Source organism: Phoxinus phoxinus (genome assembly GCF_949152265.1).
Source record: "Phoxinus phoxinus genome assembly, chromosome: 16".
Lineage (NCBI taxonomy): Eukaryota > Metazoa > Chordata > Actinopteri > Cypriniformes > Leuciscidae > Phoxinus > Phoxinus phoxinus.
This window is the reverse complement of record NC_136891.1, coordinates 27,627,637-27,691,586: the sequence shown is the minus strand read 5'-3', so window position 1 is coordinate 27,691,586 and position 63,950 is coordinate 27,627,637. Positions and strand designations below refer to the sequence as shown.

Sequence of the window (63,950 nt, the reverse complement as noted above, 5' to 3'; positions counted from 1 at the left end):
AGCCAACAAATGAGCAGTGCTGAGGTCCTCCATCATTTCAATTATGCTATATCTGATCCTGATTTGTGTGTCTGCAGCCTATTGGATGCGTTTGTGAGTGTGTGGAGGAACACAGACAGACAGTGTGGCCGAAAGGATCAGGTTTCTTTACATTGACACAAGGTACGCTGTAAATATGTTTACTTAAGCAACAACCTCTTGATATGTCAGGAGGAGGAGGGAGAGGAGGAGGAAGAAGAAGGCATGGCTGGGTAATAACAGTTTTGTGGTGGAGATGTTGGGGGAAGGGGGAGTGTCAGACCGACGGACAGAGATATGGTGGTGCTGGTAGGCGTGTTTTGGTGGCTCCCCTCATCCATATTTCATGACTTTGCCTTTGAGGCCTTGCACACAAACCTATAGTCAATGCATTGATTCCCTTTTATCTCAAATCATGGCCTTGACCCACTTTAATAGCGTTCACGATTGTTAGTTGCTCATTTCCTCCCAAAAAGCAGCTGCGACTGGTATATCGGAAAATAATGAATCCCTTGTTGCGATTCTGACAAGACAAACCCATATGTCAAAGTGACAGCATGTTTCAGCCATGCAGGGGGGAAAACAGGGCATCAAATAGCAATATTTGCTGACAGGTTATAAATCAATTGTGGGATCCTTTTGCTTTTTGAATTGCTGTGCTCAATTCTCATATTTGATGCATGACCTTATTACTGAAGCTTGTTTCCATAGCGATAGGCTTACAATTTAACTGTAAAGCAAGCACAGGAAATTAAATGTGATATAAGGAGATTTCCCAAAGGTGAGAAATTATTGATAGGAAAATCACAGATTTATGGCTGCTAGACGCTGCACAACTTACTGTCTTTTTTTTTTTTTTTTTTTTTGCGGAATTGATCTTCATAAAATATTATGGATGCCTCCTCCGGCTACTGTAGTTTATTTATGCCTAGGTTAAGGTTAAACATATTTTTATGTCTACACACATTCATAAGATAATGCAAAAAATAAATACAAATAGAAGTGTAGCCTATTGTCACATGAGTGCATCAAAATAGCATGCTTATCAGATTATATTTTCATTAGGTCTGAAGAAGAAAATATATATTTTTTCTAATTTCCATCCATACAACCGTTTTCCCATATAAAAATAACGAATGAATTATAGTTTGAATATAGTATAGTATTGAATTATAATTGCTTGTTGAAAAGTTCTTCAATGAGATCCAGTGAGTAATATATTTGCACTTTTGAATTTGATTGCATTTGTAAAGCAATATTATAGACACCCAAATACGTTGATACTTTAATTAAAATAAAAAAGATAAAGTTTATGCCACCAATGTTTACTTTACATTCAAGCAAAAACAAAAACAAACAAAAAGAAGAAAATTATGGATTATGGCTTTAATTTGTGCTTGACAAGAGTAAAGGTTATGGTACATGTTTCCATTTTTGAGGGGGAAAAAAGATAAGTACAGGTTATGCTTCTATTTTTTGTTTTGCCTTTGTTCATACCTGTCCGATTACCTGAGGCAACTCACTTTCACCCCAACATAATCTTTACAAAGCATGACTCATATATAATTTCATGCCAATCTTCCTAGCCATGACTTTATCTATGTCATCAATGGAGTTGTGACACCCAGCATGAGGCTGGTCATTGAGTTTATTTTAGCCCATGTCCACAATAACAGACACGGTTGTCTAAATAACGTCCTGATTGAGATGGCCTTCAATGGGGCGTTACAGCAGAAAGGTAGAAAAGCGGGAAAAAACAAGTAATAATTGGCTATTAACACATCTGAAAACAACGACTTCTCCTTCCATAACTTAAAGAAGCAAACAGAAGAATGAGGAAATTGGTTGTTCATAGTGGAATCTCACTCTTCACGTTCCAGAAATGATTCTCTTAGTAAGCTGTTGGCCACCAAAGCCTCATTCATGAAGACATGACAGACAACTCTGAAGTGTGACGCCTTACATAATGAGAATGGCTCCTTGTTTTAAAATCGTCCCTGTCAAGCACTCTGTGACCTCTTGCATGGTAGAAGTGGTGCATATTTGCAGTGGTGCAGAACATGAGGGCATCCGACACCTGACGGAGCTGCAACTCCCAACACCCTGATCACTGATCCCTGCTTAGTCTTCTTATCTCTGAGGAAACGTTGCTTCCTTCTGCCCCGTAACCTCAACAAGAGTGAGGGATACGTCTTAGGATGGAGCACATCTCTTCTGTCAGTGTTTGCTTGTGTGCATGCATGTGAAAACCTACTTCTTGGTGACTACTCCTGAGACAACAAAACAGTGCAGTAAGTGAAATATTGACTGTAAAAATAATAATAATAAAAAATAATAAAAAGTACTTAGGCGGTGTGAATTTGATAGACTCAGTGCTCACATTAAAATGAAGTTGTAAACAATAAGACTGCTTTAGAAATGTCTCATGATGATGATGGCACAAATAGGTTATCCAGAAAAACGCGTTGTCTTTAATGTTCAGAGAATGAGCGTGATAAGTTGCAGTAAGCTTCTTGTGTCTGCCCTTGAGAATGACCCGACACCCCCCCTGACCGATTCCCTCTCTTCCAGCAGGTGCAGGTTGCTCTGCTCAATAATCTTTACAATTAGACCTTATACAATGGGCCCGATCAACCTTGACACTCTGTGCCGGGGAAAGATTCACTGCAGAATCCTAAGATCTAACTAGATAGATAGATAGATAGATAGATAGATAGATAGATAGATAGATAGATAGATAGATAGATAGATAGATAGATAGATAGATAGATAGATAGATAGATAGATAGATAGATAGATAGATAGATAGATAGATAGATAGATAGATAGATATTGGATGGATGGATGGATGGATGGATGGATGGATGGATGGATGGATGGATGGGTGGATGGATAGATGGATGGAGTAATGCAGATTATATATTTGCTTATGCATAATATATTTTCTATCTATCTATCTATCTATCTATCTATCTATCTATCTATCTATCTATCTATCTATCTTTCTATCTATCTATCTATCTATCTATCCATCCATCCATCCATCCATCCATCCATCCATCCATCCATCCATCCATCCATCCATCCATCCATCCATCCATCCACCCACCCAGTCTATCTATCTATCTATCTATCTATCTATCTATCTATCTATCTATCTATCTATCTATCTATCTATCTATCTATCCATCCATCCATCCATCCATCCATCCATCCATCCATCCATCCATCCATCCATCCATCCATCCATCCATCCATCCATCCAACCATCCATCCACCCACCCAGTCTATCTATCTATCTATCTATCTATCTATCTATCTATCTATCTATCTATCTATCTATCTATCTATCTATCTATCTATCTATCTATCTATCTATCTATCTATCTATCTATCTATCTATCTATCTATCTATCTATCTATCTATCCATCCATCCATCCATCCATCCATCCATCCATCCATCCATCCATCCATCCATCCATCCATCCATCCATCCATCCATCCATCCATCCATCCATCCATCCATCCATCCATCCATCCATCCATCCATCCATCTACAGTATCTAATATATGTATATATCTATAAAATATTGTATATCAGTTTATTGTGCATAATGTTGCTACATTTGTTTGAAAACATGAGGATCAGCGTCAATTGTTGATAAATTATGTTAACAATATATAATTAGACCCCACTTGAGAATGTTGATGAGTTGTGCGTAATCAAGAGACTCTTCACCCTCGTTTCATGTGGGTCTCTGAAGAGGGCCGAGTGCTGGGACATGCCTATGCTATTTGTGTCATTAAAGACATAATACATCTGCGCAGAGGGCTGAGCGAGGGTCTTTTTGTTGTCAAATTAATTCAAGGGGGACACGTATCTGTTTATTATCAACATCCTCCATTTGAATCTCCCATTCTCAACCCATATTTTCCACTCGCATTCATTTTCATTTTCTATATCATATAATTTTTTATGTATTATATCATATCATTTTAATCTATATTTCATCTGCTACAACAGCATTCTAACCAATATATTTATGAGGTTGTTATGCCGTTATTATCACATCTGGAACTTATGTCATGTCTCATCGTAATTATTTCAGGGTCATTTCAGTCTTGTACTAAAACGTAATATCACCCTCCACTTGAGAAGGGTATTTTCTCCATATGTGAAATGGTTATATTTGGGCTAGAAAAGACCAGGATGTCCGTCCTGTTTATGACATCACACACGGGCCTAGAGTGGCTCCTGAATCTCATGAGAGCGGAGCATATTGAACTCGACATACTTTGGCTGCCCTAAAACAGCAGCGACATGCACTCATCCAGGATATCCTACAACAGAGTCGGAATGGTGACTCCCCTGTTTGCTTGTTTTTATTCTGCTCCATTCCAAGCCCCACATCCGTCCAATGGTTCAAAGAGGGTTCACCGGGTGCAAGAGTACACAGTGAAGCCTGTGGAATCAAAACTGCTCTCTGGACTCCACAGAAAACAACAGGGTGAAAGAGAGAAAGAGGGGAAAAGAAGCAGATTTTGCAGGAGACAGCGCATCAGGGGAGTGTAGTCGTGAAGCCTCATAAATATCTGCAATGTCTACAGATAAGCAGAGGACCTTGTGTTCTCACAGCTGGTACTCTGCCTCACTTTACATCAAAATCTACATCATTCCTGTCACCCTAAACACAGTGAAGAATGACCCCTTCATGAACTACAATGAACGTGACTGTGTCTGAGTTGTAAAATGATGAGACAATGATAATGTTATGCATTAGAGGCTATAGCAATAGCTATAGCTACGCGTGCGTGCGTGTGTGTGTGTGTGTTTGTGTAATTTCTGTAATAATATAAATTTGATATGCAATACAAACCAAATACATTTTTAGTTAAAATTATTTAATTTATTTTTAATAATCCTATTAAACCTTAACAATAATAATGGAAATAATGAGCATAAGAAACTTTTTTCAATTTTTTTTCACATTTGTATTTTGTACATATTATATTTTTTTTATATGTGAGATTTTTTATGATTTTGAAAGACTCTTGTCCTCCCCAAGGCTGCATTTATTTGATCAAAAATATTAAGAAATATGATTATAATTTCAAAAAATATTAAAATATAATTATTATTAAAATATGTAAAATAATATTTTAAAATACTTTATATACCAGTAATAATAGTAGGCTATATTTAATTTAATCCTGTGATGACAAAGCTGAGTTTTCAGCATCATTACTCCAGTCTTCAGTGTCACAGGATCCTTCAAAAATCTAATATTCTGATTCGACACATTTTATTTAGGATTATGAAATCGAAAAATGAACATTTATTTGATAAATGTTTATTTGTTTTTGTGTATATACAATTTATGTCTGGTGAGTGCACATTTAAGCATTTTTCATAAGTATTCATATTATGTAGAATAAATATATTTTTATGTTGAAAAGTAGATGCACCTAAATGGTAAAAAAAACAAAAAAAAAACAATGAAGGAAACTACTTTAGTGTATTATGCTGCCACCATCCATGAGATGGTGAAACCAAAAATACGACACTTGAAGACCAGTCATGTTTGGTGAACACCATTTCCAAGCCAAAAGGCTCTCAGGACATGGAGTGGGCAGCCATATCCAGTTTCTCTGTCCCCCGTGTGCACACCATTTCTCATTAGCATACAGATGGACAGTGTGCTGGAATCATATAGTGTGTCGTCCTGCTCTTTGTTTGCCAGTCATAACTCCAGAGGTGGGCACAATGCTGCCTGCTCTTCAAAGGGCCGGTCACACCTGGGAGTGTTCTGAGAAAGGGAGTAGGCACCCATAGCCGGCTGCACAGATGGCCTCTCACGCTAAAGCACAATGGCCGAGCTGTAAGAGGTCCACGTGTCGGGTTACATATGAAAGTGCTCGCAAAACTCTGGGCAAATTTGGGAGCTATGAGGAGCTCATTACTATTTCATCATCGTAGTGACATAGTGGAAACATCATGTTGTGATGGGCATTGTAGGGTTTCACATTACCTGCAAACATTACTTTACACGAACTAATGCGTTCTTTAAGGCTTTCTCAAATATTAGGGTAAATATCATATAAGACTGTTCATGATAAAAAGGAAGTTTTAATAGCTCTTAGAAATACATTTCTTTGTAATCTAGTTGGCTTCATAAGGTTTTATACCTTTTTAAAAGTCTGTATAGGCTATATATCCAGAGAGTTGTCATGATAGATGCTACACTGCTGCTACTGAAGAGCAAATACGGGACCTTGCTACTGCCTATTTATACACAGACACACTTCAGTAAGCATGTAAGACATACTGCTGCTGCACAAATAGCATATATCAATTACCCATGGCAGATCTATACAGGTGGAGCTGGGGAAGGTGGAGGGTTTCAGACAAACCATGAAAGCATGCTACAAACTGCTAGTGAATGGTAACTAGCATTTAAATGTTGAGTAGCAAGCTCATTTGCTGCAGAAGTGACATGAACCAATCAGCTTGTGGCAAGTTAACGATAGCAGCGCCTATGTTTCATGACAGAACTATAGGCACATATATATATATATATATATATATATATATACATACATACATCCTGTGTGTGTGTGTGTGTGTGTGTGTGTGTGTGTGTGTGTGTGTGTGTGTGTGTGTGTGTGTGTGTGTGTGTGTGTGTGTGTGTGTGTGTGTGTGTGTGTGTGTGTGTGTGCATATATATTTTATTAAATATGTGCACATTTATATAATAGTGTATAATAACACCGCTTTATTTTCGATATTCTCTGGTAAAACTTTTAAAATAATTGATTAACTGTTTTAGGGAATTTTAGGAAGTCACACCACATGATATGATTTTATCTTGCATTTCATAAAAAGTATAATAAAACTATATATTTTATAATAATATGTTAAATAATTTAGTACAATTACATAAAGTAGTATAATTTGTATCTGATATTTTAAGAAACTTATTCAGTCAGCAGAGATTGTCACTATCATATTTCCTGTTTTATGTTTTTTTCTTCTGCATGCTGGTTGGATCACATGACTAACTAAGCATGGTGTTTTTTAAATATTTTGTTTACATTTTTTACAAATAATAATAAAAGATTATGCCAAACTACTTCTATGACTATACACTTTCTTTTCGAGAATTTCATTCTCTTAATAAAGCTTTATTTCTTCATTAGCCTACAGTATCAAGAAATATATTTTTTTAACTTTATGCCACCAAAAAATATTAAAATACATTTTAATTCAGAAATTAAAAGCATGCTCATCATTGCATTTTTAATTTTAAAGTGAATAAATGTGCATTGCCATTGACGTGATGTGACGTGAAAACCGAGTAAAAAATGTGCTTGGAAAGTGCAAAAATGTATGTTCAGTTGATGACGAATACTACTACTGTTTATCCCTTTTATAGGTGAAGGTTAGCAGATGCTCTGAGAGGCAAACATACTGACAGGAAGACTTGCATCTCATTGAACAAAACCCTGAGGGGTGTTCCATGACCTGTTACCATCTCGTTCCCCGGCAACAAGTTCTTCAAGCAGCGCTGCGGTTGTACTATTGAATTTTTGAGAAATGCTGTAGGTGGATTAGAAGTCAAGTCACAATTCATAAAATCCACCCCCTTTCCGAGAAACTCTGCTTTTGGGTCTGCAGTGATAAGGTCTGCATGTATACCTCCATTCAGGATATCACAGCATCCTTTTCATTGCAGTGCACCCCAAGGAACTTCACATATACAGCGAGGAGATAACACAAAACACACAAGCGCGTCAGTGTGGGTGATCCATAGCCACAGGCAGTGGAAAAAGAAGCCCTCATCTGTAAGACAACCCCACATGCTGATCATGCAACGCTCATGAAGCTGGTGTAGCTTGAAAGAGAAAACAAATAATCACTTACAAGTCAGATGCAGTGCCCTTCCCTGAGGCTTTGGAAGCAGAGTGAAAGTGAAAGCAAGAATTACTGGAAGCCAAGTCTCAGCAGGACAATTTGAAAAAATGACTTTACAGACAAGAAGTAATGATGCCATGAAAAATGAAACAGATATATGATTATTAGTCCAGTTTTGATGCACAGATGAAAATACTCTGATGATTATATGGTTAGAGACAAGTCTTTAGACACTGACAGATGGTAAGAGGTGCTATTACTCTAAAAGACTACCTGCAGATTTCATGCCACAGGCTACGCTTCAGCGGTTAGCCTTGGGAGGAAATAACAGGAAGGTGGGACAATCCCTTGACACCTGCAATCTCACTCTGTGTACTGTTTACAAGTATTTGGTTCTGCCAGCTCAGCTTGGCTTTACAGTCTCATCTATCCACATCATCCACACAGTCAGCCTACATTAAGCCTACAATATCTCAAGTTGTTCCAAACCTGTATGAATGTCTTTCTTCTGATGAACACAAAAGAAGATATTTTGAAGAATGTCAGTAACCAAAGAGTAGTATTTTTTCCCCAAGTCATTAGGTCTTCAAATGTTACCCATCTTCTTTAAAATATCTTCTTTTGTGTTCAGCAGAAGAAAGAAATTCATACAGGTTTGGAACAACCCGAGGGTGGGTAAATTATGACCGAATTTTCATTTTTGAGCGAACTATCCCTTTAAAACCAAAAAACATGCACTGTTTTATTAATTTTTGTTAAATATTTTCGTGAGATATTTGCGTGATGATTAGATTGATTTTAATAATCTTCCTTGTGTAACTAAGATTTTGTTCTACAAATTTCTATTCTAAAAGGGCTACAATTAATCAGCCTCGCCCTCTCCTCATAATAAACTGACTTCGGTCCAATGAGATTTCAGTGTGGGCGGGGCTAGCTGACGCAATAGCGTCATGATTGCTTTTTTTCTTTGCTTTTTTATAATGATAGGATGTTTAAAATATAAACCTCTGGAATATACTCTCAATTTTGATATTGATAAGTTTTCAAATTGTTTCCCATCTTTTCACTCTAAAAAAAATAATTAGACTCTCTTTTAAAATGCATTTGCTTTGTAAGAACAAAACCGTATTCTCGAATATTATGATTTTTATTATCAATGCTTTTGTTAAATTGTTTTGTCTTTTCTTGTAACTCTTCATGAAATTGTAAGATATGCTGCTTATTTAAAAAAAAGAAGAAAAATAGTTTTTCTCTCTTTTTTTACCCCTTCATTTGAGAAGCGTAAAAGTGGTTAGGCTACATGTGGCAAGACAATTACAAGTCAAAAGTGATAATGTATCAGAACTAAATCTGATAGCTCGATTCACACCAAATGTAAAAAAAAAAAAAAAAAAAAAAAAAAAAAAAATCAGTTTTTTTTCTCACAGTAAATGTTCCCATGGTGGTTTTTAAAGAGGACACATGTTTAACTTTGAAACATGATGCAGCAAAAGAACGTGAATAAGACATATCTGTGGCTTGCATAAGAACAATAGAGGCTATAGCATTCTACCTTTAAAACCCAAACCAGAAAACAACAGGCCTTAATTAATCAGCCTCCTGGCGTGACAGAGCTCCCGAAGGATGTCTGAATATTCCCTACTGAAGCTCAGCCCTGTCAGACCACACAGCAAATCAGTCCTGCCGTGTTGCTAGAAGTAAGATTGGCACATTAGAGAGAGCCAGTGGTTGACATCAAGATGGGGCAAGTTCACAGAAACATTCAACTGTGCCATTAATGCATTAAGCTCGTATAAGGATCTTATCAGCTGCGCTTGGTGTGTGGAGCAGGATAGGGGAGTGATGACAGATCAGGACATCATGGAAATGGAAGTGCCCTTTCCTTAAGGGGAGGGAAAGATCGGAACCTGCATGAAATTTAGAAGCTGCCGCTCAACGTGAGCTGAGATGTTGACCTCACCTCGTCATCAAGAACATTGTGTTGTTACATTTTCTTCCACGTAGATGATTTATGAACGCACTGACAGTGAGGAATAACAATACGAGTGAACAACTCCTTACAAGTCAACCCATATGTTAAGAAGTGGAAGAATTGAAGGCTTTTGGAAAACAAAACCAACACCTTCCTGGATGCGAGAATCTTTTGAACGGCATGTGTCTCCGAGCTTTCAGCAGATTTCCATTTACTGTTACTGACAGCTCAGCAGTTTAACAGGTGGAGTCGAAATTGTATACAAATTGTGTGAAACCATAAAACACATGAAGAAATTGCCTCAAGATACCCGTTAGTAAAATTTGCTCACAACACAGGATTTTATGGAAGCCAGTTCTCTGTCTGTGAGATACACAGTAAAGTCACAAAGTTGCATAAAGTGAGGTATTAAGTCACAACTATGTTTTGGATTTCATAAGGTGATAAAGCTTGATAAAACTACATAGATAATTATGAGGTTGGTGCAAAAAACAGTAAGCAGCACTGTGGCTATTGTAAGTTTCCCTCTGCAAATCAAACAGATGTCAGGCTTTTCGCAATGAGCAACACCTGAAATATTCAGACTAGACTGGTGTTAAAGTGATGGCTCACGCAAAAATGTAATTCTGTCATAATTTACTCACCCTCATGTCTTTCTAAGCATGCATGACTTTCTGTCTTCTGCAGAACACAAAACAAGACATTTTAAAGAATGGTGGTACAAGGCGAGACACAGGTGAATAGGGTAAAAATGTAGCAGATATCACCATGACACTTTCCCAGTGGGAAATTAAGATGATAAAAAAATGTATTACAAGTTTTCTGTAATGTAGGCTAATGTTTAAATATGAAAATTAGGCAATATCTAGTTAAATATGTGCTAATTTGCATATATATAAAAAACTAAATCAGGTTAAAAAATATTTTTTAATTGTGTTCACATAATAGATGGTAAAAAAGGGATTTATGGATATCTACTTTTGTTATCCTGTAAATCAGAATATACTGTCAATAGCCTTAAAAAATATTTTCGCCATGTTTTTTGGAATAAAATGTTATATAAATCAGGCTAGGAATAATATATTTACAAATCCCTCTGTAAATGTTGTCATAATATAACTAGGTACAAGACTGGAACGTTTGGTGTAGGTGATACTTAAGTGGAGTGAAGTATGAGAGAAAAGTCATTTTGAGAAAACGGGCTTTGAAAGGGTATAACTAAACCCTAAAACAACGTTTTTTTAGTTAATGATCTGTAAGAATGGGGCTTCATAAATGCTGTTTATTGATTCGAGTACATTTTTTGTATAACTTTAACTGCATAACTTTCCACCAGACTTGGAAATTAGGCGCCAGTGGTTGCATGCACTTGTGTGCCAAACGCTGCTCTTCCTGCACGGACTCCACCACCGTGGTGTGCAGCTTGATGTGAGTGATAAGCCATTTGGTGTCGACAAACGCGCCGGCGCGTTTTGCTGGATATTTTTTTCACAGAGTGGCAAAATATACTTAACGTAGGTTAATAGCAGAGAATGTCTAATAAGGGGAGAAGGTTCACTCTCGCTACACTTCCGGCTTCTGACTAGTTGCAGTTCCACTCTGATTCCATATGAGGGCGCTCACAGGAGTGCAGAATGAATGGAGGTCTATGGAGCTATACCCCTCAAAATCCACTTTTCTCAAGATTTCTCAAGATTTTCTCAAAAAATTTTTGTCTAGTAATTTGAATGTTGTATTCGAAAGGAGATGCAAAGAAATTGCATATTGCTGGGTGTTAGATTTTTTAGAGTCACTTATTTGCTTTAAAAAGTCTTTCAAAATGTCAATGACGTCATACACATCGTACGACCAGAGATACTGCTTTACGGCAATCCTTCAGTCACTGTGGTGCTTTCGCGCTCTGCACTTTATTTTCTCTCGAGGCATCGCCAGCACAGCTGACACAGGTAAATACACGTGCTAGAAGAGTTTCTGCTAGAATATATTCTGTTCCCGCTTCGGATGCCATGATGCCATCAAGCGGTATCTCTGGTCGTAACCAGTCCTTCACTGACCAATCAGCGTTCATTAGCAGAATGCTAGCGTGTTATGGGCAACAACAACTCAACCTGTAAGAAATCGAAAGGACATAAGTACTCGTTCATTCAATTTTCGACCTATAACCCATGTTGAACTTGCCAAACCTACAATCAAATCTGAGATTTCTCAACGGCAATCGGCTGAAAGGGACAAATTTAGCCGTCTAGCCCCATAGACTCCCATTCATTTTGCACTCGGGGGTGATCGCCCCCAGTGGAACTCTGGTGGAACTACAACCAAAATTCGGTACAATAGGACTTAATAGCGAGTGAACAGGCTCTCCGTAGACGGGCTCTGTTAATAGTAATAATATTCCACTCAGATGCCCCATTCTCTCTTGCGCGGATGCTTCGCTAGCATCGTCGGATGCCGTTCGCGATGCGGGGGTTAAGACCACAGTTTGAGCCAGTGGCTCAAATTGATATGGCTCTGGCCCTGTGTCCACAGACAATTGACCCTTCGCAGGGAGCTTGATTGACAGGTGATCTGACCAATTATACTTCGCCATCCGCCCTTTTTATCCGACAAAGCAGTCAGGAGAGTTAACAGATTAACATGGGAGGATTTGAACTTGAAAAACTGACTGTAGGCCTACTGACGCCTTTCCGCGGTTAAAACAACATTCCTTCTTATGTTCATTCATGTTTATTTGATGCTATAAATTAACTAGAAGGAAGAGATGATCGGTTCACGAGCAGCTTTAACTAATGCTCTACACCGATCTGTCAGACACATTAAAGAGCCACACAACAGTATTTATTGTTTACATTTCTTTAAAAAAATTACCAAATTTGAAAGGTGAGACTTTGTTTAATATACAAAAATAACCGAAAAGTAACCTGGTCTGTCCAGTCTGTCGGCGCGTTGTCAGTGTCTTCTCTGCTCCGCGATGTATTTTTTACTGTGTGAGAACATGGTGTGGCGTGAGAGCGGTGTAGCTTGTAGCAACAGTAACCACCCTCGGTTAGTCCCCTGTATCTCCGCTGGGGTCTGCCCACTTTTCCAGCATTTTTCAAATATTGGTTTAGTTACCCTTTAAAGATTTATCATCAGCCAATGAGATTGCGCATTCAGCCCTTTTACTTTCACGATTGGTTGCTGATAAAAATGAAATTACCATATTTGGATCCGACAGCATTGTACAGGAGAGAGAGAGAGCTTTGCAGCAGTGCATGTGATGACAGGGTGCAGACAGCGATCGCGGAGCAGCGCATTGATTTAGAACGCCAACTTTTGTTGAATTTATGAGAAATCTACAGACGCAAACAGACAAAGTAAAATGAAGACCTAAATGTGTATTTCTGACTTGTTGTTTTCACCACAAGTCTGGAAGAAGACATGTTATTGAAGACAAATATCCAAAAATCTCAAAATTGACCAGTAAAAAAAAAATGTTTTTGCCTGCCGTGTCTCGCCTTGCAGAAATAAAGTCATACAGGTTAGGAATGATATGAAGGCGAGTAAATTAATTTAACAATTGCTAAAACACTAAACTCCATTCTCAGAACCAAATTCTCAAAGGCCTCTAAGCCAATTTGTCAAACAAATCACTCGTTATTCAAAATTCAGGGAAGTGCAAAAAAAAAAAAAAAACTCTACACACATTTTGCACTTGTGTTGCAAAACGGTACAGACAAGTGGCAAAAGTTAAACACAACTACAACACATTTGTCATAGGCTCAAAATTGTTCACACTTGTTTCTACAGTGACCCTTCAGCTCAGAGTGCACAGGTGCCACAGGTGCACTGAATGTTGATACCAACAATGGATGGAAACAATCTGAGAGTGAGAGGAGGAAGAGGACGAGGAAGAGCGAGGTGTGGAGAGTGCTGTCAAAGCTGGGTCCGGCACACCAGAGGGGTTTTCCCATTGACTGGAAGAGATATCATTGCCTGTGATGTGGACGAAGTCCTCAGGCTGGACCCAACATGAAGACGTGATGATGAGGCAGAATCAATCTCTCATTGACCTTGATTTTGCAGCACAGCTTTTTTGAATGTACTATAATGTGCTTTTCATTTAGAGTTTTCTTTGACCTTTTGCAGTTGGACTACTGCATTTTTACAGTATGCAAGTGCTGAATACAGACATTCAATACTATACAATATTCGATACAATACTATACTTGCTGTATACTGTATACAATATAAAAAGGAATTCTGTAACCTCATGCTTTGGATGCTGGGTTCTCAGTGTCTAATGAATGATCTGTATTGACTGATGTGTGTATGATCTGAAATCTTCGTCTGATTTTGAGTACAGGTGAAAGTTTTGAGCCAATTGTTTGATTTTGCCAGAAGAATAAAGGGTTTTGTGAATGTAGTTTGAAGGTTTGGTTTTGTGTTTAATGTTGGGAGAAATGTGTCTTAGCAATTGTGAAAACCGAACCCTTTGAAACCGCCTTGAGACAAATTGAGCTGAAAACCACAGCGGATTGTGGGCATGATTATTAGATAATTCAGGAACAAGATGTCTCGTTCAGACTGAATCATTCAGTTAAGGGGGCATGTTCATTCAGTAGGGGTTTAAAGGGAAGAAAAGCCACCAAAATGGAAACAAATGAGAATGATTCTTTCACCAACGAAACAGCACTAATAGAAATGCTCTAAATACAGACAACCATCTGTGAGTGACATGGCTTACTGAGATAGTATCATTCAACTGGTCATATGATCTCCATATGACTGCCTCCATGATGTGACCCTCTCCATGTAAAATAAAAACAGATTTTATTAAGCATGCATAATAAAATCGGCATGCTTAGATTTGTTTTTAAATATGTCATTTTGGTGATCAAAGATGAGTTTTAAGGGATAAACTATAACAGGGGGATTTTAAATATCACCAAATATATCAACACATATTATTGGGAGATATATAAGTTTTTGATATATAAGATATACAAGTATTTGTTTAGCTTGAACTTTTTTAAGTTTTTGAACTGTATAAAAATCAGCAATTGCATCAAATTCCATATTTTTGCTCAGTTTTGGCCTTTGAATAAAATCCTTCTCTATTATGAATTCCATTTTCTCCAATATCACACTATATGAGACAATTTCATATATTCAACAAAAAATACACAAACTTTTTATATATAAAAATTGTTTTTATATATATAGTTTCAAAAGGCTCAATAAATGGTTCCATTTAAAAAAATATATATATTTATCTGACTATTATTTTATATGTCAGGCTTTATAGGGTTAATGATAAAAAAAATGACTGACTGCACCTGAAACAAAACTAAGGAAAAAGCTTCATGTAAATGTATCAGCAAGCTAATCCCGTTAGGGTGTGCTATGAAATAATCATCACGTCTCTAGAGCAGTTGCCGGTTCATTATATTAAATGCACGAGAAAAGCCAAAAAAAAAAAAGGTTTAGTACAGCGTACAAATGAGCAATTGTTTTGTATTGATAATATATTCATTCTGCGTACAGTGCTCAAGCCCTTTGTGGGTCATCTGAACAAAGCCATCAGTATATCAAGAAGCATAGAAAACACGCTTAAGTGGCCTTGCCATGTCTTCTCCTCTCCCCTGCCTCACAGATCACACTCATTGTGTGTCTTGTTGTGAGGCGTGCGGTTGCTATAGCAAAGTCGTGGTAGTTGCACTTAGTTACTTAACGCTATTATTTGTGACCCCCTCACCCACCCACCTGTCCCTCCTCCACAATCCCTCGCCCCGGACATCCGTCAGTAAGGCTGTGTAATGATTACCAATGTGCCTAAAAAGAGCAGAGACGAAAACAAACATTACCTTGACGACTCAACTCGTCTCAAATCTCTACATAACGGAGAGCGCTCTGACCCCTAGAGAGCTCTGGATGAGAAGCTCTTGACAAATTGTCCCTCAGCTTGAATGAAAACATCAACGTCGTTTGACACATGAAAGCCAGATTGTAACCAAAAGGTGTGGTAACGGGAAAGGAGAGTAACATGAGGGCAAGTGGAGTGGACTTGGCCAGTTTAAATGTATTATTTATCAGTCATTACAACACTTTAAAGCTGATTGAGGTTGATTTTGGACAGATATACGGACTTACATTGATAGATGAAAGTAGAGACTCCATGACCTAAGGCAGGAACCTTTTTATTCATTTAAACTGAATGCAGATCAATGTAATACAGAGTGCACATGCAATATTTCATTTTTGAAATATATATATATTTTCAAATGTCAAAAGTTACGTATATATATATTACATAATTGAAATATATATATATATTCGTTCGAGGTGCCATTCATTAAAACAATCAGTAAAAAAAATGTGTGAGAAAAAAAAACAAAGAAAAAGAAAAAAAATAAGATATATAAAAGACATAAGAGCACCTCTAGTCTGAAAATCAAGCATTAGTAACAGTGGAACATGACAATAAATCAACAACTTATTTAAAAAAAAGAAAAAAAGAAGAAAAACAGCCCTATCCTGAGATAAACGTACAAAACACTCAAAGAAATGTAGAGTTTATTTTATAAGAACAGATTAAGAAAATGAGGGGATGATATCTGAGGCATCGTGATAAGAAGAAATGCTCCCAAAACAAATGCATAATTCTTAAATGTCTCATTTGCATACTTTAAAAGGAGCGCTCAAAATTAAAAACACTGTCATTGTGGACCAAATCAATCCGGTTTGTCCTTTCCACAACACTCTTTTTGACTGATTATATGAACATGGTAACGTGTGAATTAGCACATTGACCATATGTATTGATAAAGTTATAACACTCAATCACAACAGAATATAGACCAAGTACAGTGATAGGACAGAGGAAATGCTTTAAAATAAGATCCAATCAGCTGATAATATTGAATTTATTCAACATGGAGGTGATGGTTGTCAAGACAAGAACAAAGAAAGCAGTAACAAATGTTTGTGCACTTCAATATCCTTCACAAAATAATTAAGCCAACAAGATATAGGAAAAATGATTGATTGATTGATAGATCGATCAATTCAACTTGTGAATGCTTTGTGCTTAAGAGAATTTGAACTGAACTAAGAGCAAGAATCTGATTCAGAAAGCTTCAGCTCACCTTAAAACATTTGTAAGTGAAGTTACAAGCAGCCTCTCAAATCTTGGAGGTATCATGGAGAATATTGAGGGTATATTGATTATATTCAAGCATTAGCAATCACCCTATATATTCATACAGTAAACCGCAACAGTAATACAAATGATTTTCAAGTATAGTAATCCATGGACTTTAGAAAGCCAATACTTTTTGTTCCTGTGACTTTAGGAGGTACCAGTCTTCTGACACTATATGGTGTTTGAAAATAATTTCTACTTTTTCAGCAGGCAAGCTCATGCACCCCTAATATATCCTATTCCATAAGTTCTGAAAGAAGTCAGAACGTTGTCTCATTTAAGATTATGATTATGGCAAAGCAGCTTTAAACCTGTAGTACTAGCACTGTACTCATACTTTAGGTTTTTGTAGAAGATATTTCATAAATTCTGTGCAAAAACACACTGAGAATATCAACTTAATGTTAAGCGGCAATAAAAAAACACCTCAGTATTTTTCAGCATTGTCACTAACCCTGAATTTCCCAAAAGTCAGCTTTGGACCTGAGATATATGCAAGAGCGTAATTGATTTTCTGTCAATGATTGTTTTCAAGAAGTGGCTCATTTGGGTAGCTGCCTGTGTTGTTTACATATAATTCACATTAATTATTGTGATTATTTACTTGCTTAGGTACTTATTTCAAAAATTAGTGTTGTTATTCTAAACAGCAAAATTGGAATATGGCTATATACTGTCCCTTTCTGACCACATTGTACAGCTTCAATTGCGAATGATCCAGGTCTGATGTTCTCTCTCTGATGGTATCAACACGGTCTTTCAGATCTGTCCCTCTCTAATAAGAGTGGACAAGATCACCATTACAAAGTCTTTAAGGGCTGTGGTGTGATTTCAAATGGCTGGCTGAAATTCCTGACATGTTAAAAACAAAGCATTCGGTTACACAAAACAAACTCTCAATGAACCTCTTCAGTTCTATGGTTAACCGATTGGGATGTGTCAGCTCCCGTGGAAAGCTGATAGCACAAAAGTGCTGCTTCAGTTTGAAATAAGACAATAGCTAGAACCACAACGAACAGATAAAAGTGTAAGAAATACCCGAAAAAAAAACAAATTAACAGTTAGTGACCATTTTGATTACTACGTATAAAAATGTTATGTAATGACTTGTATTTCAGAGGATGGCTGGGAACTGTTACGTTACACATTGGTGGAGATCTTATACTTCGGTGACATGTTGCTGTGGAACCAGATGAAGCTGAAAATGACACCCATTGTTTTCGGGATGCTCTCGTCAAAGGCGAAGGTCATGGCTTCGTGCAGGGGCACTTTGACCACCTCGATCAATTCGCCCTCTTGGGGTTTACCTCCTCCCTCTCCGACGCAATTCTCATCGGACACCTCTGCGTAGAACATAGTCTGCTTCGATCCAGTCACTCCGACTCCTGACCTGTGGGGGAGGAAAGCACAAGGGACTCAAAAAGAGCAATCCGAGAACACTTCAGTTTTCCTTCACAATGCACTGCAGCTATAAACTATGAATGCCTGATTTAAAGGGATAGTTCACCAAAAATGTTTAATCCTGTCATTGTTTACACACCCTCAAGTTGTTCCAAGCCTGTATGAATTTCTTTCTTCTGCTGAACACAAAAGAAGATATTTTGAAGAATATAGTTTACCAAACAGTTGATGGACCACATTGCTTTCCATAGTATGGAGGAAAAAAAATACTATGGAAGTTAGTGGGGTCCATCAATTCGCCTTTGGCTAAGTAGATTGTAGATTGACCAATCACAGCGCAGCCAAGAACGAGCTCCCACAGAGGTCCGACACTTTTTCACAGCGCTCCATTGACTAACACAGGCGTCTCATATTTTTGGTCTCGGCAGGCTATTACCGTCGTAGTTTTATCAAAAATATGGTTAAACGTTGTGCCTGGGGCATTTGTTGGAGGGGGGTGTCCGTTTTTTTCCCTTCCCAAAACCGAAGTCAAATCCTTTTGACTTTTGACCAAATCCTTTTGAAGTCAAGTCTTTGAATTAAACTATGTGGACGTCCTCTCAGTCAGCGAAACCCCTCAAATAATCAACAAGCACACTATTGTGCTCTAAGATAAATTTTGCTTTTAACCTTACTGTGAAGTTATACTAGTTAGAGAGTTTTATGCTGTTTTAGGTTATGATTTTAGTTCTCTACCCTAATTGTTGATACGCTAGCACACTCTGCTAATAGACCCTTTTACAAGCTCACGTGATCAAATAGTTGCGCGCGCATTTTGGCAACGGAAGTGGTGTTGTTTCCTACTGGCTCTAATGTGTTAGCAACTCCAAAGGTTTATCAAAACGGTTTCCCAGCATCAAAATGTCTGGTTGTTGCGTTTACGGTTGCACTAATCAATATTCCACCAAGGGGCTTAAGTTTTATAGGATTCCGACAGGATCACGGCCGTTTCAGAACAACCGGCAGCGCCTGTGGCTGCTGGCGATTACACGTGTTGATTGGAGCGAAGACATAATAAAAAATGCTCGCGTCTGCAGCACCCACTTGACACTCTGCTGATTCTCGCCATACTTCCGTTGCCAATATGCGCGCGCATACATGCTACGTCATCATTGTGTACAAACAGTAAAAGGGTCTATAAATACAACTTTATACTCGCGTAGTCCGTAGAGACCTACCCAGCTTTGCATGAACAGTGTTGCTCTTTGATATTGTTAGTCCCAGCCTCCGCCTCGATTAGTAAGTTAGGATATGCGGTGGTTAATTTTTTGACTGTGACCATTATGCTTTTGCCTCTATTTGGATGCCCTCTTGTTGCTTGCGTTTCACCAGTATGTCTTGAATATAGCCTTCGAACGCATGTTGCAGCCCCTTTTGCCTACTTCTATCGGACACTTTATTTGCTGTTTATAAAAGTTTGATAAAATTTCAGCAGGAAGAGCTGTCACAGCATAAGCCATGTTGATACCAAACCAGAGCCCAGATGAAGTTGACGGACGTAGCAACAGTAACTAAGGGGGCGGGGCTTAGCCAAAGGTGAATTGTTGGTTTCCGGCATTCTTCAAAATATCTTCTTTTGTGTTTAGCAGAAGAAAGAAACTCATACAGGGTTGGAACAACTTGAGGGTGAGTCAATTATGACAGAATTACAATTTTTGGGTGAACTATCCCTTTAAGCTAAAGAAGCCACATGTTGACTAAATAAATGCTAATGCTAAATGCCATGTGTTGTGATTCCTCCTTGATAATCCCATATGTGTATTCTTTATTCTTCCACGATTTCCCTGTCTTTCTATGGGCAGATTTGCTCTGCCCCGTGTCTGCGTCTGAAGTAGTTCCATCCCAGTCTAGGGAGGACCTCCCACAGAAGCCATTCCATACGTAGCACTTATTGTTAGAATTTATTCCTTATTTTAAATGTGGACAGACAGCTTAGTAAATTGGTAGCATAATTTAAGCTAAAGACTAAAATAAAGTTTACATTCTGTACCAGTGTCGTCACATTTAACTCCTGATTTGAGATGATATTGAAATGTAATCTTGGCAAACAGTTTAATAAACTATTTAACAAGGGGTGTTACCAAGATGGCAGGCAAGTGAACTGGCTGCCATTAAAGTCACTTAATGAGCATAAATAAATTATGCTAAATGAAAATAATTCCCATCTATTCAATGACGATTCTGAAACCCATTAGGGACATGTAGATGAGGAGATATCCACCATTCAAGCAGCTCTTGTGAAATTGCTATTGTACAATGACGACTAGGCATGGGCGAAGGGGGTCTACTGCGAGGACCTGAAGGCATGAAGCAAGACCTCTCATACCTTAATAGACAGCAACCCAGTAAGCGCCACTGTGGCAGAGGCGTAACCTCACTTGAGACTCCGCCATGGAGACATCACCATGGAGATCTCCCTAACACCACGTGAGTATTACAGAGATGTGAAGCTTACAAAAGCCCCTTCTTTTCTTAGAATTCTGTAGAAACAGAATTTTTGAAATGAGCTTATGAAATATGGAAGAAAATTACAAGGCCGTGATGCCTGCGTACCATCGAACTGATGGATGATGCCCCATGGGGGGAAAAATGGAACAAGCCCCAGCAATCACTTTCTAGGATGAGTTTAAACTAACCACAACGAGTGCGTGGCAAAACATAACTCTACATCTAAGAGGACGAATTTCATGAGAGTCTCCAGGACACTATGTGTGTTACCAATGAAAAATGCTGACATCCACTCCTAAAAGAATGGAGACAAGATGTGACAAATTAACTATTCTGAAGCCCTCCGCATGGGGCACTTATGGGCTCAGAAGATATCGTTTACTAATAAATCTTTGGACGATTCCGGTTTCATAATGGTTTCAACACAAAAGATAGAATACAGTTCCTTCCTCTCTATAGGAGAAAGTTCAGGAGGTAGTTAGGCTATACAAATGTCATGTTAACTTTATTATGCTGATGGTCAAGAATGTACATTTAGCTAATTGTAAACGCAATGCAAATTACTCATGTCCCTTCAGTACTGCTCAAAATAACTTGGCTTTATTCAACCTCAGTAAACAGAATTGCAAAAATAATGACAAACAATGTTTTGATAGAGCCACAGTGTTTACAATTATTGGGAGAATGAACCTACAAATGTAGGTTGCTTGGTTATCTACGCAAGTTGGAATATTTGTTAAAAATACATACTTCACCTTTTTTTAAGTCTGACTATGAAGTTACTTTCTGACGAGGAACACGACTTGAATGATTACATGGTAAGGAATGTCTTGCACAAAATGTTGTCAAGTCACATTTACAGTGCCATTCATTCAAATAAATGGTGTTGTTTTGAACTTTCTATTCATCAAAGATTCCTGAATTTTTTTATAAATGTCCACAAAAACATTGTGCAGCACAACTGTTTTCAACATTGACAATAATAAGAAATTTGTGAAATCATAATAGAATGATTTCTGAAGGATCATGTGACACTGAAGACTGGAGTAATAAGGCTGAAAATTTGGCTTTGCCATCACAGTAATAAATTACATAAAAAATAAAAAACATTAACAAAAGAAAATGGTCATTTTAAATTGCAATGACATTTCACAATATTAGTTTTCAAATAAATGCAGCCTTGGTTAGCATAAGAGACTTAAAAAATATTGAAGACCCCAAATGGTAGCGTATATTTAAATAAATATATGCAAATACGGATAAATATTGACCTATGTGCAGTGACATCTGAACAACGAGCTAAGACTACCATTCAATTTGTGACATGATTTAGTGTCATGTCAGCCACTGGTTTGAGGATTTAAGAGGCCTGTCAGATTGAGCTTAGAAAGGTACTAAGAGAAGTCAGGGTATACTGTATATATCAGGATAGAAAGTGACAATGAGGTTAAGAATTGTATTATAATGATAAACAAATGTTGTGATCTAGAGGTTAATCTAAATGCATATATGGACAATGCGTCATTTCCTCATCCACTTTCCCACAACATTTCTTATTCCCTCTGGTTTCTGTAACAATTCATTGTGTAACAAATTTTCACTGAATAACACAATCAAACAGAAGTAGGTCATCCACTCTCTGCATTCCTTCATGTCACTAAATATGTCCATAAAAGCAGCAGGTGTTTATGATGGTGCAGTGCAGTCGGCAGGTGCGTCTAAACTGTGTCTGTGTGTTCGTTTGAGAGGACGATGCTTTGTGACTCCATGTGGTATTTTAGCAAATCAGAGATGGCTGTGGCACAGGTCACAAACAGCAACATGCAGATGTTGCAGGCTCACACACACACACACGCAGGTGGTGTGACTCTGGCAGGTGCGAGGCGGCAGGGGTTTACGACAGTCTCCTCAATGAAGACTGATAAGAGCATAATGCAGCAGTGTTTCATCTTTCTTTACAGATGAGATTGGGACACAATTAACCCCTGAATACTTTATCTGAGGTTCTTTCCTCCGGGGGGTTTACCAGCCAATGATCAAGATGAAGGTTAAATATTAAATTGGGAAACGAGATAAAAATGTATGTCTGTCATGCCAAAGTGCATATTAGCAGACATTTATACATTGCTCTCTCACACACTCTCTATAAACAACCATTCAAAAGTTGAGGGTCAGTAAGGTTTTTTTTTTTTTTAAGGTTTCTGAAAGAAGTCTCTTATGCTCACAGGCCCTGCTTACACCTGGTATTAAGATGCGTTTTGGTTGATTGGGTCACAAGTGGACGACGCTAAATAAAGGTGTAAACAGGGTGTTTACATGAGGTGTAAGCTCTTTGAGTTTGTCCACTTTCGACTACTTCCAGAGGTAGTCGAAAACGCATTTCAACCGGATTGCTTTCGTAGTGTAAACCTTAATATGGTTAAATGTGTTCGAACAGCAACAAAAAAAAGCCCCATTCCTGATTTCACACACACATTCACAGCGTTCGGCACGATCTTGCGGCTGTCAGAGTAGAAATGATTAAACGAAAACTGCTGCTCTCCGTGTTTTTTTCCCTGTCGTCTCCGGGCACGTTCATATGCATGTCATATGTCCATTAGATCAAAAGATTTGAAAAAACCCATACATTTACCCACCCATAGACCCCTCAGGACAGAAGTGGTTAAAAGTGGGCAAAAGATGTGTCTGCTTCGTCTGCTTGTGATCCGATCGACCGATCTTAATACCAGGTGTAAACAGGGCCAGAGAGGCTACATTTATCAGATAAAAAATAAGAGTAAAAACAGTAATATTGTAAAATATTATAACAATTTAAAATAACTTTTTCTTTTTTAATACATTTTAAAATGTAATTTATTCCTGTGATGAATATTCGGCAGCCATTACCTCAGTCTTTAGTGTCTCATGATCCTATCATTCTAATATGCTGATAATAAGACGTTTAAAACAACTGCATTCATTTGAAACAAAAATCTTCTGTAAAATTATAAAGGTCTCTAAAAAAATCTTACTGATAGTAATAGTATTTAAGTATTATATACATGTATATATTAGGGGTGTATCGTACACAGAAGTCACGGTTCGATACGAGTTCGGTACAACAGGAAAAAGCTACAAATCCCCAATGCTAGGTTTCTTTTTTTTTATTTTGAACAGATAGAAGTGCAAATTACAGTTTGTTCCACCTAGTGGCATTTAGTCCCCCCTGAGGTAGTTGATACAGTACAGACTCCTTCAGTGTATTAAGCACTAAGCAGTAAACAGAATACACTGCATAAGCATCTTTTGTGTGAAAAATAAAACTTGTGCAGACTTTAGTTTTTTCACTCTTGTAGTCTTCTGCCTAGATTCGGTGATTGGTACACCTGGAGTATGTCGTCTGCCCACTAACCCCCCTCATTATAGCAGTGGAAACAACTTAAAGTACTCAATTTATGGTCATACAGATAAGAGTGACTGTAAAGGGTCTGTTTTTATTGGTGTAGACTCACAATATAAACAAAACATTGTGCTTTTGTAAAAGAAAGAAAAGAAACAGGATGCTGCTTTTTGCTGTCCCAGTTTCCTTTCCGTAAAGTTAGTAGAGCGCATACGAAAAATGTATCGATATTCTGATTATAGGCTACTAGGAAGCACTTGCATGCCATCTGGGTTGGTGCATAGATCACCTCTTCTTCTTCTGTTTTTCCTGTTATAGCAGTTAGCAAACAGCATTGCATTACCGCGCGTGCACCCTTCTAGATTGTGGTGTGGATCGCATATATATATATATATATATATATTATATGTATATAAGACAAATACTATAGAGAGCTAAGTCCCTCCCCTTCCGGTGGACCACCATGGGACCTTATTTCGGAAAAATATTGTATGGTAGTCAATGGCGAGAGACAACAAAAATGTTGATCTCATTTGAATTGTGCCCTGAATTACACAAATGATGTTTGTCAATTTAAAAGATAAATTTTAAAGTCAAGAAAGTCGCAGTTTGATGTAAAACTGTTGAAGTATAAGACTGTGAAAATATGTAATTACAAAGACTACAAACCCAAAAGGCGAACATGTGACGTCATACCTTTTCACTCAATGAATGAAGCTAACTTTACTGAAGCTAACGTCTGTAATTTTTTCGATAGTCTTACGTTATAATCGTAACGTTACGCCGTCATGCCTGAGTGTTTTGTACCAGACTGCACACAGACGAGCAACAGTGACGTATAGTGCGAGGCGAGAGATTTAGTTCATTGAGCGATTTTCACATAAAAGTAAATGTTACTCTTCTGTTTTATGACAAACTGCGACTTTCTTGACTTTCATAATTATCTTTTAAATTGACAAACATCATATGTGTAATTCAGGGCACAGTTCAGACGGAATAAAAAGATAAGTTGTCTCTCGCCATTGACTACCATACATATGTTTTCCGAAATAAGGTCCCATGAGCCGGAAGCGGAGGGGCGGGACTTAGGCTCTCTATAGGGTGATCAGGCTGACAGCAGAATGCTGTGATTGACCAATTGGAAGTATTCCAGAGAGACAGAATAAACCTCATGACTTGTTTCATTATCAGTGTATCACTTACGAGACTGCTTGTGTTATTATTAGACACTTTCACACTTCAAAGCTGCTAAATTTCCAGATTTACTTTCCCACATCCATTATTAGCACAAGCAGCAGCTTTACGCATTTTAAACTCATTGACATCACCAAAATACTTTAGACTTAGACTTCCTTTATTAATCCCAAAGGGGGAAATTAAGGTGTTACAACAAACAGAAAAACAAGACAACACGCATGACAAAAATAGACAATCAATCAATCAATCAATCAATCAATCAATCAATCATCTCAGTAAGTATTTTGAACTCATTGACATCACCAAAATACTTTACATCAGACACCATTTACATGAAATAATCTTTAACCATAAACCTATTGAAATTTAATGTGATGACATTTCTCATCACAATGTAGCTGATAATAGAGTTTGATCTGCATCACGTAGGCCTACAAGTAAATGCTTTTGGAGTGATTGCTCACCAACTTCACGTGTGAATTACGCCTACGAACTTGCCAGAATATCAGAAATTTGACTTCTTTTAGATGGGTTCTCACCTGTATGACGTGATCTTTCTCAGTTTAGTGACTGGCACATCATATCCGCACTCTTCCAGCACTTCCTGCCTGGCAATCTCCTCTAGAGAAAGGTTGGGTTTGTCCACCAAGCCTGCGCAAAGCTCGTAGGTCACACCAGCCGAAGCTGGAGGTTGGTGGCTTGATGTCTCTTCGCTTGAGTCCCCTGCTTGGTTCTCTTCCGGGACTTTAGCTTCTGTTGGTGCGGGTTCCGCTGACTCTTCCTCCGCAGGCTGCAGGGGCTTAACTTTGCTCCGCTCCCATTCGCTCATGTACACAGCTGTGAAGAAGTAAGACGTGTCACTCATCGTTCAAGAGTGCTTTTAAACACAGAGATAGACGAGGAAACATCTGAGTACACAACCACTTTGATTGATGAGGTCTCAAATTTAGTGTTTTAGATCATGTAGGCACAAGTATGTGTGTGAGAACAAGAATCTTAAAAAAAATAAAAGTTTAGCATCAACATTGTATTCATATTGGTTTCATATGGTTTTGAAAACTTTAAGACAAGTTTACATTTGATGACTAAGGATGTTTTTTTGGTGTAACTGTCACCTAATAATAATAACAAAATATACTAAAATCATAAATGCATGGAATCATAATTTTCATTTTTTTATTGTACAATTATTTATTTACACCATTGTGTTTTTTGGTGAGCCAAAAAACAAACTTTTTATGAGTTTTGGCTGTTCATTTACACGACAACGGTGTTTTGGGGGCCTGAAAATGCTAAATTTTGAAAACTGGTTTCAAACACGAACTTGTGAAAATGGTGACGTCATATAAGTCTATAGTCTAAAGTATATAGGCCGTAATGTTTCTTTACAAAGTGACAACGCCAACTACTGGCCTGGCATAAATAATACAGCGTTTTTAATCGTTTTTGCGGATCCATGTGAACGGGGATCGTTTTGACAACGTTGTTGTCTGTACACAAAAAAAACATCGTCATGTAAACGTGCCCTCAGACAAGTGCCTTAATTTGTAAAAAAAAAAAAGGAAATTATATCTATGGAAATTATATGATATTTTAACAGACTTATTGAACTAGTAATAATAGACATTTGCCCAATCAGTTTATTTTAGTATCAATGATAAACTACCATCATATTTAAAATGAGATCTTTTTATATATTTTCTGTCTTTAACTTAATTTTTGCTATTTCGTTGTGCTTCTTGTAAATTTGATCTTTTTTTTTTAAATGTCTATATAGTTTTTATTAAATTTTAGTTTGTTCTTCAACAAACTAAACAAAATGAGAAGTTGCATTTGCAACTAGCTGAAAGTTTAAGTTTTTTTTTATATTTTATTTTAGTTAATGTTTGTCTTGTTTCAAGGAATGAACTTTTTATATGGTTTTAGTTGTACTTAACAACTTGCCCAACCTATGGTTCACCACACATGGGTTTGAACCTACAGCCTTACAGATATCTTTACCCAGATCTTTAACTACTACGCCCTTCAGACGAATGTACTGTACCATATGGGACTGACTGAGAGCTCAATTCAAAAACAGCCATCCTTGAGAAGACTTGTTCTTATGTTTCCCTGCACAAGGCCTGCCTTTTCATTTGAAGCATTGTTTGAAGACTACAGAAAAGAAAAAAAAACTGTAGAAAGACGTCTCTCTTTCAATGCAAGGCTTTCCTTCCATTCTGAGAAGCAGGGCGCCGTCCCTGGCGAGCATGTATAGAACAATAGTGTAACACAGTAGCGCAGGGCCAAAGCTTCATAGAGAGCACTGAAAAATGCTCCGTTTGCACGACCACCATCGACATGAAAAATGTCCCATTATGAGAACACTGCAATAGGTTAATATGTGGCTTATTCCTTTGTGTGCAACGCATTTCAGAGAAATTACCCGGTGGATGTGGGAAGGTTCTAAACGGTCTAAGAAGAAAAAAAATCTTATTTTTCCCTAGTCTATCATCCATGTTATTTTTAAGCAAACATTTCTCTCTAACAGCAGTTCTAAAATGGCACCTGATATCTGTTGCATATCAGATGTTTTTTTAAAAGGTTAACTTTAAAAATCTGCAGCAGAACAAAACACTTCTTCGTCTCTTTCAGGTAGAGATAACAGAGGGATCTGGGTGTAGTACAACACTGTAATGAGATACAGTCTAAATTAAGTAGGCCTATGTGTGAGAGCGTTCGCATTGCAGTATCTCGAGGTGTTGTTCAGCTGTGAAATCATGCTACAAAATCAAAGTTTATCATTAAAGAATTGGTTTTAGGGAAGTTTTGAGTGAGGGAAGGCCCACATCGGCGCCTAGGTTGTGTTGTATGAGGGGGACCTTAGGTTAGTAGGAGAGCTCAGGCAGATGCAAAACAAAAAGAAACATTAGTTTAGGTGTGACAAGCCTCACTTACTCAAATTGTATGATTTTGGGGTGCTCCAAGAATATATCAAACAGGGTTGAGCGACATTAAGAATTGAATTGAGAATGGTTTTTAAATTATAAATCCATTCCTGAATTTGAAACGAACAAAAGGGATGCAGCATTGCAATTCAATTCATTGAGGCAGAATTAAAATGAACTGAAATTCAAAGACTAACTGCAATGTGTACTTTAATTATAAAAATGTGATAAAGGTAAACCTAACCTTACCCATAAAATTAGAGGGAAATGATAGGTAAATAACACTGATGTAGAAGCATCTAACCATTCTTGTAAGCCTAAACTTCACATGAACTGTAAACTTGTAAGTCAAATCTGTTTGGTTAATAGGAATGTTGTCCAGGATCAGGATTCTGAAAGGGAACTATTTCAGATATCTACAGTAATTGAAAAATACCTTACAGCCATCCAAAGATCTCATAGACGTAGAAAAATCAAACATTCATTAAATTGGTGTGAAGAAAACAAGACCTACAATCAGTCAAAATCAAAGATTCAAGCATGGAAAACTGTAAGGCGTTACCTGGGCGGAACTGCTTGACCAGGATAAAACAGTGTGAGGTGGTGTTGAAAATCAGCACAGAGACACTGGAGAGAGGAAAGAAAAGGAAGAGGAATACATTTAGAAGCCAAGTTGTCACTTGGAGAAGCGGTTCCACATGGAGAAGTACTCAACCATGGATATCTTCTCTTGTCATTAACGCATCCAGTCCTGCAAGAGCAACAACAAACACGACTGATCCAAAAACTTGGGTAGGCTTACAGTAGTGATAGAGTAAGTGAACATGAGCATGTGTGTGAAAGAGAGAGGCACATGGACACCCTTGCTCCATCAAGCCCCAACAAATCACCCAGGATTAACACCTTGGATGTGGTCTTGGCTTTTCACTTTATCTCGGTTTGAGACTGAACATAATGCCCTAAGAAGAAGAGAATAAATCCCTGCGTCTTAAGGATCTCTGTATAATAGGATTTATCCACTGAAGCATACTGGGATAGCCAGGCCTCAGTAGACTAGCTAATAGCTCAGCGTGGCAGGAGGTCAGAGGACAGTGTCTCTGCACAACACTTTCACACTTATACAAGCAGCATCCTTCCACAACTCTCCAACCAGGACAACACATACCTGACAGAAAAAAAATTACTTCGGAGATCCACGCGAAAAAGATTTCATACTGTTGCTCCAAAATACACCCAGGTATGCGTTTACATGTGCAGTTACAATCGAGCTACAGCGTTTTTAACGTATTTGAGCCACAGTCTTCATCTGCCTTATGCATAGACAAACCACTGCTTTAGACTGAAAAGGTATTTAGTCAAACAGCTGTATTAATTTAACTTCTAAAGACTGATGTTAATAGCAGGTGTAAACCGGGACATTAAAATAAATGATGGTCAATGTGGCAAATGTGTGGCCAACTTTCATACTGAAATGACTGGGAAATTCATCACACAATGATAAATGTGACCATACTTTTAGATTTGCCAATTTTCACAGATCAGCTCCTTATCTGCTATAATAATATATTGTATTAACGTGATTGTTTCGATGGCAAAGGAGAGCGAGACGGCTCTGAGTAGAGAAAACGGATATGTCCGGAGAGGCAGGAAGCCCTGCCCTGCCTTTCCCATGGTGAATGCTTGCTAGATATTACCCACACAGCCTGAATGCTACACACACACTCCTGAACCTTACCTACCACTATTTGTCCTCTACTGAATTTGTTTTTTTTTAACATGGCCACACGCAAAATTAAAAGGAGCACAATAGCAGTACCATTTTGGTTATCAAATTATAAATATATATTCTGAAATGATCGATTCTGGATATTTAATTGTTCATGCTCATTTCCCCTATTTGTTATTTTTAGATTAATTACCTTTGCTACTTACAGTATGTAAAAACATAAATAATTTTAGTGATGCACCAACATTTCGGCAACTAGAAATATTCTGGCTAAATAGCAAAAAAAAAAAAAAATTATCTGTTACTATTTAGAGCATGTCAGCCGTGTGACTTCACTGACACCAAAAATGATGCTAGAGAAGCCATATGCATTTATTTTTTTATTTTTTTTGGATTGAAATATTGAGAGGTGGCTCTGTGCCGAAGTACTGTTAACGACACCCTGAACATCAGACTGTTCAATTACTCAAATTAAATTATATTAAAAAAAAATAATAAAAATAAAAAAATCTTAATGAAACCTTTATTGTTTTGGTTGAAAAAACACTAATATTTCTTAAGATGAATATACATTTTTCATACTGTTCATTATAAGGTTGTAAAGGCTAAATTCACCTGTGGCATTTAAAATGACTGACTTTAGTTTTTACTGCTTTATTTTTATTTAGACAAATGAGCATATCATTTTAATGACATCACAATCATCACATGAAAATAATATTCGGATTATGATATTGGCCAGAATTTTTCTTTGCATGTATATAAACAAATACACATTTATTTGTTCAGGACAAAAACGGCTTAATATTATAGGCTACACAAACTTTTGGTAGGGAGTGCTATCATCTGGTGACACCGTTTGATGGTTTGAGATCTGATTAAGAGGGGTCATGCTTCAGTTTAAAAGGTTAGCTCACCCGAAAATGAAAATTCTGTCATTAATTACTCCCCCTCATGTCGTTCCAATATCATAATCCATGTGATGGCCAACAATTCATAAATGGCCAAAATTTAAATTATATACTCATTTGTCTAAATAAAAATAAAGCAGTAAAAACTAAAATCAGTCATTGTAAACGCCACAGGTGAATTTAGCCTTTAGCCTCAGGCACACACCTGATGTCAGTTAGGCTCCTCCTTTTTTCTTCACTGATGATGAGCGGTGGAGTACAGACTATCCGGAATGAAGAGTGCAGTCTGGGTCAACCCTTGAAAACTGCGGCTGACGGGTCAGTGCCCCAGCGAGCCGAGGCATGTCTGAATGACATGCTCCTCGCTGCTTCACCTCTCCACCATGAAAGTACTGTCGAAGTCACGCAGGACGTGTCACACGCCATTAAGCCTGCTGTCCATTAGGTCTGTTTGGTTCTCGCTACGGGATGCAATGCAACGGGAGAAGCAGGAAGAGAAGGAGAGGCCTGGTGCAGCATTATACTAATCACTCACATCACACACTGATGCAAATCCAAAACTGTAGATGAAAGATCAATATACCTGAAGATCATCAACGCCCCTGAAAATCCATGACAGCGGCTACCAACTCCTTACCTCTCAAAGACCAGCAGAGATCACAAGAGACTGTAGCAGTGGCACTAATGCCCTGAACAGATGCTCCGCTTAATGGCTTTACCTTTCAACTGCAGATCCCATCATTCATCAATCCACTAAACAGTGCAACAAAACAATGTCACAGTCAAATGGTGATGTCAAATATTTTAACAAGTGCACATACACAACCGTTTAAAAGTTTGGGGTAGGTAAGATTTTGTTTTTGTTTTTAAAAGACATCTCTTATCCTCACCAAGGCTGCATTTATTTAATAAAAAAATTTAAATACATTTTTTACTTAAACTGTAGTTTATTCCTGTGAAGGCAAAGCTGAATTTTCAGCATCATTACTCCAGTCTTCAGTGTCACATGATCCTTCAGAAATCATTGTAATATGCTGATTTGCAGTTCAGGAAACAACATTTCGTATTATCATCAATGTTGAAAACAGTTGTGCTGCTTATTATTTTTGTGAAAACTTAATGCATTTTTTCAAGATTCCTACAAGAATAGAAAGTTCAAAGGAACAGCGTTAATTTAAAACAGAAACATTATAAATGTCGTTACAGTCACTTTTGATCAACTTAATGCATCCTTGCTGAATAAAAGTGTTAATATCTTCAAAAGTTCTTACTGATCCCAAACTGTTGAATGGTAGAGTATGTGAGTAACAGAGTACAAAATAAGACCACATAAGCACTCACAATCTAATAATTATTCAGCTTTTACAATATGAAGCACCTTCTCATAATCAAGGAATTTACAACAGAACCTCATAATATTCTGTGGTGAATGAGTCTTTTCTTCTTCAGCTCCCCTCAGTCTTGTCCAGAACAGGTTTGACACAAAGTGACAATCTTTCTTAATTCAATTTGAGGGTTGCCCCACCCACAGTGAAATAAGATTGGTCCAAAATCCAGATCCACGTGTTCTGATTGGTCATTTCCTCACCTTGCAGCATTTTAAATTGAATTGAAAAACTACACGCCTGAATGAATGTTTAGGATGAGGTGTTACAACACCACAGAAACTTTTTGGTTTTGTGGACCATTTTTCTCACAGACATGATCCAGACGCTCCTCATTGAAGAACAAAGGCCTTCTGAAGAAACCTAATATAGGAACATGCTGTAACTCTTGCTATATTATTGGCCAGCGAGTTTGTAACCACTTTGTTCCACCAGGTCTACTTGCTGAGGATGATTCAATATCCAGACAGCTCCATAGAAAAATAAAAGTGTCCTGCAATATTGACACACGGTCCACAGAGGTTCTCAATCCTCACAGATAGCTTTAATGAACCCTGTATGAAAGGTCACCGTGATCTCAAGGCAGCAGTTGACAACTGGAGAGGTACAAAGAGGCTGCTCTTAGGTGTGTAATGACCCAAAGACCGCTTTGGGTCGGTGAGAAGGGGTTGTGTGGAAAACAGAATGGAAGTTTAACTGCTTCTGCCTCTCTATCTTGGACACTTCAAGCCTGGTCAGGGATCAGTAACTGCACTGAAGACAGGTGGAGGGCTGCAAGGTCTACCTGAAACTACTAAAAAGAGGACTGTGTATAAAAATAAGAAAGAAAGGGACCGATTTATCATGACAAAGCTCAATGGAGATGTGAGTGTGTAAAAGACAGAATTGAAGAGAGATCAAGATGTGCACACAAAGACTTTTGGTGCAGGGGAGAACTTCCTATTGTTGCACTCTGGTGAGACATTCCAGCTGCAAACGCCTCTAATCCTTCCCAGGTTTATAGTCGCCTTGAAGTATTATGTTCAATGATTTACACTCCACGCAACTCAATGCAAGGGACATCTCTCGAAGAATATCGTTAAACAGGTTAACAGGAAATCCAAATCTCCATTTCTCGCTTAAGCATTAAAAGCAAAATGTATCAATTCAGAGGGCAGTCAGAACTCCAAAGTCAAAAACAGAAACCAAATAAACCAAAATCATATAATTCAGAGAGGACTTACTTCACAGTGTTATTGTAAAAGAAAGAAAAAATGGATCAAAAAAGAGAGAAAGAAAGACACATCCTCACCTATCATGGGTTTGCATAAAGTCCCAGGACTTCTTTGTTCCATTCTGTGAAAAAAAAACAAAAAACATTAAAATATCATATCATTTCTAAAATAACAATTTAGGTAAATATGTAAAACAAACCAAGATTTGAGACAGTCCAACAAATCTATTAATATTTTTCAAACATATAAACCTCCATGTCCAGAGATGACATGCACAGAAAGTGGTTCATGAGAATAATATTTTTAATAGTTTTATTTATAATGTTAAATAATGAAAAAAAATGCATGCCGTAACTTCAGGTTCCTTAAGGACAATTTTGTTCTCCATGAGGAGAGGGATTGTCAAATAACATTTTAATTTCCCAGCTAAAATGTGTAAACCGGGCTTATTTGCAAATTTAACTCATACTGTAGTTGCTAGGCAACCAGACATCCTATCAATCCCAAAATTATATAAAACGCAATTAGCCATAGATCCCAAGATATTAAATTAAAGCTGTTCAATAACAATAATTGCATATGCTGGATGTCTATAATAAAGAGTGTATTCATATTAAATTTCATATGTATAATCAAATTAAAACCAAGTAAAAAAGCTGCCATTTAATTTTAATTAAACTATTAAATGGCAACTTTTGGATTTAAGCGAGACAAGAATATTTGTGTATTCGAGTTGTCAAAACTACAGCAAAAATGGGAGAGGGTGTGTAGCTCTTAAAAGGTTAGTAGTAACAGCCCAGGCTTATGTTTTGTGTACAGTGCATGTACAGTACTAAGTGTCTCACTCACTCTTTTATATAAAACTCTAGCACCTTTGATCACTGCAATGCCTGAAGACAGGGATTCTGTCAGACATGAATCTCACAAGATCAGACATGCTTCTTGAAAAGGTTGTTGGTGTCTGTCAAGATAGGGGATCGGCCCAGTGTGTGCGCTTGTACTTGATGGAGCATCACCTCAGCATGCTTATTCTACATACACTTGTGTAAAACGTATTGCCCTTTCTTTATATCATGAGTTCAACTTGTAGATTGGGATTGAAACTCAACACTCAATGAACACTCAATTCAACAAACTAAGCTGTATATCAAAGGCAATGTAATGGTACTGTATGTAAGATGCTTGGCATCACAGAAGTATGTTTCATGAAGATCCAGTATCATATTTAAAAAAATAGAACAATTACAATTATATTCAGAATACGCTCATGTCCAAGACATTGCACCCAATATTTGTCTCAACTCATGCCAGATCAAGATCATGCGTCATAATTGTGAACAAGTAGCCTACAGCCTTAAGGCGAGACACGGCAGGCAAAAACATGAGATTTTGGGATATTTGTCTTCAATAACATGTCTTCTTTCAGACTTGTGGTGAAAAAAAGTCCAAAATACACATTTAGGTCTTTATTTTACTACACTTTGTCTATTTGCATCTGTAGATTTCTCATAAATTCAACAAAAGTTGGTGTTCTAAATCATCCCGCTGATCCGCGATCACTGTCTGCACCCTGTCATCGCACACACCGTTGGAAAGCGCTCTCTCTTCTGTACAATGCTGTCGGATCCAAATATTGTTATTTCCTTTTTATCAGCAACCAATCGTGAAAGTAAAAGGGCTGAATGCGCAATCTCATTGGCTGATGATGATAAATCTGTAAAGCCCGTTTTCTCAAAATAACCGAAAGTCCGAAATCTCCACTTCAGTAGCACCTATATACATACACCAAACTTTCCAGTCTTGTACCTAGTTATATTATGAAGACATTTACAGAGGGATTTATAAATATATTATTCCTAGCCTGCTTTATATAACATTTTATTCCAAAAAACATGGCGAAAATAAATTTAAGGCTATTGACAGTATATTCTGATTTACAGGATAACAAAAGTACAGTAGATATCCATAAATCCCTCATAAATTTGCATAAATATATGCAAATTAGCGCATATTTACTTAGATATTGCCTAATTTGCATATTTAAACATTAAATTACAGAAAACTTGTAATACATTTGTTTCTCATCTTAATGTAGGTAAATCAACTGGGAAAGTTTCATGGTGATATCTTCTAGTTAAAAAATTTACCCTATTCACCTGTAGTGTCTTGCCTTAATAATAAGGGTTTGGAAATGAGTAATTTTCTTTTCATGGGCCCTCTTTATGCTTACACCCACAGTAACTATTCATTCACCACAAAAGAGTGAATTAGTACATCACTCTAAACTTTGAAAAATTAAGCATAGCTCAGCATAAGCAGTATCTTGCAGGGCTAAAGCTAAAGGAACACAATACCAGACAGTATCATGATACATCTCTTGTGCATTCATGTATATAAATAAATATTATTATACGTTAGAATTTCGTTGTAATTCACTGACTTTCTTGCAGAATTTAATCTGTGGACTAGTTAAACCCTCAAAGCCACTTTCACAGAAAACTTTGAAATGGGCGTTGACTATTTTTAATATGCTGCTCATTCAATTTCTACAGTGCTATCCGGCTGGTTAGCAGATAAACGATGTATGTTTGCAAGCGCAAAGGAAGAAATAATCAAAGGCTTCATTAAACCTCTCAATGAACAATGCGCTATTTTAAAAAAATGCAGCACCTTTTTCCAGTTGAACAGCTTAAGCGTGACCTACCTAATCATGGTTGCTGGTCTGATCTGTTAATAAGAAGCAAAGCTCCATTAATGGAAACAGTCATCGGTTACCTGAGGCACCAGTGTAAAACTAGAGTGTGGAAAGTGAACCTGCATACCAAGCATGGTCAGTGGATCCGACGGGGACATGTTTGCTTTGGGCAATGCCGCTTTTCGTGCTAATGACCTGTATCCTTTGGCTCCAAAATGTGGCTGTTTTGGAGGGAAGACCGAGTAAGCGGAACAAACTTCAGTCTCGTAGCTCTATATGGTGTCAGAGTTGCTCCATTAATCCAAGAGCAGTTAAATGCTTGAAAGAGTTTCTTGTAATCTTCATTACTCGAGCGTCAGCTGCTTCGCTACATGAAAGAAACGTCAATGTTTAGAAAAAAGCTAATCTTTATGACTAATGGATTTTCATTTGTGATTACGTTGAAGATTAAAATTTTGTATAATAATTTAAAAGTAATTCAGATTTGCTAATGAATCATTGGCCACATTCGCACAGCAGCAGAATACGGTTGTCAGTCCTGTATTTGAGTCCTCAATACGGTTACGTTCTATAACCGAACTCACACCGGCATTTTCAGGACTCGTAACCGCATTCTCTGAATCCCGCAGTGTGAATGGAACCAGACTGGATAACTTCTTGTCTGTCATATCATAAAGTGCGAGAGAGCCGCTCTGCGTTGCAAAAATGCATGTCTCTACCATGTGTAGTGGGTTTTGGTGTGTGGTTTTGCTTTGTTATTTTTTTATTTTTTAGCTTTCTGTTCCTTGACATCTGAAGATTTTAGATAAAGTCACAGTTCTCCACCTGAACTATTCCCGTCAGTTTTGTGTTCAACGGTCAACTCAAATGCTACAGATAAAAAAACTACTGATATTACTTTGGTCACTGTCGCTAAGGTTACTGGTAAAATAATACAGGATTGACTCCTGTTGCACTGTTTAAAAAAAAAAAAAGCTGCTGCCTTAAATGTTTAAGTACAATCATCTTCTGTAACGTTTCAGTCATTTCAACATAAATGACATTAAACTGACTTAAAAATTATAAATCAACTTGTTAAAGCAATGTAAAAAAAAAATTGTCATAACTTATTGATCATAATTTTTTGTAGTGTGAACGGCTATACAGATAGTATTTGAGATGCTGTAAGTTGCTGTTTCAATGGGATATTTTGAAACTCGCACCTGTAAATAAATACGGGTGTCAATCCCAACAACTGACACAACTGACAACAATGTGAACCTAATCATTTAGACAGATCTATGAACTGGTTTGAATAGTTCATTGAAAAGAATCATCTCAAAAGAACGATATTATGTCTTGCAAGCAAGATATCTAGCCCATTAAATAGTTGGAAGTAGACTGTAACCAGCAAAGTGTATATTCACAATAAAAATGTATCTGAATTTCTATATTTTTATGATTTTTATTTATTGAAAACAAGACTTTTCAGCAAATAAAAAAGGGGTACTAATGTTTTACTCAACCACATTTGAAAACTTTGGTCTTTTTGTACTTTTAACACTGCAGAAGAGATGCTGTTTACCTTACAAGAAGTGTTATAAAAATACCAGGGCCAGGAACGAGGTGTGTGCCACATCCCTAATGATGTCACAGTGATCCACACATTTTTGTGTAGGTGCAAAATGAAAAAAAAAATGAAAAAAAATCCTGCAGGGCTAGACAAGTGGGGATAAAAGTGCCTTTTCATGGCAAGTGTATACTTGAGTGCATACTTGTGGAGGCAAAAGTGGGTATGTTAATGTGTGGAGGGGGATGTAACATGCTCAGCTTTAGATTGTCAAACAAAAGTCTTTACGCAACTATCATCAGAGCAATAATTTTTTAGGGGTCATAGCGGGTTGATGCCAACTACAGTATCTAAAACAAAGACGACCCACAGTTTTCTGAAAAGTTTGAACATTTGCATTCCATGAACGCAAACACTTAGTCTTAGTCTGAACACCAGTATTAACCCAACCATCACTACAAGCGAGAGCACTGAAAGGGAGAGGCTATGCAAGTTTATGCACTGCAAAGACAAGCCCACATAGTGAAAGTGCTGCAAATTGAGCATAAGCTATTACAACATAGAAAAAGTTGTAGGAGCAAATAGTAAGGCCTTTAAGATGAGGGATTTGTTCAACAGGAATTGAGGAACTGTTGCTCAACCGACAAGTATGCACATTCACTGCCATGGAATCCTGAAAAAAAAGTGCAAAGATTTCAGTCTTTTTCTAATACTAACATTTAGTTTTGTTCACGCATTACCAAAAAACAGCATAGACTAAACGATTGACTTTAGAATTTAAGAATCAATATCGGTTTGACAAAATGAAGATAGATTAAAAACCAATAACAACAATTGATATTTTCAAACCAGCCCCAGTATCAGTTGCTAAGAACATTCTATATTAACATCATGTTCACATTATTGTGACTTACAAATGATGTTTTTTTTTACTACTATTAGCACAGAAAAACTAATCTAACAGGTGAACCAAAAAAAAAGTCCACTTTTTACAAACAATTGACCGAAGTCCAAGAATCTACTAAATCCATTCATGCCAGCACACTGTAGAAGTGATACTATAAATGGCCTTGTTTCCAAGAACATGGATTTACTGTAAACAAACTAAAATGATAATATACTGATAATATTTTTTTTTTAAAGATTAGATTATTCTTCACCAAGTCTCATTCATCTCTTATTACTGTGCACATGATCACACAGAACTTTCAACAGTAAAAACTAATGAACAAGCATTAACAAATGAGACCTTATTTTAAAAGTCTTGAACTATTACAAAATGAATATTAACAATATATTTACTGGAACTAAAATCCAGGTAAATTAAGAGATAAGGATGTGTACCAACAATGCACTCTTAGCTCCCACTGTATGCTGTTGAACTCATAAGGTCACATTACTGTATAGTTGAATACATGACTGGAAGGTACAGTACAAGAAATTCAGGTTTAATGGGGGGGCTATAGGCTTCACTTGACAAGAGACACGTGGTACAGGTTTGGCAGCACCACTTGGTTTTCATGGTAAAACATCTTGTAGTACAAGTAATGTTAAGTCAACATCTGTCTGGGTTCTGGCCAGAATTTGAACAATCATCTGGTTCTAAGTGCCGAGCAATAAGCCACTGAAGTGATAGTTCACCTCATAAAGGACATTCTGTCATCATTTACTCACCCTTATGTTGTTCCAAACCAGTAAGACTTACTGTCTTCTGTGGGAAATCAAAAATGATGTTGAAAAAAGGCATACAAAAAAAGACAATGGGGTCCAATGAGGTTGACCTCATTCAATCCTATTGACTTTCATTCCATGGACAAAAGCTTATACTTCTATATTTCTTCAAAATATCTTCTTTTATGTTCCACAGAAGAAGGAAAGTCATTTGAAACAACATGAGGGTTGAATAAATCATGACACCCCTAAAAATGACCTATAAAATTATAACAAGTGTGCACTAAAGATTTTATATGATCCATCATTCTGAAACAAACCAATTGAAGCCCAGGTTATATTGCCTCCAAAACCCCTGGTGAGGTCCTAGCTCCTTTTATTGTTTTGCCCCCTAAAGGACTATTCTGTGTGGCCGAGAGTGTTCAGGGTCCCTGGCCTTGCACACAGATGGTGGGGGTCCCTCATTATCAGGGCCACTCTCTAGGTCAACAAGAAAAGCCTTTTGGGACCCTGGGAATCACAAGCGACATGGATTACAACACAGATTACAGGGAGTGGAAGGAGACACAGAGACTTGAAATTATTGTGCCCCCTCCGTCCTACTCGCAATAAAAGCATATGAGTGAATAGGGACGGAGCGACAGGCCTTGTTCTTTTGCATGCTTAAAGTCTAATTATCATCAGCTTGCAGTATATAATGCTGTGACCCCGACAGCTGCTGAGAATTCAATTGCCGTCACGCTGCCATTTACAATCAAGGCCTTTAATTCGCACCATGTGCTGTTCAACTTCCTAAGATTTAAAGCCCTTATCGCACATTATTCCCACCAGGCTATCATGTGCCAAGCCCTGTTGTTATTCATAGTAAGAAAGATGCTGTCTGGAATCTGGATCTGGTAGGGTGTGTTAGTGTGAAATACAAGGGATAATGAGCAAAAGGATTCATTATTTTGAAATCACATGCTTGTTTACTGTGCCTACCCATTCATTTTCTTCAGCCCAACATGAATCTCAAAATGAGAGTTGTATTTTAAGCAATTATGCACTGCCACCCCGCAAAGGCTACAAAGGTTAATTGAGTCCTCAACTATACTACAGATCTCAAAGGTAAACACCAAGACGTCATTACACCGAAACAACCAATGTTACTGAACCAACCAACCACCTAAACAAAACACTTTCTGTGTAAACAACCAAACCCAACCCTCTGACGCAGACACATGCTGATTCCCCTTAAAGCTAGCTGGGACGACCATAAATTACGACAGAAAAAAAACACACACAAGTGACAAGACAACTTTTATGGAAGGTTTCTTTTCTGCAAGAGTTCCGTCAGCCTCTCAGATGCGACAATCATCTTCGTCCATAATCATTTTTACTTACATTTTGAAAGTGTTAGGGCAAAGGCAGACATGTCTGCCGCTTTAACCTAATTGAATGGGCTTTGTGTCGCTTCTTTTTCTGCTCTTGCGCTTCAGAGCACAGGGGTAGGGATGAAAGAGATGGGAGAACAGAGGGAGCTCAACCTCTGTGTCTCCATCTGCTTTCTCTGCGCCCTCCACCCCTCATCGACCCCTCTCTCCTTCTGCCCCTCCATCCCACAGGTGTGAGCTTACCTCCCCAAATTACCCCCTTCGTGTACCCCCACCCCCCTTCAAGCCCCATGCTGAGCTTAAGTAAAGCTCTTGCCTGTGAGCCTAGGGCTACAAGTTCCGGCAGCCATCACAGCAAATTCCTACTGTAAGGGAGGCCAATAAAGATCCTTGATTACGCCACCAGTTGATGGAGGGTAAAACAAACTTGCATCACAGGTTTTTATAAACTTTATCAAGTGGCGGTTTGGATTTGTGCATGGGAAACCCCATTTGGATTTGTTGCCCGCGAAAAAGAAAATTCTAAATCTAGTTTAACACACGTACCACGTTCTAAATGTGCTTTGTATTACCGTAGGTTTTATATGGTAAAACATATAAAATTAATCTTATTTCATCAGTGTTTAACAAGAAATTAAAAGTAACAATTATCAGGGAATTTCTTTCCTTAATTTAATTTCGAAATTATAAACATGCTCATCATAAAAGACGTGAATTCAAGTCATTGCCTGTATTGCATTTTAAATAAGAGATTCTGAAGTATACATATCATACACCCTTTGTGAAAACTTTGCTTTCACTAGGGAAAAACAAGCATCAGAAAACAACTCTAACATGTAAAGAGAGACATCAGTGTACATTATATTCTTCACTATGCGAGTGATTTATGAACTTTTCAAAGAACCACACATCATTGTTCCTACGAACAATCCACAATCTCACAGGGAAATGATATACAGGACATAAATACAATGCCTTGAATGGCGGCTGAAAACCTCCTGCCACAAGATTAAGGCTATGCTATGCAGTGGGAAAATGTTCTTGGGTGCAGTTGCTTCCAGATTCTCACCATACAAAACCAACTTCAGTAAGAGAAAGGATGTCAATGGTGATATAGGGCCACACAGTCTTGGGAAAGTGACAAGAGTCCTTTCATCAGTTGTGTTATGGGTTTGGAAACAGTCGATAAGTAGTAAGTTACACTGCGACACACTTACCACGCAATGCAAGATGACAGGCCAGCCTTGGGCGACAAAGAGTACTCGAGGCTCAAGAGCCTTTCTTTTTCTTTTCATCTCCTTTTGCTCTCATTGTTTTAGAGTGTCTCTGTAAAGCTGTCTAAAGAGAGGTGGTCTACATAGAGGGTAGGGTTAACGGCTTTCATGGGAAGCGCACATCTCGATCTCACCTTTTTCGTGCTCATTGGGCTCTAATGCATTCATTACCTCTCTTGCGCACATCTGCCTCACGTAAATCCCATTTCCTGTGTCTATTGAGCGCGCCCAGTGGCCTGGTGCTGGGGCGATGGCCGCCACACGTTTCCCATGGCCTCCTCACCCTTCTGCTCACTCCAGCGTCCCTACCTCTATTGTTCCTCATCTGTTCTTCCCCACCCAGTGAACACTGTTGTCTACCCACCAACCCTTGCTTTAATCCAACACCCCTCCTCTCCCCAATACACTCTCCTTTGATAACCCCCTTTCCTAGCCAAGACCCCTGCTGCTAAAGCAGTAGCCTGGCAGCTGGAGCAGTTGACCATGTTGGCTCAGCTGCTGGTTCTCGGGACCCGAGTGACTCTCGGCTCTGCATGAGAACAACACTGGGAACTGGCTCAGGCTAAATTTCATTATCCAACCACTCTACTAATTAATTAAGGAGCTGTCCAATGGGAGAGCATTGGATAATTACTGTACCTGAGATACAAGAACCTGTCATATCAGATTTCAAGCGTAAGGGACAGTGCACTTGCACCAGTGTAAAATAACTTACACCAGTGTTGTAGGAATCGAGAGTCGGCTTTGTCTTCTCATGGGTCTTGATTCAGATGTACCTTTTTTTAGTCAATCCATTTGTGATTAATAGACCTTTGTCAGGGTAGCGACATATTTAGTTTTAGACAGGAACGAAAACGAGGCTTTAAGGGATAGAAGTAGAGTGTGTTCAATGGATTGTACTGTTGTTTAACAACAAATTGATTGTTTGGGTGATAAAACATCTTTCCAAAAGATGTTAAGAACTCAAAAACTACATAAAACCATTTTGAAAGTTGTGAGTTTTGAAAAATTACAAGTGACCTATAGGATCCTCTATACAGCGCATGCCATTGTAAAATTCTGAGAATTTTCAAGTTGGAAACTTTCCATGGGAATTAAGGGGAATATACTGTATAGAATTAACTGGAATGGGAATAAACTGGACATTTGCAAAATTGCAGGTTAGCCTATAACAGGGAACTTAAATGTAGTTGGAAAAAAAAATATCTTGCAGCATAATCTTGGTTAAAAAAAAAAAATCTGTGTAATTCTACCCTGCTCATTCCTCAATAACATGCACACAGCATACTACTTACTGTAGGGCTATTGGGGATACACCCCCTGCATGCATGTGCATTCCTCCATCACAATTTCTAGAATCCTGGGGTGGGGCGTCATTTATAAAATGTGGAGTCCGCTGATAGACACCTGCTTGTTTTTAAACACTCCTGTGCGTTGATCATTGTAGCCAATCACAGACATATCCGATGAGCGTGTGAACACAAAGGCCAATCAGATGCGTTTACGATTCAGCTCAACAGCGCTCATGGCGTCACAATAAACTGTTTGAAAAACGTGCATTCACCCGATTTATTTTTGAGTATCCAGGTGGTATAATCAAACATATGTTGTGGAGCGCTCTCAGAATATGCCTTTATTTGTCATTTTAACTGTTGGAAACGGTTGATGAGTGGTGGCGGAAAGGCATATGGTCACTAACACATGTGATAGACAATGTTGGTAATATACTGAGCCATGATGCTTTTTGTGGTAAATACAATCTAAGCTGCTCCTCTAAAATGTATTAAAAAAAATTTATTTCATTCCCGGTGATTAAATTTGTAAGTTAACATTTGAAATATTCACTGATAATACCTTAACTACTGTATAAGAACTTATTATAGAAAATGCTCTAACAAATGTTTGAGAGACTGTTTAGTACATCAATGTTTTCCAGGACTGGTATTGAGAAATTATATATTTTGTAATTATGAGAAGAAAGAAGTTTGCAAAATTAGAACTGATTTTCTTTCCTTTTCCCTTAATCCTAAATGTAAAGAGGTGCACTTTAAAATTCTGAATAATATCCTGCAAAAAAATGTAAGAATTAGATTTAATGTTGGGGATTCAAATTTATGTCAAATATGCAAGTTAGAAATAGAAACGGTTGAACACTTGTTTTTTCAGTGCAATATGGTAAACATTCTGGAATGATGCGTTCAGCTGGATGCAACAAAGAATACCTGTAGGCTGATCGTGGGAAATTGTTAAGTTTGGATTGTTAAGGATAAAAGGTATCTTATGTAATAAATAATGTGTTGCTTTTATTGAAATCTTACATTCCTCCACGATTCCTCCTCAAAATTCCTCCACGATTATTGGTTTTTAAGGAGGAGTTTCTAATATATTTAGAGACATTGAAAAAAGTGTGTATTTGTACTCCTTATTGGGAGATTTTGGTTTTATAATTTAAACATACTTCCTACTTTATTAATTATTATTTTTATTTATTTATTTTTTACCCTCTCTCTTTTTCTCTTTACTTTGTCTTCAACTTACTTACCTTTGGGAATAGTATATTGTGTTGTGATAATTGTATGTAAGCTCAGTTTTTTTTTTACATTAAATTATGAATTCCTTTATTAATGTTCTACGTTCTTTATTAATATATATATATATATATATATATAAACTGTTGGAAACGGAGCATAAAAGTGGACTTCAAAGATTTTGTATTCTGTTGCGCCCTCTATAGGCTATGATCAGCGACTAGTCGACATCAAGCTTAAAGCGGCATGGCCAGTGTTGTGCACGTTACTTCCAAACTGTAATACATTACAGATTACTTGTTACTGTTATTTAAAATTAATGCTTTACCTTACAATATTACTGTCTCAGAATTGTAATGCGTTACATTACTCCCGTATTACTTTTGAGTATACTTTCACCAAAATAACTGTAGAAGTAGAACTTAACATTCTAAAATGAAAAAATGTACTACAGAGCATTTTACATCCAGTAGAAGGCGATATGATGTACATAATGACTGTGGGCTATCCAGGCTACTAACAATATAGCATATAATTGGCAAAGTGAAGGCTCAAGACAATGCAAGAAAGGATGACAGAAAGAATCACAAACGATCCAAGTCTATTAAAAGTATGGTAGAGGTAAAGTGATTATCTGGGAATAGCTTGGGTCTATTCATAATCATATTAGACACAACAGAACTGTATGTAAACTCAGTTTTTTTTCAGGGTTCGCAACACAAAACTGCCAAGCACAAAGTGCGCATAATTGCGCATAGGTTCATCTCGCGACTGTACAGTCTTCTTCTGCCATCTTCACCCACTAGCCGCTTTTCCACTGGCCAGCGCAAGCACAGAGGCCGAAATCATGCCTCGCGGCACTCCTGTAAAACCCGCCCTAAACACGCCTTCACTACAATGTCACACAATACAAAGGTACACCAGCAAGAGGGAATGAAATAAATCGCTATACAAATATCAGAAGCTGTCATTTAGTATTTATTTATAAACTTGGGACACCACACGCGGCTATTGACTGACCAGGAACAGCTAATAACTTACTTGCATTTTTCATTCGTTAATGTCTCGCGGGCTTGGGTTTTTTTTTTTTTTTTTACAATTACATTTTGGGCTAAAAGTGTGTTGTAACGCAAGTGTTACTGAAAATGTACCGAGTAAAATATTACTGAAAATTGATTAGTAATGCCTTACACTACTGCATTACAGCAAAAAGTAATGCATTACTTTTGTAACACGTTACTTCCATGGCAGAGCATTTAAGTCGACTAGTCAACTAGTCTGTGCAACCCCTAACACTGACTAAATGAAAAAGCATTATTTTTACCCAGCCCTACTAGACAACACATTGATTTATTGAATAATAATACCAAACCCCGGAGGTGAATCTACAAAAGGCTTGGTGCAAAGGTGAGATGTAAGCTGGGTGTCAAAATATGAAAATACAGGTGGTGGAATGGATTGGCAGCAAGCGTGTACTGGTACATGGCAGCAGGGCTGTGTGGGTGGCAAAGCGCCTGTGACTCAGTGATGCGGCTGGTGCTGAAAATTTCAACTTCCTTCAGAAAGGCAAAGGTTGTAGGTGTGTGTGTGTGTGCATAGACTGCACTTATCTTCTGTTGCACCTGAAAAAGTGTCTGGATGTTTTCTGACCTGCACTTTAAAGTGCTCACTTTTAATGCATTTAACACCTCCTACGGTCATTCATAATGGAAAAGCGGGACAATTAAGGCCTAATTATTCCTTTCTACTAGCCTGAACAGGACTTCATGCTTGCATTCAACACTTTGTAATTATTAGCACAAATTATATCTATGAACTGACTGGCCTAAACATATTTATTTTCTCTCTAATGGAGCATATTCCTAACACAAAGCAAAACTATTCAAATATCCTGCATTACTATGACCTAGTACCACAGCATAAATTTAAATACAATGCACAAAATCATTTCATGATTTACTATTATTTTGCTGCATACTATTTTGTCAAATCAACTTAGATCATTAAAGGATAATTCCAGTATTTAACACCTTGAGTCTATATTGTAGTTTGGTTTGGATGAACAAGAGTGGTGGACAAATTTTTTTTGACAATGGTTCCTCTCTCGAGTTTTTGACTATAATAGAATTGGCCATGGACCCATTTAACATTGGAGTCAATGGGCATGTCCGAAAATGTCATTAAAACAACCTTTAACATTAGTTTTCAAAACTGTGCAACTCACCGAGTGATTAGTGATGTTAGTTGATGTTCCAGAAACAAAAAGTGTTGCGAAATACAGTTTCTGTCGTGTTTTATTTGTCATTTTGTAAAATCCCATTGAATTCTGTTAAAGGACTGAGTGCTCGTTAATATAAATGCGCTACCGGAAACGGAAAGGGGGCTGTTTACATTTGGTCGATGTAGTCTTTTTGCTCGCTTCCGTTTCTCATAAGGCTAGCGAGCAGAGCAACTGTGCTCCGGGAGAGTAAGCGAAATAAACAAACAAAACCTTGAAAATATTGAAAGACGTGACCACTGACCAGTGCAATATGAAGTTGAACTCGACTGTGACCGTGAGTGTCCCGCGAGACATAAACATCGGTTATCGCCATCAAGTGGTCGGGAGTGTGCTAACGCTTCAGATTCAAATATTGAGCGGAAGTTACACGGTTGTGAAGTGTCTGAAAAAATAGTTCCACTATAGCAAAATAAACGGATTGGAATCATATATTGCGACGATATATTGTTTATAATCATCAACGAACACCACTAACCACTCTGTGAGTTTAACAGTTTTGTAAACGAACATTATTGGCAGTTTTAATGACATTTTCGGACATGGCCATTGATTGTTAAATAGGTCCATGGCCAATTCTTTTATAGTCAAAAACTCGAGAGAGGAACCATTGTCAAAAAAATGTTGTCCACCACTCTTGTTCATCCAAAACAAACTACAATATAGACTCAAGGTGTTAAATACCGGAATTATCCTTTAATGTTGTTCAGATAATCAAATATTTTGAGTTTCTGTTGATGAAACCAATCACTTTTTTTGGGGGGTTATTTAGTTATAATAAACGAATAGTTTGTTTGTTTAGTTGAGTGAACTTAAAATTTTAAAGCAACCAATCTGAGCTTCCGCAAAGACCAATGAGGTTTGTTTTCATGGATCAAGCAGTTGAGCTTACAACCAGGTTGTATTTTTTTTAAACCAAGGATTATTTTTTTTTACAGTGTAGATATGCTTAAGTTTTTTAATCAACACATAATTATTACACTGAGAATAAAAGCCTTAATATGCAAAGGCAAACGAATGAGAGCCTGCCAAACATCACCAAATCTTTGTGGTATTCAGTAATTCCACTACAGAAATCATGCTAAAATGTCGTAACCATTTGTACCGTTTCATGTTTAGGGAACATCTTGTTTAGGAAGGGCATTACTGAAAACAGTGAAAATCTGGCCACCGTCTGAGTCACCAATCTCATTTATACAAAACCAGATTTATTTATTTTTTCAGATGATGATATTTTGATGTGCTCTTAATGGTAAATATGTACATTCCTAATGCCAGTAGTCTATGAGGGAGCATGGCATCCCTTTTGCATTTAGTTGTAGGTGTAGTCCGAATAGTAGCCAGACCGACCACCATTTTAAAAACAAATAAGCCACTGAGCGAGGCCTGACCTTTATATCCGTCCGTACTACAAGATTTAGCTTGTGTGTGACCCAAAGTAAAACATGAAACATCTGGAAATCCCTTACCCTCACATTAAGGGACTTAGTGACAATCGCACGAGAATCTGGAAAGAAAGCACCGTGTATTCCATCTATGCCCGCACAGAGCAGAGGATGTGGATGACTAAGACACCTCATGTGCAACCGTGTATGTGGACCCAGGGTCTGCTTGTCAAACTATAGTAGGAGGAAGTATTACAACACTCTGAGAAATGCAACACACAGCTTGAGGAGAACAATCAAAGAGGAAACACCCACAGGTGCCCCGCAAAAAACAAAAAGGATTTAATGCATACCAGTACAACAGAAGGAAAAATTACGTCAACTCGGAAAACCCTGGATGTGTTGACATATTTCCTACTACAGGTCCAAAGAAAAGGATTGGGATGCATGCCAAAAATCAGTCGGTGCCAACAGGTTAAAAGATTAAATCATACCTATAGGCTTTTAGAATATGATAGTAAGGTCTACAGATGTGTTGGCATGGGCCTTCAGCTACTACTCTACAGTTTCATAGAAATAAGAAAAGGAAAGCAATGCCAAAACAACAGATTAAGAAAAGATAAAAGCATATTACAGATTAAATTTAAGGCTTTGAGCAAAAAAAGCCACTTAGAGTGGCTAAAAGATTATTAACATTAAATGCGTGCATAAAATGACCTCGTAATGAAGTCCTGTTTATTTTCATCCATGTAAGCTAATATTATAATGTATATTGCATTTGCTGTCTCATTAGTGAGTGTTGTTGAATGCATCTACTAGCTAATGTATAACAAACTGGGGGAAAACACATTAATTATTAAACTAAAAGCTGCAGTCTCCTGATTGGTAAATACTGTAGCATTCCATTAAAGCTAAAATCGAGAATTAAAGTCTACAGTTATATGATACAAAACACCTGTTCAACACACCCATAGAGGATTATGTTTCACTCACAACAATCTACTATATGTCAAGAACTAAACTCAGCGAAAACAAGAAAGAAACATCCTCTCACTTTCAACTACTTTTTCCACTAATTTCTTAACATGTGTAAATATGTGTATTTGGATAGACATAAAGAGATTCAACAACTGTGACATAAACTGAACAAATTGCACAGACATTTAACAAACAGAAATGGAATGAGTCCCTGAACAAAGAGGGAGTCAATATGAAAAGTAGCAGTCAGCATTTGGTGTGGCACCAGCTGCTTTAAGTACTACAGCGCATCTCATCCACACGGACTGCAGCAGATTTGCCAGTTCTTGCTGCGAGATGTAAACCCACTCTTCCACCAAGGCACTTGCAAGTTCTCAAACATGTCTGGTGGTGGCACATATGGTTACATGTTGTTTGCCATGCGAGGTTGATCAGCTGCCCTTCCTGCCTCCCTGTAGCACTGTCTGCATCTTACATTATGGACATAGCAGTTTATTGCTCTGTTCACATCTGCAGTCCTCATGCCTCCCTGCAGCAGGACTACGGCATGTTCACACAGGTGATCACGGACCCTGGGAGTCAGTAGAAAGGTTTCTTTAGTGTTAGAGTCTCTAAGTTATTGTAAATGTGACCTCAATTGTCTACCGCCAGTAAACTTTTAGGCCTTTTCCACACTAATACAAGTGTGGAATCTAGACTAAAAACACATCTCTTTGGCCAACATATAACACATTATAGACTTCTATAATTCGATGTTAGGCTGCATAGTTTAGATCAGCCGGAACCGGGAACACTTCCCATAAACCCTGATGTACTTGGTACATCATAAGAAGGATGGCGTCTACGCTAATATTAGTCTCTCGGTTCATCCCGAGGTTTACCGCAGTCCGCCGGATCCAGGCTGTATGCAGATCTGATGAAGGACCTGCGCCTGGACATGACGACAACGCAGATAAAACGTTGTCAGGATAACTCGGTTCACGTGGCTATGCGGAAGGCCGGAAGCGATAACAAATTCTGTATTATACATTTTTCAAGGCTTGTACCTTGAAACCTATTTCATGGTTTGCGTTCTCGAGACACCAGGAACTGTTTTGTGTAAATGAGCGGCCGGATCGCATTAAGGGTTTTCTGTTAGAACGGTGTCGTGTTAGCGGGCCCTTAGGTAATAACTAATGATCGTTGCGAGGAAGTGAATCAATCAGAACTAACTTTAGCTGGACAATAACTTTATTCTAGACCTATTATCACTGTAAAGCTGTAAATTTATATTGTTAAAAGCAATACGTTTTCGTTTGAAAACTGATCTTTTTCTCTCCGTTTTGGCCTTTCGTTCCGTCCACACTGAGACGGCATTTTGTCCTGTGAAAACTGAGCTTTTTGAAAATGCTTTCCCAAGTGGATAAATATGAAAACGTTGTTTTCGCATAGTTGTGTGGATCGTGAAAACGGAGGTATTAGAAAACGATGAAGCATCTTTAGTTGTGACGCATATTGAACTGTTAGGTATGTGTTTATACCGCTATTATGCGCTATAACTTTCACACTGTTGCTAAAGATAATGTTCATTTGTACTCCACATATCGCAGTCCTGCAAAAATATTCTCGCAATTGCTGTCCTGTGCCAAAACATGAGAGCAGCCAGTTGCATTTTAGACCAAACATTTAAAGGCAAATGAGTGCGACCTGGACACATAAGTGAATGGTGAGATATTTTGCTAAATAAAATAATCCTGCCTGAAATATAGCAGGAGAATTTGATTATGTCTCTGTATCATATCTAATTGAGCTTATATAAGGGTTTTACACATGCACAGTAAGGTTAATTTATCGTTTTTGGACGTTTCATTGAGGATGAGAAACTTTTGGAAAATGCTTGAAAACGCTAGTGTGGAAGGAGAGCGTTTTGAAAGAAAAAAAACGCCATTTTCAAATATCCGGGTTAATGTAGATTCAGCCTTAGTGTTTTAAGGACTGTTCCACGGGTGCACGTGCAATATTTGTTCATTATTTATGGTTAAAGCTGCAGTCCGTAGTTTTTCCTCTTTGTCGCCATCTCTGTTCGAAATCAGCAATTGCAGTTATTCGCAGAATTATCAATGTTTTGTACGAGCTAAGGCAAGCAGATAGTTTTGAACACTGGCTCGTTATGTACTTGCTAAAAAAATTATTTTGGATAATTTTTAACCCAAAAACAGTTACAGAATGCAGATTTAAGCATGAAAACCCATTGTTTAAACTCATTACAAAAAGGATATGTAAAGCTTATTTGTATTTTACAAAATTATCTTTAAAATACAGTATGCTGAAAAAGGGATGTTTCGTTTTTGCGGAGTTTATATCTTTTTATGAGTCAGATGTCACTTAATTAATTTGCTTAAAAAAGTTTATAACTCGAGTCCTTATAATATTTAATATTTATAAAATCAAGAAGGCCTCCACTGAGGGTTGTCCTAACAATAGCCTTTACCCTGACTATATTCAAAACACATTATTATTGTTTATATATTTTTACAATAATGTTAATAAAGCATACATATGTGTGTGTGTGTGTGTATATATATATATATACCTATATATTATACATATATATATATATATATATATATATATATATATATATATATATATATTTACACAAACAGCAAATCAAATATGTACTTAATAATGTAAAAATAAAAGAGAAATATATATATATATATATATATATATCAAAATTGGTTATGACAGAGATAGATAACAGTATGGATAACCTTAATGATAATATAGCTTGTGTTCTAGCATGTTTCCATCATGTTCAGTCCAGGATCTCGTTTTATTCATCAGTACCAACTGTACAATATTATGTGCATCAGGCTTTTAATAAAGCCTAAGGCAGCTGTGCTGCTTGTAATGTAAAGCATGTGCTCGAGAGAAAGTGGCTGCTTTCCTGTCCAATAGCGTCTTGCTAGTTAGCCTAAGATCACAATACACGATATCAGCAACATTTGAAATACGACGTTTGTCATTCTGAATGATCGCTATGCATGTTATGCTCATTGTGAAATATTAGACGCAATGTTGGTCGATAAAAGCAATGACAGAATGAATGGGGGTTGGGCTGCTGACAGCAAAATTATGAGGTGTGACCGCATCACTGACAGATGATAACGTGCGATTAAACTATAGCAACTCACCTGGTTGTAATGCACCCTAAACGGTCTCAGATAGTTAGAGCTGGTGCACGGAACCACCTGAATATTATTGATCTGCTCCATGGCTTTGATATAGCTGCCCACGGGTACTTCTCACCACAGATGGCAGAGCCGCAGACTACGGGAGAATGAGGGGAAATGTCTACGGAAGCCTGTGAAGGGCAGAATAAGAACGCTGTTTAGTCTTTGCGTTGTAGTAATGTTCTGTAGAGAGGGTGACTATGTGGTGCAGAAAACTGCCATTCAGCTATGTTGCGGCTGGATAAGGTCATTCGTTCATTTATTTTTATTTTAAGGTTAAACAACGGACTCTGTCGCCTCAGCACGCCCCCTTTTCGACCTTGATTCAGGTGTGTGCTTGGCTCGTGCAGGCATTACCTCACATAGCGCCAACTTCAGGGAGCGCGTGATTAGCTAAATAAACCGCCAAAAGTCTTTAAAGAATTTAAACCGCCAAAAGTATTGAACAATTTTCTGTAAATCTTTTCAGAAACGTGCACTGCCCAAATCCTGAAAGATTGAACCACTGCCCCCACCTTCCTTGAAAGGACAACTAAGGTATTTGTTGTGGAATTATTAGGTAGCCTATTAGTATTTGTAGAAAAACTAATTTAACAAGATATATTTTGTAGCCTATTGGCTAATAGCCAAACTTAGCTATGAGTAGCCTAACAACAAACTGTTTATATTAGTTTAATTTATTTTAAAATATTTTATTATGCATGTGTAGGCTATATACATTTCATATAGTTTTCTTTTTCATGATTCATTTATTTTATTTATCTGCCAAATTAAAGGATCTTTTTTTAACACAAAAAATGTTATTAAAAATGTGAAATAATTGTATTTCCGAGATGATAACTGGTCATCATCACACTCTTTTAATTAATCATGCGATGTGAGGTCATGTGAATAATGTAGCATACTGTCTGAAACATTATTTTATAGCCTACTTTTATACAGGCAGCAGTAGGCCAATTCCATTCCAAACATCCTTTTTCTTTTCCATCTAATAGCAGATGTATTTCATTTTTTCAGTTCTTCATGTTCTGTCTCTTACCCCCACAAACACTCCACTATTGCAAAGTAAATCTTTCTGCTTATCTGATGGCCTTAAAACATCAGTGATCTACCAGTGAATATCTAAACATGTGGTTTCAATGTAGTTTAGGGGAAACAGAATGCAGCATTTGACATTGATGTCTTAAGAATCGCAGAGGTAAACTGTGTGTTTCATGATTGGTGCAGGTTTTTTTGGGGGGGTTATCTGACTGTATGCCTCTGCTTACATCTCATCAAAACCAGCTGACGAAGCTTATCCTCTCTTGAAACATCTTATAATTCTTTTTCTTCAATGGTTGAGTAGTAAAAGGTGGTGTATTTGTGGTCCCACAGTGCTGAAGTATCAAAACTTTGTGACTCTCTGAAGAACAGCTGCTCACAATAGTCCCGTTTTTGCCTAGCACACACAAAAAAATAAAAAAAATAAATGATAATTTTAAATCTCTAATATATCTGAACATTAAGCACTAACAAGTCTTTCTCTTTACTGAAAAACAAAATAACTGTTAATTTCCAAACGTAGCCTATACTCAAAGCGTGCTGGGAACTACAGATCTGTCCACTTTGTAAAAAAAAAGAAAAAATGATTAAAGATTGAACCCAATCATATTAATTTGTGAGAAAAAAATGTCAGAATTGAGTTGCTTCATTTTAACAAAGTAATTTGAACAAGATCCAAAAATAATTCAGAGCCAGTAATGATAAGAAGTGCATAAAACTGTATTTCGAGAGATGATGTTTGTTAGTCACCCATCTTTTTCACAACCACAGAAAATGCCCATATGGTGAAATTTTTCTTTGTCTGCTCTCGATGTCTGTGATCACAGCTTTCACATATAGAAATGACATCATCAGTCGGTTCATCATCGACAGGTGGAGAATATGTCTATTGATGGCTTGACATGATTTCAGAGACAGCAGAAGTGGAGCGAATTGCTAATTACACTGAGGAATTCACTAGGGACCTACAGTATATATGACTGTCAGGTCAAGGTTACAGACATAAAGAGCACGAAATTGGCTTGCAGTTCCTGAATCATGTATATTATTTTTATATCCAGCATTATTGTCTCATCCAAAGTTTGGAGAAGGAAATTGACATCAGATTTTTACTATTAGAACAGCTTTAGTTCTGTATCAATTAATTGTCATCAATCAGATGTATTTAAATGCAAATCATTTTTTTGCTTTCTTCTTCTACTTGTTCTGCAATATCCTTGGGCCTTTTTGTCTTATCCAGTAAGAAATCATATAAATATTGTAAACAAAGACACACAAAACAAACACCCAAATGTTTTATTTCTCATGTGGTTGGTTTCTCTGTATAACCACAGTGATTAATGTGATGGCAATTCAATCCACAATATACTCCACACCCTGTTCTTTCAATCATATTTCTCATACCTCTAATCATAGTTCTCAGAACTCTCCCACACGAACAGATTCCGCCCCTTGGTTCCCCTTTCCCGCCCCTTCCAATCTTCTGAGTTTGACTGGAAAATACAAGTTCTAATTTGATCTAAATTAGATCTTTTGATGAAGGCGGGGTGGAAGTCAGTCGATAAGGCATCATGGAAATTAAGCGTGTTCCTTATAGACCGCGGGGTGTGCACCTTTCCAAACATCTTTAGACGCAATACTGTGCGGTACTGTGATTGCGGTTGCCTACAATAATACAATAATCAGTGCAATCACAAAAGCACCATAGGCCAGGAGGTGTTGAGAGGAGCTGAAGACGTGTAACACCCAGGACGCCCCGACTTTAACGCTAAACTCGGGGAGAAAGGGTGATGTCATCCAAACTGCAACAGGGCACTCGGTTTCTGACATTCCGAGGGTCCCAATCTCTTCAAGCCAGTTTCCTCCTCAGAGGGCCAGAAGTCGCACCCTCCATACACTGGCAGGATGTAACACTTTTGCTGGCTGATTTACATCTAAATAAACATTGCCAGACAAAACAATGTGCGACTGGAATGGAAACGCAGCCCTTTTTTCTCCACCCGGCCAATTGATATGAGCCGATTGAACATGGCTGCACTTTTTGATAAGCAGTACTAGAGGTTCACCGTCGTAACTTTCAGAGTTGAAAAAGGGGTTCACTGAGAGTTTAAGAGCCTTTTGTGGGGACACTTGATTCGAATATGGGAATACTGATATTAATATTTATTTATTACCAAAGTATACATATATGTAAAATATTAAATGCTTTTTACTTTAGCTATTACAAAAGACACACACACACACACACACACACACACACACACACACACACACACACACACACACACATATATATATATATATATATATATATATATATATAATTTATCATCTCCATTTTTTAAACTAACCAAGGTCAATCAGTCAGTAATGTTACTGATATGAAGAAATACAAGCTATGGAAATAATGATAAACTGCGGTTCAGTAAGTGAGTCAGATGTTGATTCACTAACTGCTCGGATGAATCCAGTTCTGTAAAGGACTTGTCATACTGAGTCAAACCGGTGACTTTTGCTGTTAAACTATATTCATTAAGAGATCCGGCTCATAAGAGTAATTCGTTTGGGAGTCAGACTAGTGGCATTGTATGTTATTATGGATGATTTTTTTAACCTCTTATTCTCCAAGTTTTTTTTTTTTGTAGTACAAAATAAAAAATCGTCGTACAACCACAGAGAGTGAACATCCACAGGATTTTGAAACTATTTATATGAGGCTGTAAATATAGCCCTGTGTTCTGTGGCAGAGCTTTTGTGTGAACTGCCCTTGTTTTGAACTGTGCACAGTATCCAAATAAGTAGCCGAAGAAGTGAAAGTCTGAGAAGACAAGATAACTCAAGATGAGACATGGCTCATTACACAGTCTATATCTCAAAGCTGAATGGAAAACGGATATCGGATCCCGCGGTCCTCCTTTCAGTCTGCATGAGGCCCCCTGCAAGACCCCCTGTATCTTATCAGACCATCTTTTTGGCTCGGGAGCCCCAACAGAGTGCTAATCCCGCACCCCTCTGCGCACCTCAGGGCGTCACTGTGGTTTGGACCGTCCCTTCACTCTGAATTACACTCTTTGGCATTGCAACACAAGCCAGGCCACTGCTGGCTCCAGAGAATACAGGGTCATGGAGCCTCACACACTCCTTTTCATATTTCTAGCTTATTCTCTGTCTCCTCTTGTAGTCTAGGCACAGTAGGTTTATCAGCAAGGGGTCAAGCAGGGATTTGCTGTTGCCGGAGATGACAAAGGTCAGACTTCTGGGAATGCACTTAGCTGAGGTGCCTGCAACCCTTCTGTTAGCGTTCACATGGTGTCGAGCCAGACACGACATCCTGAAGAGATTGTGGCCTTGAAGGGCAGTTGCATATGGGTCAATGACATTTTAGTGAGGACATGAGTGTCCACGATATACAGTAAAAAAGGATCTTTTCAAAAACACGTGGCAAGTTCTTAGAAATGTACTCTTGTAATCATGTTGGTTTCACATAGTTTTCACATAACTTTGATACCAGTATAAACACGACAACGCTGTACTAAAAACCGAAATGTTTTTCCTCTGTGTTTTTCACGTACAGACAACTACGTTGTCAAAGCGATGCCCAAAAACTACACTGTATTATGGTGCCAGGCCAGTACTTTGTAAAGTACATCTTTGTGTCTGTGACCAGTGTGTACAAGCTTGACGACTGCTGAAAATAAGTTAACTATTAAAAAGAAAAGCTGAACATTAGTTCACAAATAATATATAGGCCTATTGTTTAAAATGTTGCTGCCTTTAGTTATTATTTTGGAATAAATGTAAAAATGCGTATAACTAGTTGAAAATTATACTTGGTTTTAATAAATAGAACATTACACTCTAAAAAATGCTGGGTTGTTTTAACCCAATTTTGGGTCAAATATGGACAAACCCAGCCATTGGGTTAAATTTTGTAAATTGCATTTTTGATCCAACGTTTCGGTTTGTCCATATTTGACCCAAAATTGGGTTAAGGGTTAGGGTTAGGGTAACAACCCAGCATTTTTTAGAGTGTACATACTCCTCATTTTAAAACACCACCGCACACCACTGATACATAGGCTATATATATATATATTACATGTGTGTTTTACATGTACATATATTACATACAATAATATATATTATTGACACACACACATATGCAGGTGTGATGTGTGCGGCTTTGGACGGGACAAGAATGGCCATTGCCTGTCACATCAAACGACACTTCGACCCTCCTCCCTTTCCAGGTAGGGCCTAAATTAAGGCAACCTGATCTGTGTGGAACTCGCCTCTCCTGAATAGTCCTTCAAAGCAGCAGGCCTCTCTTCCATCCAAGGCCTTTGTAATGGAAACCACCTCTGTTATTTTGCCTCTTGTATTTTCAGGCAGGGCTATTATTGTTCTTGTGGCCCCGGATGTGTTACCCAGACAGAATTCCCGCGTCCCGCTCCTAATTTTGCGCAAAAATTATGAACAGTGTACACAGACCAACACTACCATTCATTCATATTACAGAGTCGCAACCAGAAAAGAGATGGTGGAAGTGGCAGTTTGTGATTTTGATGAGGTGGGAAAGGTGAAACTTAACTGATAAAGAGGCGCCTGAGGAGGTATTTTTAGAAGTGGTCAAAAGTGGCAGTCATCTTTTGGGATTACAGGGCAACAGGCCTGACAAGCCGACAGAACCTTGATCTCTCTCTCTCTCCCTCAATTTACTAAGGAACAGCTGACTACCCCCTCTCCTGCAGTGGGGACTATTTTAAATGCCTCGAAACTCAAATCCTATTGTTTTGATATGAGGCTTTACTCGCACTCGAGCTCGGCCGCAGATGCAGGGCTCTGGGCCTAGTGTGTTTGCGAGATGGCTTGTGCCTCTCATCACCATGGGAATGCACGTTCCCTTGCTAATTACTTGCTTGAATTGGCCCACGGAGACACTGTTAATGACACAACCTGATCTCAAAAACCTGAGACGCTCCACAGAAGGTGCAGCCTGTATACGGAGTGAGAGGTTACAGAGGGCGTCTGCTGCAGTGGCGGGGGGCTGTAGTGGAAGAGGTGACGAGAGAGAAACAGTGTGACACACTAAACCAACTGTGCAAACGCAGTTCTGTCTCCAATTCCATTGACCATTATCTGCCCTGTGACCATGGGGGAAGATTGGTGCTGGTCATAGTGGTGGATGAGGTTATGTGGTGGTGGGATGGTTAGGAGTTATTGTGTACTTTATTAACTGTGTACTTAACAGCTTTAGTGAAGGAAAGAACTACAATCCCATTAAGCACTGCATGACAATTGAATTAAAAGCAATGGCTGCGTCCGAAATCGCATACTCGCTTGAGTAGGTACTTTTGGATTAGAGCAGATTAAGTAATTACTTCACAACCGCTAAAAAAATTACATTCTATATAGTATGAATGTGTGTACCGTATGTAAACCGGACGTTGTACATTTACCATGTTGTCATTATCATGTGACCCACCAGTGTCAGTTGTGTCACTTCACACGTCATTCTCAAATCCTCTCCCGTGGCCTCATGGGATAGTAAAGTGTCCATTAGATGCACACTTCAGAATCTCGCCGGAAAAAGTAGGTAATCCGGGTACTTTTTGCCTTCTCTTTTATGAGTACTGTGAATTTGGACATTGTCACATACTGGTTTTCACCTATAGGCCTTTAGGAAGCATGTCATTTTGGATGGAGCCATTGTAGAGTCCGACTCGATTCACAGTGCTTCGTGGGAGAGGGTGTTGCCTGCAAAGCTCTTTTGGTGTGATTTGGTGACTGCGATTCTCTGATTGGTGGAATTTCCTGTACAGCATGATGGGTAACAGTTTTTCACCAGAAATTATGCTGTTAAACAATTATTTAAAAAAATACTCTGAAATAATGTGAACAGATGCTTCAACAAAAGTATATACCATGATTTGTCCTAAGAGCTTCTTTTTTTTTTCACTTCCGGAACCCGGGTCTGTTGTAGTATGGCAGTGGACCCTCAGTTGCAGCTGGGTTCATTAACCACAGTCTAAGAATAATAATTAGTGCTTTTGTCACAGCAGTGGTGTGTTAATGACATGCTGGGCCATAGTCACTGCAGAACTGTATGCACTGCTGCCCTAAATATCAACCGCACGTGATGTTGCATCAAGCTTGGCTAAATAAATAAATAAATAAAACATACAGTACAAGAGTTGATTGCTGTTACTATCAGGAATAGTCAGCCTTTTCCACAGCTTAATTAACACGCTATATTCCTAGATCTGCTGTGCCTTATACCAACATTGTTTATCAATGGACAATCATTGTCACGGTTGGTAAAAGTTGTGATTTTTACATTATAATATACACGGTACATTAATAACAATAAGTACCATAATTTTTCTTATAAATAACAATAAACTATTTTTTCTTTTTTTATAACAATAATAATACAATTAAGTGTAATTTATAATTGATTATGCTGATTATTATTATTATTATTATTTGTTAATGGTAATTTCTTAATATAATATTTGCACTTTTCAAGTTGTATAAATTAACATTATCTAATGTATTATTTAAAAAAATTAATTAAACGTAATTAGTTTAAAATAAACTGTGTTATAATAATAATTATTATTAATATTAATTTGTATATACATTTTTTATCATTTAAATGCCTACAACTTGTGAATACACATGAATTACCTTTTAAAAAAATTTATACATAACATGAGCCTATTTAATAAATTCTGATGTTCCTTGTTAGGCCATGATACCTAATGCATTTACAAATGTTATTTAATTTAAAGTGTTACCTCAAGATTTAATATAGTCCGAAACAGCCCAGAATCAAGGAAAGTACAGCAGTGTTCTTATGAATCCTGTTCTGGAGGAAAAGAAGCTTTAGGAAGGTGGCAACCTTAGATCATCACATTCATTATCGAAACTGAGTGTAAACCACATGCAGTGATCATCTGGGGATTCAGAAACCTCTTTTAATCACCATGGGGCAGAATTCATTATCAGTGTAAAGAAATCATTTCACACCTCCACTGAACTACCAGTATTCATTTTCACCTCTGGCTCGGAGAGAGCAAGACACCTGCGGTGGCATAAATAAATAAAAATCTAGATTTTTTTTTTTGAGAGAGACTGATAAAAGAGATTGAGATTTGTCTTTTTTTTTGTCATGTCATGTCATTAAGTGCGGTCATGATATGGTAAACATATTGGCAAATTCAGTCCAGAATGTTGTGTGATTTTGTCCACAATGGTACTCATTTACATAGAAAGGTTTTTTTATTTGTTTCCTATATCTTTCTGTGGTTAACAGCCCCTAGAGTCTAGTTACTATTAGGAATAGTCAGCCTTTTCCACAGCTTACTTAACATGTTTTATTGCTAGATCTGCTGTGGTCTAGCCTTATACACCAATATGGTTTATCAATGAACAATCATTTTCAAGGTTGGTAACAGTTGTGGTATTTGTTTCCCATCTCTTTCTGTATGGTTGCGCATCAACATTTAGTGTAAATTGATTAGTCACAGATGGTCTTCCAGTCAATTGTTAATCACATAGGGCACACTCATACACACTAATATGTGTGATGTCTACGCCCTCAAACTGATTCTGACCTGTGAGAAAAAAGAAAAAAAAATCACACAGCTATTTACTTTTCAGCTACAGTCCTTATATGAAGTGATGATAAGTCTGCAACTTTATGAGGGATAAGCGCCACCCATTGGTCACAGTCCCGTACTGCCATTTTCACCCCTGAAAACCAGACGGTTTCTTGTGTTCAAATCAATTCAGAAGCACTATGCGTACAAACACAAACCTACAAGCACATCTTCAGTTAGCCAGTTAGCTCCTCAATAAATCTCTAAATCAATCTTTAAGCAAACAAACGTCACATAGCTGTAAATCCATTAACAGGTCCTGTTGCAGCACAACAATTCCTCGGTTGAGGCAGCCACACTTGCGAGGCCTTGAGAAAAGAGTTCCAGGATCAAGGCCCATTATCCGAAGCCAGGGGTGTTTTGTCATGCAGCGCTTTTGATTCTGCAGCCCTCCCATGGGTGCCAGCGGTACGCCAGTGACCGGACGGCTGTAAATAAAGCCAGAGAGTTTTGGGTAACTCCCTCGAGGCTCCCTCTTTTCCTGTGCCACCCGCTTCAGAAGGGCAATATTATTCTGTCCCCAGGTCTGAAGAATGATTCCATTGTACTGGAGGCAGAATGCGGCCTTCCTCTGAGCCCACTTTACTGCCGCCGTTCTTTATTTAAACAGCACCGCCTTTATCTGCCCTCCACTGTACATGCTCCTGCTGTCACTCGCAGGGCTCGGCCGGCTTTGGTAGATAGGCCTTGATAAGGGTGGCGCTCGACGCAAACATGTCCCAGCATGGGGACTGGGTGACCAGCAGGAAGCGTCAACAAAGAACGGGGTATTAAAAGCTCTCGACAAGTTTGATTGTTTCCCATCGTGATAATCGTAATTGTACGGTGCTTTAAAACGGCTGCCATCCGGTACGTGCCTTTCATTGTTGCATTGTTCGGCTTTAAAGACCACCAGGGAGTATTAACGAAGAACTTATTAATAATAATTAAGAATTATGCATCCATTCTGTTGCACATTGGTGCAGAAAGTGCAATGCTCAAGTATTTGAAAGCTAACGGCACAGGTTTGTCGGCCATGGATGGTGCACGCCAATAATGTGTTCCTGAATGCCGATGCATTTGTGCCTTGGGGTTGCATTTGGATCTTTTGTTCACTGTTAGATAGTTTCCTGTATATCACCACACCTGTGTGTGCCCAGAAATCAGTGGAGGGTCAGACCGCCTGCCCATACATGTTAGCATTTTTCTCTCAATCAGGCAATGGCTTTGGTAATCCGGAAAAAAAAAGACTTTGAAAAAGAAGGGATCGGCCCAAATCAAAATACACTCCTGTTTTTGGTTTCTATGGAGCATGTGTGCTTGTTTCATTTGTGTGCCTATTTAAAATCTCAGATCCTGATCATTTGATTTAAATAAAACATAATAACATAGTGTTGCACATCAACAGGGACATTTCGGCGGCCTATTGACACAAATCTGTCAGCATTTCTAGGTTCTCACATGTCTAATCCGTCCTAGTTTAATCCCCCTCACATTGTTTTAAACCTATATGACTTTCTTTCTTCTAGAACATTGAATATATTTTGAAGAATGTTTCAGCTGTTGTTGTCCATTCAATGAAAGTCAATGGGGTGCAAAATGTTTAAGCTCCAAAAGGACAAAGTTAGAGTGAAACTAATCTATATAAAACTCTATTGGCACATTCACATAGTATGATGAAAAATTATCATTTTAGATTTAGATTAAGATATTAAGATTAACATTTAGTTCATGCTACATTTATACTACCATTCAAAAGTTTGTGGTCAGTGTGTTTTTTTAAAAGATATTAATACTTTTATTCACCAAGGCCCCATGCATTTGATCAAAAGTGACAGTAAAGACATTTAAACTGTTGCAAAGATTTCTATTTCAGAAAAAAAAAATGCTGTTCTATTGAACTTTCTATTCATCAACACAACTGTTTTCCACATTGATAATAATATTATTGAGCTGCAAACCTGCATATTCTATTCTGAAGGATCATGTGACACTATAAAGAGTGGAGTAATGCTGCTAAAAATTCAACTTTGCCATCACATGAATACATTACATTTTAAGAGAGCAGTTCTTTTAAAATGTAATAACATTTCACAATATTTCTGTTTTTACTGTTTTTTTCTTTATCAAATAAACATCACTTGGTGAGCAGAGCAGAAGGGACTTAAAAATGTTAAAAAAAAATATATATATATATTTTTGACTTTAATCATATCAAAAAACGAAATATTTTTCAAAAATATATCTTCTTTTCTTGTTTTGCGCAATAAATAAAGTAATACAGGTTTGTAAAATGTACATTTTGGAGTGAACTATTCCTTTAAGAGGAAACTAATGCCAGTCCCATATACCAGTCGAAACCAGCATTTGAAGTAGAGTCGGTTTCCTCCCAGGGGAGCTTTGATTCCACCGATTCTGCCAACTGACATTGAAGTGGTATATAGCCTATATACCGTAGTTCATTTCACCGATTTCTTTTCTTCCCTCTTTATGTTTAATTGCTTCCCCCGATGCCAACAATCTCTTATATCGCCGCATTGTACTTTAGGAAGATAGTGTTACAGCAGATATCATATTTCTGCTCAGCCTTAGCTCAATTATAACATCCTC

The 63,950-nt window shown here is 37.8% G+C and overlaps 1 protein-coding gene across 1 annotated transcript; it reads right to left on the bottom strand.

Annotated features, from left to right (window-relative positions):
* Nucleotides 1–16,059: 16,059 nt before the first annotated feature.
* Nucleotides 16,060–52,991, bottom strand: nudt14 (nudix (nucleoside diphosphate linked moiety X)-type motif 14). The gene is made up of 5 exons (XM_079584352.1): nt 52,618–52,991; nt 33,788–33,831; nt 29,037–29,101; nt 26,087–26,384; nt 16,060–18,473 (listed from the first exon to the last, which is right to left on the bottom strand). The coding sequence occupies exons 1-5, from the start codon at nt 52,696–52,698 to the stop codon at nt 18,224–18,226; spliced, it is 738 nt and encodes a 245-aa protein (XP_079440478.1). The 5' UTR covers nt 52,699–52,991; the 3' UTR covers nt 16,060–18,223.
* Nucleotides 52,992–63,950: the final 10,959 nt, after the last annotated feature.

Coding starts and splice junctions, on each gene's coding strand:
- nudt14 (XM_079584352.1), bottom strand. CDS start 52,698: ATGGAGCAGATCAATAATATTCAGGTGGTTCCGTGCACCAGCTCTAAC. Junction 29,102..33,787: donor TTTATGCAAACCCATGATAG/GTGAGGATGTGT, acceptor TCCTCTCTCCAG/TGTCTCTGTGCTGATTTTCA. Junction 26,385..29,036: donor GGTCAAGCAGTTCCGCCCAG/GTAACGCCTTAC, acceptor ACTTCTTCACAG/CTGTGTACATGAGCGAATGG.